Below are 72,089 nucleotides of genomic sequence, written 5' to 3'. Positions count from 1 at the left end.
TCTCAACTTCAAGAACAAAGATTCATCATCCAAAACCGAGCTAGTGGTCTTCTTGCCAAACAAAATACATATTTGAACTCCTCGTGATCTCCTCTTCGATTTCATACCGGTTTCATCAATTTTGGGTAACTTTCTAAATCACTAATCTTTGTGTTCTTGAGATTTTTAAGTTATAAGTTTGTTAATTAGTATCTATGGCTCAAGTCTAGTTTGTTTATGTGATTTGTATGCTCGTTTTTGATATTTTGATGTAACTAGTTCATATTGAAAGATGACATGCTTAATCTTGAAATTTGAGTGTTCATATGTTGTTTGATGCTAAGAGATCATGTTTTAATTGTGTTTCTAGTGTTACTAGCTTCATTATGATGTATAGTTTGATTAATGAAACCTCCTAAACTTGATTATGAAATTTGGTGAATTTAGATTAAGGTTTCATGAACTTAAAATGGACTTTTAATGATTTGAATGACATGGAATGTTAGTTGTAAGTGTTAGGTTGTGTTGTATGCTTAATTACCTTCAAAACGGCATATCATATGTATAAATTGGATTCCCGAAACTTAAATTAAAATTGATAAACTTGAAACTTGAAAATAAACCTCTATTGATCGCTTGACGGGATTTCGGTTATAGTATATGATGTTTTTGCTTGATGAAAAGTGCTTAGTTGCGTTCCTTGTCGAAAGAGCTTTCCGATGATATAAAATACATGTTCTAATTGTTTGCGGTTTGTAAAATGTGTTGGTTTGTGTTTTGGTTCGTGCAATTGAGAAATTCAGCAAACAGGGCCTGGAAGGCATTTGGGACGCCGTCCAGAAACTCAAGACGCCGTCCCACTCTTCAATTTGGGACGCCGTCTAGCCAATTAGGACGCCGTCCCACTCTTCAATTTGGGACGCCGTCTAGCTATTTGGGACGCCGTCCCATTGTGCTAAAACTGGCTGTTCACTTGGTCATTTGACATGAAAATGTTTGCTGTGCTACGGACCTCCGATTAACATGAAACTTGGCCAACATGCTCATATATGATTATATAACTTAGAAAAATTGTCGGATATCCAACCCGACCCAGTTGACTTTTCCGTTGACTTTGACCCGACCAAGTTGACTTTTAATCAAACTTAACCAAATAATTGTGCAATCTTTCTAACTTGTTTCTATACGTGTACCTTGCATGAAACTTGACTATTTGCTTCACATGCTTCGTAATCGAGTCGTATCGAGCCATAGGACTAATTGAACAACTTTGACCCCTCGTGACTTTCGTTATTGATACAACCTATTTGTTTAGGTCAAGACTAGCATTGTTACTGCACGTTTACTTGTCGAAGTACTTTTTGGTTCGTGCATACAAGGTGAGATCATAGTCCCACTCTTACTCTTTTTGAACTTACATTTGGGATGAGAAAACATAAACATTTCTTTTACTAAGTGAACACAAGTACAGGAAAACAAACATTCTACATACGAGTTTAGAACAAAATCCTCAATTCGATTATCATTAGTTACACTTGCCGGGTGTAAGCGAGAACTTATGTTGTATGGATCCATATGGGTTTGACAAACCCTCATTCAAACGGTTCGCTACCGTTTACGAATGAAATATATTTTCGAGAAACAGTGTATGTTCTAGCACTAAGTGATGGGGTTCAATGGAAGGAAATGTTAAGCATTGATAATTGGGTGCTCGTGAAACAAACTTTTGGAATGTATTACTATTATTTCATTGATGCAAATCTTGTGGTTCACTTGTACTTACTTACTTAAACCTATGATTTCACCAACGTTTTCGTTGACAGATTTCTATGTTTTTCTCAGGTCCTTGAACGATACATGATACATGCTTCCGCTCATTATTTGATACTTGCATTGGATGTCGAGTATATGTGCATTTCATGGAGCGTCTTTTGACTTTACTTTAAACCGTGTCGCCTAGATTTCATTCGTATTATAACGTTGTAACTTAACTATTGGTTGAACAATTCTTGTAAACTTTGGGAACAATCTTTATTTTGAAATGAAGGCGACATATTTTGGTCAAACTTTGTCTTAAAGACTTATGACCACGTAACGGGACCTAAGTAGACGGCGCCGTCAAACATGATTTGGTCGGGTCGCTACATGTAACTAGATCAAGACATTTAGCAAATATTACTGCCGTTGATTTTTCTTTAGAATCGTCATCCAGTCGACCAAGTACTCCAGTTCAAATTTCCGATAATCTATTTTTTGAACCCGACCTCACAATTGAGAATCCGGAGAATATTCAGGAACGATTCGTAGATCCTGAACCACTAAACTTTCCTCCAGAACCACCAATCATTCAAACAGAGATTGTTGAGGAACGAACCATTAAATCAGAATCCTCTAGTGATTCCGATTCAACAAGTTCAATTATGGAGAATCTGGAACCTTTAAGTATGGAAGACCGAATGAGAGCTAAACGCACTGGCCAAGGTCACGCAATTACTCATCCAGACATTAATGCGCCAGATTATGAAATCAAAGGACAAATTCTACACATGGTGACTAATCAATGCCAATTTAGTGGTGCGCCGAAGGAAGATCCAAATGAACATTTACGTACCTTTAATAGGATCTGCACACTATTTAAAATCCGAGAAGTGGAGGATGAACAGATATATCTCATGTTATTTCCCTGGACTTTAAAGGGAGAAGCCAAAGATTGGTTGGAATCGTTACCTGAAGGGGCGATTGATACATGGGACGTTTTAGTTGAAAAATTTATTAAACAATTCTTTCCGGCATCTAAAGCCGTAAGACTTCAAGCAGAAATTGTTACGTTCACACAGAAACCAAATGAAACTCTATATGAGGCATGGACAAGATATGGAAAGTTGTTAAGAGGATGTCCGTAACATGGTTTAGACACCTGTCAAATAGTACAAATATTCTACCAAGGATGCGACATCACTACAAGAAAAGACATAGATATAGCAGCTGGTGGTTCTATTATGAAAAAAACCGAAACTGATGCTTACAAAATTATTGATAACACTGCTTCCCACTCACATGAGTGGCACCAAGAAAAAGATATCATTAGATCATCTAAAGCAGCTAGAGCCGATTCTAGCCATGACTTAGATTCCATTTCTGCAAAGATAGATGCTGTCGAGAGACGAATGGAAAATATGACTAAAGATATTCACTCAATACGAATTAGTTGTGAGCAGTGTGGATGACCACATTTGACAAAAGATTGTCTCAGTATTGAATTAACAATGGAACAAAGAGAGAATATTTTATACATAAACCAAAGGCCTAGAAATAATTATCAGAATAATTATCAACCGCCAAGACCAATTTACAATCAAAACCAGAATTATAACCGAAATATTCCATACAACAACCAACAAGGTCCTAGCAATCAACAAGTATCCAATAATACTTACAATCAGCAAAGACCTAATTTTCAAAACAAGCCACCACAACAAACCGATGATAAAAAGCCGAATTTAGAAGATATGATGACGAAGCTAGTTGAAACTCAAACGCAGTTTTTCACATCTCAAAAACAAACCAATGAACAAAATGCTCAAGCATTTAGAAATCAACAAGCTTCTATTCAAAATCTGGAACAAGAAGTAAGTAACCTAGCAAGGTTAATAGGTGAAAGAAAACCGGGAAGTTTACCTAGTGATATAAATGCTAACCCCCGAAATGAAACAGCTAAAGCCATTACCACAAGAAGTGGTACAACACTTAAACCACCTGAAATACCTGTAACTTCTGATGAAGCTATTCCTACTCCACAAGAACCACAACCTGATCAAGATAAGGAAAAAGAACCGGTAGTTGAAAAGATTAATGAAGATAACACAGTTAAGGCTAAACCTTATGTTAAACCATACCAACCACCACTTCCTTACACGAGTAAAATGAAGAAAGAGAAACTTGAAGCCGAGCAATCCAAATTCTTGGATATGTTTAAACAGATAAATGTAAATCTTCCTTTCATTGATGTGATTTCAGGAATGCCTAGATATGCTAAATTCTCGAAAGATCTGATCACGAATAGAAAGAAAATGGAAGAACTCTCGGCTGTTACTATGAACGCTAATTGTTCAGCAGTGCTGTTGAATAAGATACCAGAAAAATTATCTGATCCAGGAAGTTTCACAATTCCATGTTTTCTGGGAAGTCTTAGTTCAATAGAAGCATTGGCAGATTTAGGTGCTAGTATAAATTTAATGCCGTATTCACTATACGCTAAACTAGACCTTGGAGAATTGAAACCAACCAGAATAAGCATACAACTAGCCGATAGATCAATAAAATATCCTAGAGGGATAATGGAGAACATGCTAGTTAAAGTTGGTACTTTAGTATTTCCAGTAGATTTTGTTGTTTTGGACATGGAAGAAGATTCTCAAGTTCCTCTCATATTAGGAAGACCATTCTTAAACACGGCTAAAGCAATGATAGACGTGTTCGGTAAGAAATTGACCCTAAGTATAGAGGATGAGAGTGTTACCTTTTCAGTTGATAGAGCAATGCAACGACCACAATCTGCAGATGATACATGTTATTATATTCAAACTATAGATGCACATGCAGAATTATTAGAAGAATTTCCAGAATTACAAGGAACAGGAGAATGTTCTTTAGGAGAAGGTAATGAACCAATTGATGAAGCTGAAATATTAGCTACACTTATAGCTAATGGATATGAACCAACAACAGAAGAAATTCAAATGCTAAAAGAAGAAGACAGATATCGATATAAATCATCGATAGAAGAACCTCCGAAATTAGAGTTAAAGCCACTTCCAAACCATTTGGAATACGCTTATTTACATGGTGAATCTGAATTACCTGTAATAATATCGTCTTCTCTTACTGAAAATGAGAAATCACAACTCATTTCTGTGTTGAAAGCTCATAAACCAGCCATTGCATGGAAGATTCATGATATTAAAGGAATAAGTCCTTCGTATTGCACACATAAAATCCTTATGGAAGAAGGTCATAAAACGTATGTGCAACGCCAACGAAGACTAAATCCTAATATGCAAGATGTAGTTAAGAAAGTGATTATTAAACTGCTAGATACAGGTCTAATTTATCCAATCTCTGATAGTCCATGGGTAAGCCCAGTTCAATGCGTGCCTAAGAAGGGTGGCATGACTGTCATTACAAATGAGAAAAATGAGCTTATTCCTACTGGGACTGTAACAGGATGGCGTGTGTGTATTGATTATAGAAAATTAAATGACGCCACCAGAAAAGATCACTTTCCCTTACCTTTCATAGATCAAATGTTGGAAAGATTAGCCGGAAATAGTTACTATTGTTTTCTAGATGGATTTTCCGGATATTTTCAAATTCCAATAGCACCCGAAGACCAAGAGAAAACCACATTCACGTGCCCTTATGGTACTTTTGCTTACAAACGCATACCATTTGGACTTTGTAACGCCCCTGCAACCTTTCAAAGGTGTATGATGGCGATTTTTCACGACATGATAGAAGAATGCATGGAAGTTTTCATGGATGACTTTTCAGTCTTCGGTGATACATTTGAATCATGTCTAGTTAATCTGGAACAAATGCTTATTAGATGCGAAAAATCAAATCTAGTACTTAATTGGGAGAAATGCCATTTCATGGTTAAAGAAGGCATCGTTCTTGGTCATAAAATTTCAAAAGAAGGAATTGAAGTGGATAGAGCTAAAGTAGATGTAATTGCTAAACTTCCACATCCCACCAATGTTAGAGGAGTTAGGAGTTTTCTAGGGCATGCCGGTTTTTACCGACGTTTCATAAAAGATTTTTCTAAAATTGCCACTCCTATGAATAAACTCCTAGAAAAGGATGCTCCATTCATCTTTTCAGATGAGTGTATCAAATCTTTTAATATTCTTAAAGAGAAACTCACTAATGCGCCGATCATGATAACACCAAATTGGAATCTACCATTTGAACTAATGTGCGATGCAAGTGATTTTGCAATGGGAGCCGTTTTAGGACAAAGGATTGAAAAACGATTTCAACCTATATATTATGCTAGTAAGACGTTACAAGGAGCACAAACGAACTATACAACTACTGAAAAAGAACTCCTTGCTATTGTATTTGCTTTTGACAAATTTCGATCATATCTCGTTCTAGCAAAAACGGTGGTCTATACCGACCATTCTGCTCTTAGATACCTATTTTCGAAACAAGATGCTAAACCAAGATTAATCCGTTGGATATTACTCTTACAAGAGTTTGATATTGAAATCCGAGATAAAAGAGGAGCAGAAAATCTCGCCGCTGATCATCTTTCTCGTCTTGAAAATCCCGAATTAGAAGTTCTAAATGAATCGGCCATACAAGACAACTTTCCTGATGAATATCTATTGAAGATAGATTATAAAGAAATTCCATGATTTGCAGACTATGCAAACTACTTAGTTTGTGGATTCCTTGAAAAAGGATTATCGTACCAAACACGAAAGAAATTCTTCAGTGATATAAAACACTATTTTTGGGAAGATCCACATCTGTTTAAAAGTTGTCCCGATGGAATAATACGCCGATGTGTATTTGGAGATGAAGCTAGTAAAATATTAAACCATTGTCACACAAGACCAACAGGAGCGCATTATGGGCCTCAACTAACAGCAAGAAAAGTTTATGATGCTGGATTCTATTGGCCTACAATTTACAAAGACGCACACCTTCTTTGCAAATCCTGTGATGCTTGTCAAAGGGCCGGAAAAATAAGTCAACGTGATGAAATGCCACAGAATGTCATCCAAGTATGTGAAGTATTTGACATTTGGGGTATTGACTTTATGGGTCCATTTCCAAAATCTCATAATAATCTATATATACTCGTAGCCATTGATTATGTATCTAAATGGGCGGAAGCACAAGCTCTCCCAACTAACGATGCACGAGTTGTAGTCAACTTTTTAAAACATCTTTTTGCAAGGTTTGGAACACCGAAAGCTTTAATAAGTGATCGGGGTACTCATTTCTGTAATAATCAACTTGAGAAAGTTCTTAAAAGATATGGAGTAACTCATAAAATCTCCACCGCATATCATCCACAAACAAGTGGACAAGTTGAAAATACCAACCGAGCTTTAAAACGTATTCTAGAGAAAATCGTAGGATCAAATCCGAAGGAATGGTCCATTAAATTGGAGGATGCACTCTGGGCTTTTAGAACAGCCTACAAAACTCCAATTGGAACCACACCTTTTAGACTTGTTTATGGAAAAGCATGTCATCTTCCAGTAGAAATTGAACATAAAGCATTTTGGGCTTTGAAGACATGTAATCTTGATTTACATGAAGCCGGACGTCTACGATTAAGTCAACTAAACGAATTAGAAGAATTAAGACATGAAGCATACGAAAATTCGTTAATCTATAAAGAAAGAACGAAGAAATGGCATGATAAAAGAATCAGAAGTTCAAAAGAATTTAAAGAAGGAGACAGAGTTCTTCTTTTCAATTCACGATTCAAGCTATTTCCTGGAAAATTGAAATCAAGATGGTCTGGACCATTCATAGTCAAAAGAGTTTTCCCATACGGAACGATAGAATTGATAAATTCAAATGGGATTGAATTTAAAGTTAATGGTCACAGAGTTAAACATTACATACATGGTCCGATGGAAGTCGACAACGAAGTTAATCACAATTTTGACACCACAGCTAACTAAGTGTGGGGAGAATCAAGTCTTTAAAGGATAATATGTATTTCTGTTAGAGTTAGATTGTCTGTTTTCGTGTATTTCTCGAAAATGAAACCCGAATGGTCTTTCCCTAGCAGACCCTAAAGAACTAGTCTTCTCCCCCCATTCTGAATTTTTATTTTTTTAGGTTTTTACAAAATGAAGACTGCCTGTGAACTAAACCATGGTCTAATGCTACACGCTTTGATCACTAAACGTAATAATGACACACTACCGAGTAAAATAGTATCAGTAATCAGAGAAAGAATGGACGGAGTTAGAAAAGAATCCAGATGCGAAGATAATAAGTTATAATTTGGTAAAGGAAAATCAAAATCCGCAGCGAAAAGAAGAGCACGACACCTAGAAAGATGTCACAAATGCGGAAAATGGTCACATGGAGGTAAATGTTCAAATAATCAAACCTATTCAAATACCGAATTTGTTACTTTATGCAGAGACGGACCGTTCATATGTTTAGAAGAAAAGACACTGAATGCTCGAGGTTACGCCTATGTAGCCATGGAAAACCAATTAAACCGACTATCTTATAAATGGGATAGATCATATAACTAAGAAATCTATTTCACAGGTATGTCTGTACAGTTTTTATTTTATTTATTTTTATTTTTAACCTTTTGATAATAAACGCTAATTTGTTCGCTAAAAAGTATTAAATTGGTATTAAATAAAATTAGGTTTGGCGACCGAAATTATTGATATCATTCAAAAATTTATTACATCACTGCGAAATTTAACGTTTATTCTTAAGGTATAAATATCTTTAATCAATCAACCCAAAATATTTCAAAAATTCGTCATGAGTTAAATTAGGTCTTGGAACCGAAATTACTTTACCGAAAAGAGGGGCGCATATTTTTGATAATATTTGATTGATAAAAGTGGGATAAAAAGCCAAAAATATTTTTAATTTTATTTTTACCATGTTTTTAAAATTAATATATAAATCTTAAATTAATATTGTAAACTTTGTAAAAACAATATATTTAAAATTGTAAATAATTGAAAAAATTAATATAAGTTTGGTGTGAATTTTTAATGTTATGCATTTTAAATTGTAAGTTTGGTGTGATTTTATAATATAAATTTTTAAATTAAGTTTGGTGTGAATTTTTAATTTTTAAAATATGAATTTTTAATTTTATGTATTTCAAATTTTAAGTTTGGTGTGAATTTTTAATATTAATTTTGAATTTTATATTTAAATTGTGTGAATTTAAAAACAAAAATTTACTTTATCTCATTAAGTTAAAAATATGATTTTTAAAATTCGTCGTAAGTTGAAGACTAGGTCTTTGAACCGAAATTGCTTTACCCGAGGGAGGGACGAGAACTTTTATTATCATTATTTTTAATCTTATTGAATTAAAGTATCCCAAAAATATTAAAAAACCCAAAAATCTTAGCTTTTAAAACAATCACTACAAAAAGACAAATTTTAAAATTTTGTCGAGGGACGGACTAGGACATCGATCCGAAACGACCTCGTCCTAAATAATAAGGGAAACAAAATTTTAAAATTAATTACTTAATTGTTTTAATTAATATAAGATGTTAAAAAAAAAAAAAAAAAAAGCAAACTCCGCGACTCGCGGAGTTTGAAGGGTAATTCACCGCGAGTCGCGGGAGGACCGAAAACCAGAAAAAAAAATATACTGATCGAACAGCTCAGTCCCAACCCACAAAAACAGAAAACACTGCGAAAACACTCCGAAAAAACTCGAAAAATACACCCCAAAATCACAATTTTTAACCGTTAATCATCAAATCTTTTACTAAAATCATGTTGAGAAGGATGCTATCAAGGAATTACTCAAGAAAAAAGGGAAATTTCTACACCTAAACACCATTTAATCCGAAAATTAGTGTTCTTGAGCAATTTTTTTTTCCCAATTTGATTTTGATGCTTTTTAGTGTAATTAGGCTTAAATTGTTTATGTATTATGCTTGTATAACCTAGATTGATACTATTTAACATGATTAGAAGCCTTAAACTTCAAATTTTGAGTAATCTAGGGTTTGTGTTCTTGAGCAAAATTGGGGCTTTTTGATATAAACAGGTTATGGCCGATTTTTGTCATGAATTGTTGATAAATTAAGTAGTGTAACATGTTTAGGTAGTTAAATGATCCAAACTTTGAGCCTAAACATGATTTTGAGAATCAAAGTGGACTTTTTCAAGTCTAAAATTCATGAACTTGATTTTTGAGAGATAATGCCATTTGAAACTTGTTTAATTGCTAGTAATGATTATTTTGACATGTTATTTGAGTTGAATGCTTATGAACTTGGCAAACATTTTCGTATATGCTTATTTGAAAAAGTGTAGATTTGATAAAAATATGAAAATGAGCTTAAGTTTGATATAAATTGATCATGTCATTGTAATTATTTTGATTGATGATTTTGCTGACACTAATGCATATTTGGATGCACAAAAATTGTGTTTGATGTGTTTTGCAGACTGAAAGGGGTGAATCTTCATCCCAAGCTCGTAATGCTCCTGCTGAGAATGCGGAACAACAGGAGGTGGATAACTACTACAAGCAAGATATACCTCATCCAGTCATGACATTTTCTGATATGCACTTGGAAGATTTGCATCCGAACCTGAGATTTGACAGACTTTGGATAGATTATCCAAAATATCAAAGGGGTTTGCATACTCTTCATTCTAAGGTTGTTGAGGTACCTAGGGTCATAGAATGGGGACCCTTAGAAGCTGTAGAATTGGCCGGGCCAATTAGAGAATTACTTGTACAGAGGTATGGTAATTCTACTTTTAATGACTGGGTACGTTTATTCACCATGCGTAGACCTGTATATAAAGTATGGTGTGAAGAATTGTTGTGTAGTATAGAGTTGAATGATCGGGTAGCTAGTTTAACCGATCGATCTTTTATTAGATTTTTGTTAGGAGGTTCGATGCGCCACATGTCTTTACTAGACATGGCTCAGGCTTTACGTATATATACGCCTGAGGAGTTAGCATCTGCCGATTGTAGAGGGTTGATACTAAATGGTAGAAAGATAGATGAAAATTTTGATACACACGGTGTATGGAGTCAAATGACAAGCCATCACCGATTCAAAGGGGGAAATTACTCTTATTTGGATATAGATAGAGCTGAATTAAGAGTGATTCATAGGTTTTTAGCTAATTCGATTACACAAAGAGGTAAGAACAAGGAAAAGGTAAATGAACAGGATTTGTTTTACCATATGTGTATTCGAGACCCACAAAGCGCTGTAAGTATACCTTATTGTGTGGGTTATTATTTATCAGCTATGGTTAGGGGGATGAGACCGCATAGCATAATAGGAGGTGGTATTTTTATTACTTTGATTGCTGAATATCTCGGTGTGGATATAAGTCGGGGGGGATTATTAGTCGAAGAACCAGAACCCCGCGATACTATAGGTTTAAATGTATACCATGGTGCGAAAGTTTTGAAGAGGCGAAATAACGCCGCAGTACAATACCATGGTAGACATCCATAGGTTGAGAGAAACCAACAGCAAGGTAATGTAGGAGGGGGAAATGAAATGCAAGAAATGCAAAGGTTTATAGCTTCACAGGAGTACGAAAATGCTAGACAAAGAGCATTTGAAGATTGGCAAGTTCATCAAAACCAAATCATAGCTCATTGCCAACATATAGGTAGAAACTATATTCCTACACCAAAACCCATCTTCCCTCCCTGGTCTATAGAGATGCAACCACCGTATCCTACGTATAACCCTGCCGAAGCATTCTATAGCACCTATGGTTATGCTTGGAACCCCTATTGGTACCAGTATCATCCCTAGTCTACTTAGTTTTATTTATTTTGTAATTTGTAATGTTAATACGTTTAATACTTGTGTTAATATTGTAATAGTTTTTATAATTTTTTAACTTTTATTCTTAGATTTTAATAATTTTTGAATGTGGGGTAATATACCAAACTTCAAAAATATGTATATATGTTTGCAGTTTATCTTATGTACACAACAGCGTAAAACAACGCATTTTCAAAGACTGGCATTAAGTTCAGCAAAAGCAACTAATTTTGACGGCAAGATGCAAAATATATGTGAAATAACAACAAGACGGAATGAACAAATTGTAACATCCCGCGTTTTTCCGTTAAATTTAATTTTAACACCGTCTTTTTTTTTAAAACATAATCTTTCGTATTTAAATTAATAGTTTCCGTGAGTAACGTTCAGTATATTCCCGCTATTTAATTTTGACATCACCCGTTTACTCGAGCGTTTTAAAAAAATATTCGTTTGGTTAATTCCCGCACCCGCTTTGAAACATGAGGGACTTAAGTTGACAAGTGGGCAAAGTGGTGACTAGGTCAACTAGTCAACCACTTCACCTCCTCCATTCATTTCCACCAACACCTTCCACATTTCTTCCTCTTTTTCTCTCTACTTCTCTTTTATGAACATAAACACCAAAAATCACAAATTCATCATCTAAATTCGGATCGGGAAGCAAACTTCAAAACAAATTACATATTCGTGATCCTCTCTTCATCCTCTACATTTTGATACCAATTTCATCAAGTTTGGATAACATTTCTAAAACACTAAATTTCTCTAAATTCGTTTTATATACTTGAAATTGTGTTAGTTAGTGTCTATGGCTCGTGTGTAACATGAATATATGTTTTGTTTGCTCGATTTGTGGTTTGGAGTAACTAGTTTGAGTTTTTGAAATGGGTTTTGGTTAATCCTTGATTTTGGATGAGTTAATGTTGTTAGATTGTTAAAGTGCATGTTTTAATTGTGTTACTAGTATCATTAGTCACATTTTGATGTGTAGGTTGATTAAGAAAACTTCAAAAACCCGATTAATGATTTTGTGATGTTTGACTAGGGTTTGATAGTTCTTGACATGAACTTTTGATGCTTGAATGCCATGAAATGTTAATTGTTAGTGTTTAGTAGTAATGTATGCTTCATTACCCTCAAAACGGCATATCATATGTGTGAATTGGATTCCCGAAACTTAAAATGCGATTGATGAACTTGAAACTTTGAAAATGGACTTTTATTGATCACTTGATGAGATTTCGGCTATTGTAAATGATGTTTGTGATTGATGAATTGTATTTAGTTGTATTCCTTGTAAAAATACCTTTCCAATGATATAAGATACATGTTCTAATTGTTTGCGGATCATAAAATGTGATTGTTTGTGTTTTGGTTCGAGACTTAGCCTATTTTCTGCAAACAGCATTTTTTCCCAGGTATGTGCGCCGCGCATACCACCGCGCGCCGCGCGAATCCAAAAACCCAGATGAATGGCCCTTTAAGTCAAGTTCTGACCTGGTTTTACACTTGGGTGCGCGCCGCGCAACCCATTGCGCACCGCGCAAAACCCCCAGGCCAGGCTCTTGTGTTTTTAAATGTTCTCAAAATGTTTCTCGCTTAACCGTAACTCCGATTAACATGAAAATCGGCTATTGTGTTCATATATGATTTCTCATCAGGGGAAAATTGTCGGATACCCGACCCGACCCCGTTGACTTTGACTTTGACCAAGTTTGACTTTTAGTCAAACTTAACCAAACTTTTATGCAAATGTTCTAACATGTTTTTATACGTGATTCTTGCATGAAACTTGACAACATGATTCACATGCTATACTAATCGAGTCGTAACAAGCCATAGGACTAATTGAACACATTTCACCCGACCTTGTGTCGTAACCGGTTAATTGATATAACTTACTTGTTTAGGTCAAGGCTAAGCAACTTTCATGCACACGTTTACTTTGTGAAGTACTTTTATACTCGTGCACTCGAGGTGAGATCATAGTCCCACTTTTACTCTTTTTGAACTTATATTTGGGATGAGAAAACATAAACGATTCTTTTGAACTAAGTGAACACAAGAACGGGAAAACAAACATTCTACATACGAGTTTAGAACAAAAATCCTCAATTCGATTATCATTAGTTACACTTGACGGGTGTAAGCGAGAACTTATGTTATATGGCCATATGGGTTGACAACCCTCATCTTTGACGGTTCGCTACCGTCTACGGATGAAATATATTTTCGAGAATCAGTGTTTGTTCTAGCACTATGGATGGGGTATACAATGGATGGAATGTTAAGCTTTGATAATTGGGTGCTCGTGAATATTAACTTTTAGAATGTATTACTATTATTTCAACTTTTCAAACCTTGTGGTTCGACTTACTTACTTTTACTCACTTACTTACTTAAACCTAGGATTTCACCAACGTTTTTGCGTTGACAGATTCTTCTATGTTTTCTCAGGTTTATACATGGCTACTTGATACATGCTTCCGCACTCTTTGATTACTTGATTGGAGTCTACCATGCATGCATACGCTAGGGATAGCATTTTTGGATTCAAACTTTTGTCTACTTACTTACGCTATTTATAGCAACTGTGGTTTCAAACTAATTATGTCGCAAGTTATTTCATTCATACTTTATAACTTTGTAAACTTAAACTTATTGTCGATCCGTTTGTTAAACTAAACTTTGTACCTTTCAAATGAACGCGACATAATTTTGGTCAAACGAGTCTCATATAGGGACTACGACCACGCAATGGGACCTAAGTTAACGACGCCGTCAATAACGGTTTTGGTCGGGTCGTTACAAGTGGTATCAGAGCGTTGGTTGTAGGGAACTAGGACATGCATTAGTGTGTCTAACAGAGTCGTTAGGACGCATTAGTGAGTCTAGACTACAACCGGATAGTTAGCATTTGCATTCTGACATACATTTGCTATAGATAGCACTTACTTGACTACTTGTGCATTATACTTGAATCATTATTAGGCAAACTTTTTAATGGTACCCAACCTTCATCATACGAACTCGTATTCCGCCACTTTTTGGTAACACACGTAAATTCATGATTCATACACGTATGGGTGACGACGACTTCATTAGTCACACTTGTTCGGGAACTCTGTCTCCCGGATTGTTACTTGCCACCGTTTCAACTTACTATCGGTTTCCCACTGGTGTTTCTTACTATCTACTTTTTGGTGTTACTACCATCACTACTCTAGGTGAGTATCGTCATCAACATTTATCACTACGGTTGCGTGCTACTCGTTATCATGACTCGTTACTCTTTTCATACCTGAATACCTTATTGTCTGACTCGAACCACATTGACGTGAACAATCATTTATACACTCCCCTCGGGGAACGCTTCTTTATAGTTGCACTAATTCTTTCGATTCAATATGAGTCACGTTAGAGACGTCGTTACACTTTGTTTATTTTAAACTTCACGATTACACGAACTTGAATCTATAGAGTGATGTGGGAATGGAGGTATGAGTTAGCGTAATATAACGACACTCGATCAACGTGGTTATATTACGATAAGACATACCAAAGTTCTAGTGACGCGTGATGGTGGTTAGACTCGATCAACCTAAACACCACCATGTGCCATGTACATGACTTCATCTTTTCAGGTTTGGACATCCGAAAACTCCGAGAATATTTATAACAACCATACCGGGGACACACCTTCAATTATTATCAAATTATATTTATGCTTCCGAATGAATTACCGATTCCATTCGACTTCAACCGTATGTCACACGGGTATACTAGCTCGTCCTCGCGCAGTCTTATTGACTAACTACAATTTACTCGTTATGCTCACATCGGGGCGGAAACTTCTCTTGCATCACCCTCGTACTTCCGGTTCAGGAGGTCCTTATTCTAAATTCTCTATGGAGAGCGACTCTTCACGTCATACAAGTATTCGCCGCGAGGGTGGATAGTCCTAACAATCGTTTTCAAAACCCAATAAGAACTTGCCCCGACGAACGTTTTTGGAAACCGATAAATCTTCCGCGACGCGAATTTCTTGAGAAACTTGTCCTAGCTAACGTTTCCAATTCCTAGCAAACTTGTTCAATATACCTTACATAAATGTACCTCGTTTCGGATCGAGATTCTCGTTTCACTTCTAGATTTCGGAGTGCCTTACAAAAAGCCTCGGGACCACGTTTAGACATGAGTACCGCGTACCATCCACAACCCGACGGACCGAACAACCATACGATTTAAATCATGAAAACCATAATACGAAATTGTATTACCAACTTCAATTCACCTGAGAAAAGTCTTGCCTTTAACCAAATTCTCTTACCACGATAGTTATCATTTGATTCTTAACGTCACACCTTTTGAAGCCACATGTGACCGGAAACGTCATTCTCCTTTGTCGAACCAAGTAAACGATGATCAATTCACCGGGGCCGAGTTTATTCATGAGCAACCGAGAAAATTTATTCATATTCAGGCAAAACCCTACGCGACTCGTAATCACCAAGAGCTACGCCGATGTTAGACGTAAACATTTCAAATTCCACGTGGGAAACCGCGTCACGTTAAGAGTCACACCTTGGAAAGGTGCAATCCGTTTCGGGAAAACGTAGGAAGCTAAATCCGCGATATTTTGATCCTTTAAATTCTTGGGGTGTTTTGGACCCGTCGCTAGCCGTTTAGACTTTTCCGACTCATTTTGGGTCTCCGTTTATCCTACATTCGATGTATCAACTCAAAGACGTGTTTTGCGAAACGAGAACTTGTTATCTCCTTTGATGAACTCACTATCGACGATAAACCTCACTTCCTAGGAGGACCGGTTGAAACCATAAATCGTGAAGCCAAATCTTAAAACAACATATGATCCGGACCGTCAAATTCGTTGAAATACCCTAGGACGTACTTCTCCCTCACTCGTAGAATTGACAACGCAAGATCTCGAGGAAGATTCAACAACTACTACTTCCAACTAAATTTCGGGACGAAATTTCTTTTGAGGCGTGGATAATGTAACATCCCGCGTTTTTCCGTTAAATTTAATTTTAACACCGTCTTTTTTTTTTAAAACATAATCTTTCGTATTTAAATTAATAGTTTCCGTGAGTAACGTTCATTATATTCCAGCTATTTAATTTTGACATCACCCGTTTACTCGAGCGTTTTAAAAAAATATTCGTTTGGTTAATTCCCGCACCCGCTTTGAAACATGAGGGACTTAAGTTGACAAGTGGGCAAAGTGGTGACTAGGTCAACTAGTCAACCACTTCACCTCCTCCATTCATTTCCACCAACACCTTCCACATTTCTTCCTCTTTTTCTCTCTACTTCTCTTTTATGAACATAAACACCAAAAATCACAAGTTCATCATCTAAATTCGGATCGGGAAGCAAACTTCAAAACAAATTACATATTCGTGATCCTCTCTTCATCCTCTACATTTTGATACCAATTTCATCAAGTTTGGGTAACATTTCTAAAACACTAAATTTCTCTAAATTCGTTTTATATACTTGAAATTGTGTTAGTTAGTGTCTATGACTCGTGTGTAACATGAATATATGTTTTGTTTGCTCGATTTGTGGTTTGGAGTAACTAGTTTGAGTTTTTGAAATGGGTTTGCTTAATCCTTGATTTTGGATGAGTTAATGTTGTTAGATTGTTAAAGTGCATGTTTTAATTGTGTTACTAGTATCATTAGTCACATTTTGATGTGTAGGTTGATTAAGAAAACTTCAAAAACCCGATTAATGATTTTGTGATGTTTGACTAGGGTTTGATAGTTCTTGACATGAACTTTTGATGCTTGAATGCCATGAAATGTTAATTGTTAGTGTTTAGTAGTAATGTATGCTTCATTACCCTCAAAACGGCATATCATATGTGTGAATTGGATTCCCGAAACTTAAAATGCGATTGATGAACTTGAAACTTTGAAAATGGACTTTTATTGATCACTTGATGAGATTTCGGCTATTGTAAATGATGTTTGTGATTGATGAATTGTATTTAGTTGTATTCCTTGTAAAAATACCTTTCCGATGATATAAGATACATGTTCTAATTGTTTGCGGATCATAAAATGTGATTGTTTGTGTTTTGGTTCGAGACTTAGCCTATTTTCTGCAAACAGCATTTTTTCCCAGGTATGCGCGCCGCGCATACCACCGCGCGCCACGCGAATCCAAAAACCCAGATGAATGGCCCTTTAAGTCAAGTTCTGACCTGGTTTTACACTTGGGTGCGCGCCGCGCAACCCATTGCGCACCGCGCAAAACCCCCAGGCCAGGCTCTTGTGTTTTTAAATGTTCTCAAAATGTTTCTCGCTTAACCGTAACTCCGATTAACATGAAAATCGGCTATTGTGTTCATATATGATTTCTCATCAGGGGAAAATTGTCGGATACCCGACCCGACCCCGTTGACTTTGACTTTGACCAAGTTTGACTTTTAGTCAAACTTAACCAAACTTTTATGCAAATGTTCTAACATGTTTTTATACGTGATTCTTGCATGAAACTTGACAACATGATTCACATGCTATACTAATCGAGTCGTAACGAGCCATAGGACTAATTGAACACATTTCACCCGACCTTGTGTCGTAACCGGTTAATTGATATAACTTACTTGTTTAGGTCAAGGCTAAGCAACTTTCATGCACACGTTTACTTTGTGAAGTACTTTTATACTCGTGCACTCGAGGTGAGATCATAGTCCCACTTTTACTCTTTTTGAACTTATATTTGGGATGAGAAAACATAAACGATTCTTTTGAACTAAGTGAACACAAGAACGGGAAAACAAACATTCTACATACGAGTTTAGAACAAAAATCCTCAATTCGATTATCATTAGTTACACTTGACGGGTGTAAGCGAGAACTTATGTTATATGGCCATATGGGTTGACAACCCTCATCTTTGACGGTTCGCTACCGTCTACGGATGAAATATATTTTCGAGAATCAGTGTTTGTTCTAGCACTATGGATGGGGTATACAATGGATGGAATGTTAAGCTTTGATAATTGGGTGCTCGTGAATATTAACTTTTAGAATGTATTACTATTATTTCAACTTTTCAAACCTTGTGGTTCGACTTACTTACTTTTACTCACTTACTTACTTAAACCTAGGATTTCACCAACGTTTTTGCGTTGACAGATTCTTCTATGTTTTCTCAGGTTTATACATGGCTACTTGATACATGCTTCCGCACTCTTTGATTACTTGATTGGAGTCTACCATGCATGCATACGCTAGGGATAGCATTTTTGAATTCAAACTTTTGTCTACTTACTTACGCTATTTATAGCAACTGTGGTTTCAAACTAATTATGTCGCAAGTTATTTCATTCATACTTTATAACTTTGTAAACTTAAACTTATTGTCGATCCGTTTGTTAAACTAAACTTTGTACCTTTCAAATGAACGCGACATAATTTTGGTCAAACGAGTCTCATATAGGGACTACGACCACGCAATGGGACCTAAGTTAACGACGCCGTCAATAACGGTTTTGGTCGGGTCGTTACACAAATGATGTGCACCATTTATCATTCAGCAAACAAACGCCAATATGTTTGGAAACTTTGGTAAAATTTAATCATTTTCACACAAATCACCCTCAATAATTTAAATTGTTACTGATTTCTTGCAAATGAGGGCATTGCAAGATCTTAAGTGTGGGAAGGGGTTAAATTCTTTCGGATTTTAAAATTTTTATCTTAAACACTTGGTTACCATTAAAAATACTAGTAAAGCAGTAGTTGTATTAGAATCTAGTGCGATAGCCCTAGTCTTATATACTGACTACCCAATTCTAGTAAAATTTTACAAAATTTTCAATTAAATGAACTCAAAATCATGTTTATACATATTTATGAACGATAAAACTAGGTTTTAACACCGAAATTATTGTAACCTCGGAAAGGACATAAATTGAGAAACAAACCAAAATGTTAAAATTCATTTAAAATGGAATAGAGGACGATAAAAAGGAAAATAAAAGCCAAGTGTGGAAAATTTACCAAGTTATCTTAAACATATGTCACATATATCAGTAACAAATAACTGAAAATACTTTTGCTTTGGACTAAACTAAACTGTTTTACCCGATGAAAGAAAAGAAGAGATGGATCTACTGATAATGCTAAAAACGAACATATATTTCATAGCATTATTCCTCAAGAAAGACAAGCTTTTAGTTGCAATTGTTCTATTTACAAGTGATATTCGTTTAAATAATAAAAGGTGAAGACAAAAGACAGATTCGACGAATTAAAGACGCAAACGACCAAAAAGCTCAAAAGTACAAAAGACAATCAAAAAGGTTCCAATTATTGATAAGAAACGTCTCGAAATTACAAGAGTACAAGATTCAAAACGCAAAGTACAAAATATAAAATTGTACGCAAGGACGTTCGAAAATCCGGAACCGGGACCAGAGTCAACTCTTAACGCTCGACGCAACGGACTAAAAATTACAAGTTAACTATGTATATAAATATAATATAATATATAATTAATTATATTAATTATATATATAATATATTTATATATATAAAACCGTCGGCAGAGAAAACTCCAAGGACTGAGCTGTAATTTCTATCTCCGCGACTCGCGGAGTTTGAAGGGGATTTTGCCGCGAGTCGCGGAGCCCCAAAAATCAACTCTGGCTATAAAGCCAACCGAATTCTGATCAAAATTATCATCTTTTCTTCCTCATTCATACGTAAAACTTATATATATATATATAATTTATATTTTAATTTTAATTTTAATTCTAATAATAAGGGTATGTTAGCGAATGTTGTAAGGGTGTAAGTCGAAATTCTGTCCGTGTAACGCTACGCTATTTTTAATCATTGTAAGTTATGTTCAACCTTTTTATATTAATGTCTCGTAGCTAAGTTATTATTATGCTTATTTAAAACGAAGTAATCATGATGTTGGGCTAATTACTAAAATTGGGTAATTGGGCTTTGTACCATAATTGGGGTTTGGACAAAAGAACGACACTTGTGGAAATTAGACTATGGGCTATTAATGGGCTTTATATTTGTTTAACTAAATGAAAATTTGTTAATGTTAATATAAAGATTTACAATTGGGCGTCCCTATGAATTACCATATACACTCGATCGGACACGATGGGCGGGGTATTTATATGTACGAATAATCGTTCATTTAACCGGACACGGGAATGGATTAATAGCCACTAGAATAATTAAAACAGGGGTGAAATTACATTCAAGGGTAATTGGTGTAATTGTTAACAAAGTAGTAAAACCTTGGTTTACACGCAGTCGATAACCTGGTGTATTCATTAAACAAAGTATTAAAACCTTGTTACAATTCGAATCCCCAATTAGTTGGAATATTTATCTTCGGGTATAATAATAATTTGATGAGGACACTCGCACTTTATATTTATGACTGATGGACTGTTATGGACAAAAACCAGACGGACATATTAAATAATCCAGGACAAAGGACAATTAACCCATGGGCATAAAACTAAAATCAACACGTCAAACATCATGATTACGGAAGTTTAAATAAGCATAATTCTTTTATTTCATATTTAATTTCCTTTATTTTATATTTAATTGCACTTCTAATTATCGCACTTTTATTTATTTTATTTTATCGCATTTTTAATTATCGTACTTTTTAATTATCGCAAGTTTATTTTATCGCACTTTTATTATTCGCAATTTCATTATCATTATTTACTTTACGCTTTAATTTAAGTCTTGTATTTATTTTATATTTTACATTAGGTTTTAACTGCGACTAAAGTTTTAAAATCGACAAACCGGTCATTAAACGGTAAAAACCCCCCTTTATAATAATAATATTACTTATATATATGTTTGTATTTTTATAAAAGTAAACTAATATAGCGTTGAGCTTTGTTTAAAGATTTCCCTGTGGAACGAACCGGACTTACTAAAAACTACACTACTGTACGATTAGGTACACTGCCTATAAGTGTTGTAGCAAGGTTTAAGTATATCCATTCTATAAATAAATAAATATCTTGTGTAAAATTGTATCGTATTTAATAGTTTTTCCTGCTAAAATTAATAACTATTTTATATACTACCCCGCTGCACATCAAGTATTTTTGGCGCCGCTGCCGGGGAAATATCTTAAAAGCCGGAAGCGCAACGCTAATATATAAAAAAAAAAAAAAAATTTAGTTAACTTTTATTAAAATTCGTTTTTGTAAAAATACGTTTTAAAAAATATAAAAAGAAAAACAAAAATATAAGTATTTTTAAGATTTTGTTAAATACTTAAGTTTTATAAGTTTCTTTATTTCTATTTTAGTTTATAAAAATATAAGTTTTATTTTAAAATCTTTTATTTATTTAAAAAACAGAAAACATAAAAAAAAAATAAAAAAAATAAAGAAAAACGCGTAAAAATTGAAAGCTGTCAACTGAATTTCTGAACCCCGCGACTCGCGGGGTTTTCTTCTTTAATTGCCGCGACTCGCGGAGACCATCTGACACACAGACAAAAACCCTAAATCTGCATTAATTACGGGTTATTTTTAATTATTATTATTATTTAAACCTAATTATTATTATTATTATTAGTTTTATTTTTATTTTTACTTTTTATTTAATTTATGTATTTTGTTTAATTAGTTTTATTAAAATTGTAAAATTAATAGTTTTATTAAAAAATTAATATAAAAATAATATTTTTATAAAAATTGTACTTTTTACAACTTTTTGTATATTTTTATATTTTGTCCCTTTTTAATCGTTGTAGCGTAACATTTGTATTTTTTAGCTCATATTTAATTTTAAACTTAGTTTTTGCTATAGTTATTTTTACTCCTAGATTTTTAGGCTTTGCCGTAGAATTCCTTAAGTGCTTTTTTTTTTAGACTAAGATTTAGGTGCTTTAGAATTTTGCGACGCCTTTTTAAGTTTTAGTTTCTTTTTAAGTTATTTCCATTTGGGATTTAGTTTCTCCTGTAAGCTTTAATATTTTTAGACGACTTTTACTATGTACCAATTGTCATTCCAATTAGTAATTTCAATTTACGATTATAATTTTAAGTTAGTTGTAGTAATAAGGTTAGGTTAGTTAAGTATTTTTAAGTTTTTATAAGTTTCTTTTATTTTTTTTCCGTCACCTTTTATTTTTCAACCATTTTTTTTTTCTTTTTTTTTCCTTTCGACCTTTTTCGACGAACTCTTTTTCTTTCTTATTTCTCGCTATTCTAGTTTTAGGACATAGATTTTTATTCTACTTCTTATCTAAATTTCTTAAAATTACGAAAATTTATTTTGAGTGGTTAAATTAATAGACATCAAAATTTTCTGGTTCGTAGTAATAGTTGGATTTGTACGTGGACCGGGTTATTGGAGCCAAACAGTCCTCAATTATATTGAGACCAAACGAATCCTGCCCCTCTGCTGCATCTTTTGGCTATTCGAAACGTGGGCAAAATCAGAAAAGTCTATTGATTGGATAACTTATTATAATTTTTCTTTCCTTTTTAAAAACTAATAGGATATTCAGTGAATGCACCGAGCAAGACGTTCATCACCTTTTGTACGTTCACCACCTGTAACTCGATCAAGACATCGTTTAACAAATATAACCGCCGTTGATTTTTCTTTAGAATCGTCATCCAGTCGACCAAGTACTTCAGTTCAAATTTCCGATAATCCATTTTTTGAACCCAACTTCACAATTGAGAATCCAGAGAATATTCAGGAACGGTTCGTAGATCCTGAACCATTAAACTTTCCTCCGGAACCACCAATCATTCAAACAGAGATTGTTGAGGAACGAACCATTAAATCAGAATCATCTATTGATACCGATTCAACGAATTCAATTATGGAGAATCTGGAACCTTTAAGTATGGAAGACCGAATGAGAGCTAAACGCACTGGCCAAGGTCACGCAATTACTCATCCAGACATTAATGCGCCAGATTATGAAATCAAAGGACAAATTCTACACATGGTGACTAATCAATGCCAATTTAGTGGTGCGCCGAAGGAAGATCCAAATGAACATCTACGTACCTTTAATAGGATCTGCACACTATTTAAAATCCGAGAAGTGGAGGATGAACAGATATATCTCATGTTATTTCCCTGGACTTTAAAGGGAGAAGCCAAAGATTGGTTGGAATCGTTACCTGAAGGGGCGATTGATACATGGGATGTTTTAGTTGACAAATTTCTTAAACAATTCTTTCCTGCATCTAAAGCCGTAAGACTTCAAGCAGAAATTGTTACGTTCACACAGAAGCCAAATGAAACTCTATATGAGGCGTGGACAAGATATGGAAAGTTGTTAAGAGGATGTCCGCAACATAGTTTAGACACCTGTCAAATAGTACAAATATTCTACCGAGGATGCGACATCACTACAAGGAAAGACATAGATATAGCAGCTGGTGGTTCTATTATGAAGAAAACCGAAACTGATGCTTACAAAATTATTGATAATACTGCTTCCCACTCACATGAGTGGCACCAAGAAAAAGATATCATTAGATCATCTAAAGCAGCTAGAGCCGATTCTAGCCATGACTTAGATTCCATTTCGGCAAAGATAGATGCTTTCGAGAGACGAATGGAAAAGATGACTAAAGATATTCATGCTATACGAATTAGTTGTGAGCAGTGTGGAGGACCACATTTGACAAAAGATTGTCTCAGTATTGAATTAACAATGGAACAAAGAGAGAATATTTCATACATAAACCAAAGGCCTGGAAATAATTATCAGAATAATTATCAACCGCCAAGACCGATTTACAATCAAAACCAGAATTATAACCAAAATATTCCATACAACAACCAACAAGGTCCTAGCAATCAACAAGTATCCAATAATACTTATAATCAGCAAAGACCAAATTTTCAAAACAAACCACCACAACAAACCGATGATAAAAAGCCGAATTTAGAAGATATGATGACGAAGCTAGTTGAAACTCAAACGCAGTTTTTCACATCTCAGAAACAAACCAATGAACAAAATGCTCAAGCATTTAGAAATCAACAAGCTTCTATTCAAAATCTGGAACAAGAAGTAAGTAACCTAGCAAGGTTAATAGGTGAAAGAAAACCGGGAAGTCTACCTAGTGATACAAATGCTAACCCACGAAATGAAACAGCTAAAGCTATTACCACAAGAAGTGGTACAACACTTAAACCACCGGAAATACCTGTAACTTCTGATGAAACTATTCCTACTCCACAAGAACCACAACCTGATCAAGATAAGGAAAAAGAACCGGTAGTTGAAAAGATTAATGAAAATAACACAGTTAAGGATAAACCTTATGTTAAACCATACCAACCACCACTTCCTTATCCGAGTAAAATGAAGAAAGAGAAACTTGAAGCCGAACAATCCAAATTTTTGGATATGTTTAAACAGATAAATGTAAATCTTCCTTTCATTGATGTGATTTCAGGAATGCCTAGATATGCTAAATTCTTGAAAGATCTAATCACAAATAGAAAGAAAATGGAAGAACTCTCGGCTGTCACTATGAATGCAAATTGTTCAGCAGTGCTGTTGAATAAGATACCAGAAAAATTATCTGATCCAGGAAGTTTCACAATTCCATGTTTTCTGGGTAGTCTTAGTTCAATAGAAGCATTGGCAGACTTAGGTGCTAGTATAAATCTAATGCCGTATTCACTATACGCTAAACTAGACCTTGGAGAATTGAAACCAACAAGAATAAGTATACAACTAGCCGACCGATCAGTAAAATATCCTAGAGGGATAATGGAGAACATGCTAGTTAAAGTTGGTACTTTAGTATTTCCAGTAGATTTTGTTGTTTTGGACATGGAAGAAGATTCTCAAGTTCCTCTCATATTAGGAAGACCATTCTTAAACACGGCTAAAGCAATGATAGACGTGTTCGGTAAGAAACTGACCCTTAGTATAGAGGATGAGAGTGTTACCTTTTCAGTTGATAGAGCAATGCAACAACCACAATCTGCAGATGATACATGTTATTATATTCAAACTATAGATGCACATGCAGAATTATTAGAAGAATTTCCAGAATTACAAGGAACAGGAGAATGTTCTTTAGGAGAAGGTAATGAACCAATTGATGAAGCTGAAATGTTAGCTACACTTATAGCTAATGGATATGAACCAACAACAGAAGAAATTCAAATGCTAAAAGAAGAAGACAGATATCGATATAAATCATCGATAGAAGAACCTCCGAAATTAGAGTTAAAGCCACTTCCAAACCATTTGGAATACGCTTATTTACATGGTGAATCTGAATTACCCGTAATAATATCGTCTTCTCTTACTGAAAATGAGAAATCACAACTCATTTCTGTGTTGAAAGCTCATAAACCAGCCATTGCATGGAAGATTCATGATATTAAAGGAATAAGTCCTTCGTATTGCACACATAAAATCCTTATGGAAGAAGGTCATAAAACGTATGTGCAACGCCAACGAAGACTAAATCCTAATATGCAAGATGTAGTTAAGAAAGAGATTATTAAACTGCTAGATGCAGGTTTGATATATCCAATCTCTGATAGTCCATGGGTAAGCCCAGTTCAATGCGTACCTAAGAAGGGTGGCATGACTGTCATTACAAATGAGAAAAATGAGCTTATTCCTACTAGGACTGTAACAGGATGGCGTGTATGTATTGATTATAGAAAATTAAATGACGCCACCAGAAAAGATCACTTTCCCTTACCTTTTATAGATCAAATGTTGGAAAGATTAGCCGGAAATAGTTACTATTGTTTTCTAGATGGATTTTCCGGATATTTTCAAATTCCAATAGCACCCGAGGACCAAGAGAAAACCACATTCACGTGCCCTTATGGTACTTTTGCTTACAAAAGAATGCCATTTGGACTTTGTAACGCCCCTGCAACCTTTCAAAGGTGTATGATGGCGATTTTTCACGACATGATAGAAGAATGCATGGAAGTTTTCATGGATGACTTTTCAGTCTTCGGTGATACATTTAAATCATGTCTAGTTAATCTGGAACGAATGCTAATTAGATGCGAACAATCAAATCTAGTACTTAATTGGGAGAAATGCCATTTCATGGTTAAAGAAGGCATCGTTCTTGGACATAAAATTTCAAAAGAAGGAATTGAAGTGGATAGAGCTAAAGTAGATGTAATTGCTAAACTTCCACATCCCACCAATGTTAGAGGAGTTAGGAGTTTTCTAGGGCATGCCGGTTTTTACCGACGTTTCATAAAAGATTTTTCTAAAATTGCCACTCCTATGAATAAACTCCTAGAAAAGGATGCTCCATTCATCTTTTCAGATGAGTGTATTAAATCTTTTAATATTCTTAAAGAGAAACTCACTAATGCACCGATCATGATAACACCAAATTGGAATCTATCATTTGAACTAATGTGCGATGCAAGTGATTTTGCAATGGGAGCCGTTTTAGGACAAAGGATTGAAAAACGATTTCAACCTATATATTATGCTAGTAAGACATTACAAGGAGCACAAACGAACTATACAACTACTGAAAAAGAACTCCTTGCTATTGTCTTTGCTTTTGACAAATTTCGATCATATCTCGTTCTAGCAAAAACGGTGGTCTATACCGACCATTCTGCTCTTAGATACCTATTTTCAAAACAAGATGCTAAACCAAGATTAATCCGTTGGATCTTACTCTTACAAGAGTTTGATATTGAAATCCGAGATAAAAGAGGAGCAGAAAATCTCGCCGCTGATCATCTTTCTCGTCTTGAAAATCCCGAATTAGAAGTTCTAAATGAATCGGCCATACAAGACAACTTTCCTGATGAATATCTATTGAAGATAGATTATAAAGAAATCCCATGGTTTGCAGACTATGCAAACTACTTAGTTTGTGGATTCCTTGAAAAAGGATTATCGTACCAAAGACGAAAGAAATTCTTCAGTGATATAAAACACTATTTCTGGGAAGATCCACATCTGTTTAAAAGTTGTCCCGATGGAATAATACGCCGATGTGTATTTGGAGATGAAGCTAGTAAAATTTTAAACCATTGTCACACAGGACCAACAGGAGGGCATTATGGGCCTCAACTAACAGCAATAAAAGTTTATGAAGCTGGATTCTATTGGCCTACAATTTACAAAGACGCACACCTTCTTTGCAAATCCTGTGATGCATGTCAAAGGGCCGGAAAAATAAGTCAACGTGATGAAATGCCACAAAATGTCATCCAAGTATGTGAAGTATTTGACATTTGGGGTATTGACTTTATGGGTCCATTTCCAAAATCTCATAATAATCTATATATACTCGTAGCCATTGATTATGTATCTAAATGGGCGGAAGCACAAGCTCTCCCAACTAACGATGCACGAGTTGTAGTCAACTTTTTAAAACGTCTTTTTGCAAGGTTTGGAACACCGAAAGCTTTAATAAGTGATCGGGGTACTCATTTCTGTAATAATCAACTTGAGAAAGTTCTTAAAAGATATGGAGTAACTCATAAAATCTCCACCGCATATCATCCACAAACAAGTGGACAAGTTGAAAATACCAACCGAGCTTTAAAACGTATTCTAGAGAAAACCGTAGGATCAAATCCGAAGGAATGGTCCATTAAATTGGAGGATGCACTCTGGGCTTTTAGAACAGCCTACAAAACTCCAATTGGAACCACACCTTTTAGACTTGTTTATGGAAAAGCATGTCATCTTCCAGTAGAAATTGAACACAAAGCATTTTGGGCTTTGAAGACATGTAATCTTGATTTACATGAAGCCGGACGTCTATGATTAAGTCAACTAAACGAATTAGAAGAATTAAGACATGAAGCATACGAAAATTCGTTAATCTATAAAGAAAGAATGAAGAAATGGCATGATAAAAGAATCAGAAGTTCAAAAGAATTTAAAGAAGGAGACAGAGTTCTTCTTTTCAATTCACGATTCAAGCTATTTCCTGGAAAATTGAAATCAAGATGGTCTGGACCATTCATAGTCAAAAGAGTTTTCCCATACGGAACGATAGAATTAATAAATTCAAATGGGATTGAATTTAAAGTTAATGGTCACAGAGTTAAACATTACATACATGGTCCGATGGAAGTCGACAACAAAGTTAATCACAATTTCGACACCACAGCTAACTAAGTGTGGGGAGAATCAAGTCTTTAAAGGATAATATGTATTTCTGTTAGAGTTAGATTGTCTGTTTTCGTGTAGTTCTCGAAAATGGAACCCGTATGGTCTTTCCCTAGCAGACCCTAAAGAACTAGTCTTCTCCCCCCATTCTGAATTTTTATTTTTTTTAGGTTTCTACGAAATGAAGACTGCCTGTGAACTAAACCATGGTCTAATGCTACACGCTTTGATCACTAAACGTAATAATGACATACTACCAAGCGAATTAGTATCAGTAATCAGAGAAAGAATGGACGGAGTTAGAAAAGAATCCAGATGCGAAGATAATAAGTTACAATTTGGTAAAGGAAAATCAAAATCCACAGCGAAAAGAAGAGCACGACACCTAGAACGATGTCACAAATGCGGGAAATGGTCACATGGAGGTAAATGTTCAAATAATCAAACCTATTCAAATACCGAATTTGTTACTTTATGCAGAGACGGACCGTTCATATGTTTAGAAGAAAAGACACTGAATGCTCGGGGTTACGCCTATGCAGCCATGGAAAACCAATTAAACCGACTATCTTATGAATGGAATAGATCATATAACTAAGAAATCTATTTCACAGGTATGTCTGTACAGTTTTTATTTTTATTTTTATTTTTAACCTTTTGATAATAAACGCTAATTTGTTCGCTAAAAAGTATTAAATTGGTATTGAATAAAATTAGGTTTGGCGACCGAAATTATTGATATCATTCAAAAATTTATTACATCACTGCGAAATTTAACGTTTATTCTTAAGGTATAAATATCTTTAATCAATCAACCCAAAATATTTCAAAAATTCGTCATGAGTTAAATTAGGTCTTGGAACCGAAATTACTTTACCGAAAAGAGGGGCGCATATTTTTGATAATATTTGATTGATTAAAGTGGGATAAAAAGACAAAAAGATTTTTAAATTTATCTTTACCATGTTATTAAAATTAATATTTAAATCTTAAATTAATATTGTAAACTTTGTAAAAACAATATATTTAAAATTGTAAAAATTTGAAAAATTAATATAAGTTTGATATGAATTTATAAATTTTTAAATTAAGTTTGGTGTGAATTTTTAATTTTTAAAATATAAAATTTTAATTTTATGCATTTTTAATTTTAAGTTTGGTGTGAATTTTTAATATTAATTTTGAATTTTATATTTAAGTTGTGTGAATTTAAAAACAAAAATTTACTTTATCTCATTAAGTTAAGAATATGATTTTTGAAATTCGTCGTAAGTTGAAGACTAGGTCTTTGAACCGAAATTGCTTTACCCGAGGGAGGGACGAGAACTTTTATTATCATTATTTTTAATCTTATTGAATTAGAGTATGCCAAAAACATTGAAAAAACCCAAAAATCTTAGCTTTTAAAACAATCGCTACAAAAAGACAAATTTTAAAATTTTGTCGAGGGACGGACTAGGACATCGATCCGAAACGACCTCGTCCTAAATAACAAAGGAAACAAAATTTTAAAATTAAATACTTAATTGTTTTATAAGTTAAAGATTATATAAAAAAAAAAAAAAAAAAAAAAGAGCAAACTCCGCGACTCGCGGTGTTTGAAGTACAAAACCTCCGCGACTCGCGGAGGGACCAAAACCCAGAAAAAAAATAAAAAGAGCTGAACGATCAGTACACTCCACAACTCAAAAACACAGCAAAAATACTGCGAAAACAGACCCGAAAAACCCGAAAAACACCCCCAAAAATCCCAATTTTTAACCGTTAATCACCAAATTTTTTGCTAAAATCATGTTGAGAAGGATGCTATCTAAGAATTACTCAAGAAAAACGGTAAATTTCTACACCTAAACACCATTTAATTCGAAATTAGGTGTTCTTGAGCTATTTTTCCCCAATTTGATTTTGATGCTTTTTCGTGTAATTAGAATTAAATTGTTTATGTATTATGCTTGTATAACCTAGATTGATGCTGTTTAACATGATTAGAAGCCTTAAACTTCAAATTTTGAATAATCTAGGGTTTGTGTTCTTGAGCAAATTTGGGGCTTTTTGATATAAACAGGTTATGGCCGATTTTTGTCATGAATTGTTGCTAAATTGAGTAGTGTAACATGTCTAGGTAGTTAAATGATCCAAACTTTGAGCCTAAACATGATTTTGAGAATTAAAGTGGACCTTTTCAAGTCTAAAATTCATGAAATTGATTTTTGAAAGATAATGCCATTTGAGACTTGTTTAATTGCTAGTAATGATTATTTTGACATGTTATTTGAGTTGAATGCTTATGAACTTGGCGAAAATTTTCGTATATGCTTATTTGAAAAAGTGTAGATTTGATAAAAATGTAAAAATAAGCTTAAGTTTGATATAAATTGATAATGTCATTGTAATTATTTTGATTGATGATTTTGCTGACACTAATGCATATTTGGATGCACAAAATTTGTGTTTGATGTGTTTTGCAGAATGAAAGGGGTGAATCTTCATCCCAAGCCCGCAATGCTCCTGCTGAGAATTTGGAACAACAGGAGGTGGATAACTACTACAAGCAGGATGTACCTCATCCAGTCATGACCTTTTCCGATATGCACTTGGAAGAGTTGCACCCGAACCTGAGATTTGACAGACTTTGGATAGATTATCCAAAATATCAACGGGGTTTGCATACTCTTCATTCCAAGGTTGTTGAGGTACCGAGGGTCATAGAATGGGGACCCTTAGAAGCTGTAGAATTGGCCGGGCCAATTAGGGAATTACTTGTACAGAGGTATGGTAATTCTTCTTTTAATGACTGGATATGTTTATTCACCATACGCAGACCTGTATATAAAGTATGGTGTGAAGAGTTGTTATGTAGTATAGAGTTGAATGATCGGGTAGCTAGTTTAACCGATCGTTCTTTTATTAGATTTTTGTTAGGCGGTTCGATGCGCCACATGTCTTTACTGGACATGGCTCAGGCTTTACGTATATATACGCCTGAGGAGTTAGCGTCTGCCGATTGTAGAGGATTGATACTAAACGGTAGAAAGATAGATGAGAATTTTGATACACACGGTGTGTGGAGTCAAATGACAAGCCATCACCGTTTCAAAGGGGGAAATTACTCTTATTTGGATATAGATAGAGCCGAATTAAGAGTGATACATAGGTTTTTAGCTAATTCGATTACACAAAGGGGTAAAAACAGGGAAAAAGTAAATGAACAAGATTTGTTTTACCATATGTGTATTCGAGACCCACAAAGCGCTGTAAGTATACCATATTGTGTGGGTTATTATTTATCAGCTATGGTTCGGGGGATGCGACCACATAGCATAATAGGAGGTGGTATTTTTATTACTTTGATTGGTGAATATCTCGGTGTGGACATAAGTCGGGGGGGGATTATTAGTAGAAGAACCAGAACCCCGCGATACTATAGGTTTAAATGTATACCATGGTGCGAAAGTTTTGAAGAGGCGAAATAACGCCGCAGTACGATACCATGGTAGACATCCACAGGTGGAGAGAAACCAGCAGCAAGGTAATGTAGGAGGGGGGAATGAGATGCAAGAAATGCATAGGTTTATAGCTTCTCAGGAATACGAAAATGCTAGACAGAGAGCATTTGAAGATTGGCAAGTTCATCAGAACCAGATCATAGCTCATTGCCAACACATAGGTAGAAACTATATTCCTACACCGAAACCCGTCTTCCCTCCTTGGTCTATAGAGATGCAGCCACCATATCCTACGTATGACCCTGCCGAAGCATTCTATAGCACTTATGGTTATGCCTGGAACCCCTATTGGTACCAATATCATCCTTAGTTTACTTATTATTATTTTTTTTATTTTGTAATTTGTAATTATTGATACATTTAATATTTTTGTTAATATTGTAATCATTTTTATAATTGTCTAACTTTTATTCTTAGATTTTAATAATTTTTGAATGTGGGGTAATATACCAAACTTCAAAAATATGTATATATGTTTGCAGTTTATCTTATGTACACAACAGGGTAAAACAACGCATTTTCAAAGACTGGCATTAAGTTCAGCAAAAGCAACTAATTTTGACGACAAGATGCAAAATATATGTGAAATAACAACAAGATGGAATGAACAAATGATGTGCACCATTTATCATTCAGCAAACAAACGCCAATATATTTGGAAACTTTGGTAAAAATTAAATCATTTTCACACAAATCACCCTCAATAATTTAAATTGTTACTGATTTCTTGCAAATGAGGGCATTGCAAGATCTTAAGTGTGGGAAGGGGTTAAATTCTTTCGGATTTTAAATTTTTTACTTTATACACTTGGTTACCATTAAAAATACTAGTAAAGCAGTAGTTGTATTAGAATCTAGTGCTCTCTGATAAAAAAGAACAGCCCTAGTCTTATATACTGACTACCCAATTCTAGTAAAATTTTTCAAAATTTTCAATTAAATGAATTAAAATCATGTTTATACATATTTATGAACGATAAAACTAGGTTTTAACACCGAAATTATTGTTATCTCAGAAAGAACATAAATTAAGAAACAAACTAAAATGTCAAAATTCATTTAAAATGGAATAGAAGACGATAAAAAGAAAAATAAAAAGCCAAGTGTGGGAAAATTTACCAAGTTATTTTAAACATATGTCACATATATCTGTAACAAATAACTGAAAATACTTTTGCTTTGGACTAAACTAAACTGTTTTACCCGATGAAAGAAAAGAAGAGATGGATCTACACGATGAATCAATTCCATCATTAAAAGGAAGTAAAGTCTTCCGAAAAAGACACGCGCTTCTTGATTTAGGTCATGAAGTTGTCGTCCAGACCAGCTGTAGGTTGACGAAAAATCTAGAAAAGTCATCTCTAAAATCAGCAGGAAATCCACGGACCTCAGCATTAAACAGGGTCGCCAAGTGGTCAGATTTATCCTAACCATGAGAAGGATTTATCTCGTACAATGGGGGGCACCATGCAAATTAGCTGGATAAGACTAATGAATCAGATCCCCAGAAAGGATAATCTCCTTAAAGATTAAAAATCAGCTTTTAAGACTGATATTACTCAATCCTAGAGATTGACCTTAAAGATTGAGAATTCAAACTCATGGAATTCAATGATATCTAAACTCGAGCTTGAACGAGAAAATATTTTGATCAAAATTATAAACCGATTTGTTTTCTGAAAACCCTATTTTCAATGCGTTCATTACCATTGAACGTAAAATCCTAGGAATTCACCTGGAATTCATTAGGTCACCTGAACTAAATCGGGTGTCAACCGTAAGAACGGTGGTTGCATAACATGGTCAAAGACAGGACCTTGTGCCAGACCGAAAAATTATAAGGGTGAGCTTTACTGTTGCTCCTACCAAGGATAGTAATTGCGTCCGACACGTTATAGACCATAATCAAAAGCATGTCACGGGACATTGCCTTAACAGTTGCTTGTTCAACGCTTTCCTTTACAACCGGACGGTAGTTTACCGAAAGGTAATATACGGGACAAGTAAACTGGACGTGTTGCTTTCCAAATACAAGGTTAGCAAGTGGGTGACACAAACCCGCAAGTTTGAGCTAAAATTTTCAAATCTGAAACCCACCAAACCCACAAAAATATTTTGCAAACACCGGTAAAGGGTTATTCCGGAAAACTTATCTAGGGTAAAAACTAGATTTCAAAAGATCAAATGTTTTCATAAAGATCCAATTTCCTTAATGGATCTAAATTTTTATAGTCATGTGGGACTGTAAACCATATCGTTTCTACCATTGTTTATACCGCCGTATAGAAATCACTGATGTACAAAGTGTGAAGAATAAAGAAGTGATTCTAGTATTTCAAGACAATATTGCTTGAGGACAAGCAACGCTCAAGTGTGGGAATATTTGATAATGCTAAAAACGAACATATATTTCATAGCATTATTCCTCAAGAAAGACAAGCTTTTAGTTGCAATTGTTCTATTTACAAGTGATATTCGTTTAAATAATAAAAGGTGAAGACAAAAGACAGATTCGACGAATTAAAGACGCAAACGACCAAAAAGCTCAAAAGTACAAAAGACAATCAAAAAGGTTCCAATTATTGATAAGAAACGTCTCGAAATTACAAGAGTACAAGATTCAAAACGCAAAGTACAAAATATAAAATTGTACGCAAGGACGTTCGAAAATCCGGAACCGGGACCAGAGTCAACTCTTAACGCTCGACGCAACGGACTAAAAATTACAAGTTAACTATGTATATAAATATAATATAATATATAATTAATTATATTAATTATATATATAATATATTTATATATATAAAACCGTCGGCAGAGAAAACTCCAAGGACTGAGCTGTAATTTCTATCTCCGCGACTCGCGGAGTTTGAAGGGGATTTTGCCGCGAGTCGCGGAGCCCCAAAAATCAACTCTGGCTATAAAGCCAACCGAATTCTGATCAAAATTATCATCTTTTCTTCCTCATTCATACGTAAAACTTATATATATATATATATATAATTTATATTTTAATTTTAATTTTAATTCTAATAATAAGGGTATGTTAGCGAATGTTGTAAGGGTGTAAGTCGAAATTCTGTCCGTGTAACGCTACGCTATTTTTAATCATTGTAAGTTATGTTCAACCTTTTTATATTAATTTCTCGTAGCTAAGTTATTATTATGCTTATTTAAAACGAAGTAATCATGATGTTGGGCTAATTACTAAAATTGGGTAATTGGGCTTTGTACCATAATTGGGGTTTGGACAAAAGAACGACACTTGTGGAAATTAGACTATGGGCTATTAATGGGCTTTATATTTGTTTAACTAAATGAAAATTTGTTAATGTTAATATAAAGATTTACAATTGGGCGTCCCTATGAATTACCATATACACTCGATCGGACACGATGGGCGGGGTATTTATATGTACGAATAATCGTTCATTTAACCGGACACGGGAATGGATTAATAGCCACTAGAATAATTAAAACAGGGGTGAAATTACATTCAAGGGTAATTGGTGTAATTGTTAACAAAGTAGTAAAACCTTGGTTTACACGCAGTCGATAACCTGGTGTATTCATTAAACAAAGTATTAAAACCTTGTTACAATTCGAATCCCCAATTAGTTGGAATATTTATCTTCGGGTATAATAATAATTTGATGAGGACACTCGCACTTTATATTTATGACTGATGGACTGTTATGGACAAAAACCAGACGGACATATTAAATAATCCAGGACAAAGGACAATTAACCCATGGGCATAAAACTAAAATCAACACGTCAAACATCATGATTACGGAAGTTTAAATAAGCATAATTCTTTTATTTCATATTTAATTTCCTTTATTTTATATTTAATTGCACTTCTAATTATCGCACTTTTATTTATTTTATTTTATCGCATTTTTAATTATCGTACTTTTTAATTATCGCAAGTTTATTTTATCGCACTTTTATTATTCGCAATTTCATTATCATTATTTACTTTACGCTTTAATTTAAGTCTTGTATTTATTTTATATTTTACATTAGGTTTTAACTGCGACTAAAGTTTTAAAATCGACAAACCGGTCATTAAACGGTAAAAACCCCCCTTTATAATAATAATATTACTTATATATATGTTTGTATTTTTATAAAAGTAAACTAATATAGCGTTGAGCTTTGTTTAAAGATTTCCCTGTGGAACGAACCGGACTTACTAAAAACTACACTACTGTACGATTAGGTACACTGCCTATAAGTGTTGTAGCAAGGTTTAAGTATATCCATTCTATAAATAAATAAATATCTTGTGTAAAATTGTATCGTATTTAATAGTTTTTCCTGCTAAAATTAATAACTATTTTATATACTACCCCGCTGCACATCAAGTATTTTTGGCGCCGCTGCCGGGGAAATATCTTAAAAGCCGGAAGCGCAACGCTAATATAAAAAAAAAAAAAAAAAATTTTAGTTAACTTTTATTAAAATTCGTTTTTGTAAAAATACGTTTTAAAAAATATAAAAAGAAAAACAAAAATATAAGTATTTTTAAGATTTTGTTAAATACTTAAGTTTTATAAGTTTCTTTATTTCTATTTTAGTTTATAAAAATATAAGTTTTATTTTAAAATCTTTTATTTATTTAAAAAACAGAAAACATAAAATAAAAAAAATAAAAAAATAAAGAAAAACGCGTAAAAATTGAAAGCTGTCAACTGAATTTCTGAACCCCGCGACTCGCGGGGTTTTCTTCTTTAATTGCCGCGACTCGCGGAGACCATCTGACACACAGACAAAAACCCTAAATCTGCATTAATTACGGGTTATTTTTAATTATTATTATTATTTAAACCTAATTATTATTATTATTATTATTATTAGTTTTATTTTTATTTTTACTTTTTATTTAATTTATGTATTTTGTTTAATTAGTTTTATTAAAATTGTAAAATTAATAGTTTTATTAAAAAATTAATATAAAAATAATATTTTTATAAAAATTGTACTTTTTACAACTTTTTGTATATTTTTATATTTTGTCCCTTTTTAATCGTTGTAGCGTAACATTTGTATTTTTTAGCTCATATTTAATTTTAAACTTAGTTTTTGCTATAGTTATTTTTACTCCTAGATTTTTAGGCTTTGCCGTAGAATTCCTTAAGTGCTTTTTCTTTAGACTAAGATTTAGGTGCTTTAGAATTTTGCGACGCCTTTTTAAGTTTTAGTTTCTTTTTAAGTTATTTCCATTTGGGATTTAGTTTCTCCTGTAAGCTTTAATATTTTTAGACGACTTTTACTATGTACCAATTGTCATTCCAATTAGTAATTTCAATTTGCGATTATAATTTTAAGTTAGTTGTAGTAATAAGGTTAGGTTAGTTAAGTATTTTTAAGTTTTTATAAGTTTCTTTTATTTTTTTTCCGTCACCTTTTATTTTTCAACCATTTTTTTTTTCTTTTTTTTTCCTTTCGACCTTTTTCGACGAACTCTTTTTCTTTCTTATTTCTCGCTATTCTAGTTTTAGGACATAGATTTTTATTCTACTTCTTATCTAAATTTCTTAAAATTACGAAAATTTATTTTGAGTGGTTAAATTAATAGACATCAAAATTTTCTGGTTCGTAGTAATAGTTGGATTTGTACGTGGACCGGGTTATTGGAGCCAAACAGTCCTCAATTATATTGAGACCAAACGAATCCTGCCCCTCTGCTGCATCTTTTGGCTATTCGAAACGTGGGCAAAATCAGAAAAGTCTATTGATTGGATAACTTATTATAATTTGCAAACACCGGTAAAGGGTTATTCCGGAAAACTAATCTAGGGTAAAAACTAGATTTAATTTTTAAAAGATCAAATGTTTTCATAAAGATCCAATTTCCTTAATGGATCTAAATTTTTATAGTCATGTGGGACTGTAAACCATATCGTTACTACCATTGTTTATACCGCCGTATAGAAATCACTGATGTACAAAGTGTGAAGAATAAAGAAGTGATTCTAGTATTTCAAGACGATATTGCTTGAGGACAAGCAACGCTCAAGTGTGGGAATATTTGATAATGCTAAAAACGAACATATATTTCATAGCATTATTCCTCAAGAAAGACAAGATTTTAGTTGCAATTGTTCTATTTACAAGTGATATTCGTTTAAATAATAAAAGGTGAAGACAAAAGACAGATTCGACGAATTGAAGACGCAAACAACCAAAAAGCTCAAAAGTACAAAAGACAATCAAAGAGGTTCCAATTATTGATAAGAAACGTCTCGAAATTACAAGAGTACAAGATTCAAAACACAAAGTACAAAATATAAAATTGTATGCAAGGACGTTCGAAAATCCGGAACCGGAACCAGAGTCAACTCTCAACGCTCGACGCAACGGACTAAAAATTACAAGTCAACTATGCACATAAATATAATATAATATTTAAATAATTCTTATAATTATTTAATATATTATATTTATTTATAAAACTGTCGGTAAACAAAGAGCCAAACTCATGTGAGCTGTAAAAGCAAACTCCGCGACTCGCGGAGTTTGAAGGCAAAAAATGCCGCGAGTCGCGGAGGCCCAAACTCTGAAAATCCCTATAAAAGCAAACGAATTCTGATCGCAAAAATCCATCATATATCCATCTCTCTATCTATATCGTATATATTTATATTTATATTTTAATTTTAATTTTAATTTTAATTTTAATCCTAATAATAAGGGTATGTTAGCGAATGTTGTAAGGGTGTAAGTCGAAATTCTGTCCGTGTAACGCTACGCTATTTTTAATCATTGTAAGTTATGTTCAACCTTTTTACATTAATGTCTCGTAGCTAAGTTATTATTATGCTAATTTAATCCGAAGTAATCATGATGTTGGGCTAATTACTAAAATTGGGTAATTGGGCTTTGTACCATAATTGGGGTTTGGACAAAAGAACGACACTTGTGGAAATTAGACTATGGGCTATTAATGGGTTTTATATTAACTAAACAATACCTTGTTAATTTAATATACAAACTTATAATTCGACGTATTTATATATAACCACATACGCTTGACTGGGTACGGTGGGCGGGATATCTATAAATACCAATAATTATTCATTTTACCGGATACGGAACTGGATTAAAAGTTAATAGACTTGTTGAAACAGGGGTGAATTACATTCAAGGGTAATTGGTGTAATTGTTAACAAAGTAGTAAAACCTTGGTTTACACGCAGTCGATAACCTGGTGTATTCATTAAACAAAGTATTAAAACCTTGTTACAATTCGAATCCCCAATTAGTTGGAATATTTGACTTCGGGAATAAGGATAATTTGATGAGGATACTCGCACTTTATATTTATGACTGATGGACTGTTATGGACAAAAACCAGACGGACATATTAAATAATCCAGGACAAAAGACAATTAACCCATGGGCAATAAAACTAAAATCAACACGTCAAACATCATGATTACGGAAGTTTAAATAAGCATAATTCTTTTTTTTTCATATTTAATTTCCTTTATTTTATATTTAATTGCACTTCTAATTATCGTATTTTTATTGTTATTGTATTTAATTACACTTTTAATTATCGTACTTTTTAATTATCGCAAGTTTATTTTATCGCACTTTTATTATTCGCAATTTCATTATCGTTATTTACTTTACGCTTTAAATTAAGTCTTGTATTTATTATTTTACATTTGGTTTTAACTGCGACTAAAGTTTTAAAATCGACAAACCGGTCATTAAACGGTAAAAACCCCCCTTTATAATAATAATATTACTTATATATATATTTGTATTTTTATAAAAGTAAACTAATATAGCGTTAAGCTTTGTTTAAAAAGATTCCCTGTGGAACGAACCGGACTTACTAAAAACTACACTACTGTACGATTAGGTACACTGCCTATAAGTGTTGTAGCAAGGTTTAAGTATATCCATTCTCTAAATAAATAAATATCTTGTGTAAAATTGTATCGTATTTAATAGTTTTTCCTGTAAAAATATAAGCTATTTTATATACACCTCGCGAAACATCACCTATTAACCTTTCAACTCATCACTAAGGAGATGCTTGGAAACACCAAGGCTTATACTCTTCTAACTTCGTCATAAACATCATCACGGTTACCTTCTCACATAAATTCTATGAACACTCACTACACGCACCGCATCAAACCGCAATCGTGGTTAACGAAAATGCCTCTCGAATGGCATACCACGCACACACCCGAAAATCATAGAAGAAAAGAGTGGCCGTCAAGAGCGTACCACACTCGCCACATCGTATCCAAGCCAATGAAATCGAACCACCAATTAACATGTATATACCTCCTAGCATGTTAATATCGTCAAACGTACAACTACACTCTGGTTACGCCCTAATTGGTTTCACTATAACGCTCAACACAATCGACAAATCCTACGGGTCTCACTCGAACGAGTTTAACGACCTAAAAGCCACAACGTAAAAAGCCTAGACAACCAAAGACTCAACAACATAGTAAAGGCACAACACATCGATCATAGCCCACAAATTCTCGTGAACTCCTTTTACCATAACACCGACGCTCACAATCGCCCGTTGGCATCAATTAAGCAACGACCTACCGCCAACATAACTCGTACCTCGTATATCAAGGATGCCGCTACCCGCAGGGTAGACTTTCCAACCGGTGGGTTCACTCGACCTGTTTCACCCAAAATTGTCAGACCGACAATATATCCATGCTTCCCCCTGGGAAAAAGAGTGAACAATGTTAACTTAACAATTGCATTACCCGCATCCTCGTCATCAAACACCGTCCTTAACTTGTTCGACCGTCAAGTCCGTGTCCGTATCCCTGACAATCTTGCACATCCATCTCGTAAAAGGGAGATGAAATTTACCAGTATAGTATCTCACGACTCGTACGTCAATCGCATTGTTCCATTCGTCCTACGCTACCAGTCTCAAGACTAAAATGACTTCAATCATGTCCAACCTATGAACCTTACGGTTCTTCAACTTCCGACACTATAACGAACACGCATTATCAACCCAACATTTAAGCCCATTTGTGTAGGTTGGTAAAACCAAACCCCTCACTCCACCCTAGGAATGCTCAGAAACTTAAGTTCTTCGCCCTTCATCCGTCAATCCGACCGTCAATTCGACCGTCAATCGTAGGGTAATTCCATTAGGAATGCTACCTATAATAACACTATGTATTAACACCATGCACCCGACCCAGGTCACACTATCATGAGTCAACGACTCAAACATTACCCCGGTGCACCGTCATCGAATTCACTAACAAATCAAATCGTCACCGAGTTCACTAACTCCGGACCCTTATGGGTACTAATTACATACACGTTCACTCGAGACTAGTTAAATCTCGAAGCAAGAGTTAAGTCTTCTAAAAGATACCAGAATCCATCGACACTCAAGAAATAATCATAAGGCATTTTTGTATCGAAAAGGAAAGTACATGAAGCAGCATCGTTGGACTTCCGTGCTTCACTATCCATCGAATACTCGCACTCTAACCTCTTAACCCGATCGGAAAACGATTCAGAACACTCCGACTTTCGGTGTCCCTCCTTCTGGAAAATAAAGCAATTGATCGTGCTTAAAGGTATTCCCGCATAATCCCGTGCCAAATGACCTCGTTGTAGACAATTATAACACATGGGCGCGAAATCTCCCAACTTGCAAGTCTGTTTAACAACCAATTCAGGACACTCTGACTTCTGGTGCCCTTCCTTCCGACAGTAAAAACATACAGTCTTGCCCGACTGACACTCGGAGACTTATGTCCCTTTTGCCCACAATTGTAACATTTTGACACACTGGATCCCGACACTCCCTTCACCATACTACCCGTGCTCTCCACTACACTTTTACCTTGATCATTAAACAACTCGGGACACTCCGCCTTCCGGTGTCCCTCCTTTTGACACTTAAAACATGTCTTGTTGTTAGAAGGTGTATTTGGGCAATCACGCGACAAATGGCCCCTTTTTGCACAATTATAGCACGTAGGTACATAACCTCCCTTACTCTTCTTTTTCACGTTCCCTACACCTTCAGGCGTACTCCTCGCCCTCTTACCAGGAGCGCCATGTGACTCTAACCTTGCAAGTACTTCTTCATCACCACTACCTTGAGGTTCAAGAAACCTCTTTTCCAACTCTTCCCTTACGACCTTAGTCACTTGGTCTCGGACCATCTCGGTTACTAGTCCCTCGAACGACTCTCGGACAACTTGTTTAACCTTGTCGGCGAAAATCGAGATATAGCGTTCGAACTCGGCCTCAATCCTTAACGTTATTTCATCCTTCCCTTCTTGAGTAGGCCCGTCCGTTCCATATTCATCTTCCGTCTTCATTATAAGGAATGCAAAAACGATTAAACCACGAACGTATATAAACTCACTCGCACCACAACGCCCCATCTTGCTCAACAATCGTCGTACATCGCTCGTTTGGCACGATCTGAACCCGGAACAATGGAAGCTAGTCATTGTTACGTGAGCACGCCGCGTTAACTTGCTAGTACAACGTCTATCTCGCTTGATGATTACAAACACAACACAAAATAATTAGCACATGGTTAGTTCACCTAAACCTAGGCACCAACCAAGCCCGGTCCAACCCGTCTCCTACAAGTCCCGCATAAAACGCATACACAATAAAGTCTAAGTCTAGACACTTATCTCAAATCGCCTAAATCCCCTAGACCATGCTCTGATACCACTTGAAACAACCCAACCCGTATGCAACCCGACAAATTTTTTTTTTTTGATATAATAAACCATTTACGTGCCATTCGAATGATCGCAAGATGTAAACCATTTCATACAACCCATTTAAACATACAACAAGTTTAATGTTTACAATAAAAGGCACAAAGGCCTTTAATCAATTGTTTACAAGTTCGACCCATTAACGTGATAGTTTTAATCCAAACAACACCCGAGCATGGTTTGAGGCTAAACTACCCAAAACACTAGGTCGACTTCAAAAAGCTTCAGCAAACATACAGCAAGGGGAATCTAGTGCCCAACAACCCCTTTCCCTTTCTCCGCACCTGCATCTAAAAAGTAAACAACGAAGGGGGTAAGCTAAAGCTTAGTTAATGCAATAATTATACATATACATATATAATCTACTTACTTGCAATCACTTACACATTTAACACATGCATGCTAGCTATATAATTAGCATACCAATCTCAAGTATAAACCCAACTAACCTCCGACAATACAAGCTAGCATAACAATAATATATAACACGAACAATATAATATGCTACACTACAACACGCAACCATGGTTCACTTGCTGCACTTGTTCGCTCAATGAGAGGGAGTAAGAATTTCCCAAACGGAGTGTCGATTCGGGATTTGATCATTTCGTGGGGCGGGTTTATTTATGAGCAACTTGTCGGGCTAGATGATGCACCTAATAGTACCGATAAGCCCTTTGTTGAAATGCCGGTTCTTGAATCACTAAGGGACGAAAGCAAAAAACATCAAGAGTGTGTAAATGTTCCAGTTGTAGGATCAAAGAATGGAACCTTAAAGATTGGGGATGGAGAAAAAGTCAATCAGTCAAATGGGCATGCACCTGGTGCTGTTGAAGATGAAGACATGAAGTTGGCTCGGGTTTTGCAAGAAAATGAAAACTGGCAGTCAATGAAGCAGACAAAACGCCAAAGGCACGCCAATTCATCGAGCAAGTTTTATGTTCAGATAAACGAAGATGAAATAGCAAATGATTATCCACTCCCTGCGTATTACAAAAATACTCTACAAGATGAAGCAGATGAGTATGTAATCTTTGATGATTTCGAAACAGATGACCCGGATCAACTACCAAGAAGCATGCTTCACAACTGGTCACTTTATAACTGTGACTCAAGATTGATTTCGCTTGAGCTTCTTCCTATGAAGCCATGTGCTGATATTGATGTCACTGTGTTTGGTTCGGGTGTAATGACTGCTGATGATGGAAGTGGGTTCTGTTTGGATGATGAAGCCGGTAGTGCATCAGGTTCATCTAGTGCACTAAATGAAGATGGCATCCCTATTTACTTGAGTGCTATAAAGGAGTGGATGATTGAATTTGGATCATCAATGGTTTTTATTTCAATCCGAACTGATATGGCCTGGTGAGTTCTAATTGTTATTTCTGTTCATTTTTTTAAATCTATTTTGGTGTATAGTATCTAAAGATGGTCATTTTAAAGCAGGCCAAGTTGGGTTCTGGTTTATCTCAAATGGGTATGGGTATTTTTTAGCTAAAAAGTGAACAGGTGCATGTAATTTTAATCTATGCAAATGTCTTAATGTTTTATTTGTTCATAGATTTGGCTAAGTACTGCAACATATTTTTTTTAAATTATAATATACCTTTAATTACCTTATGTAATCGACCAAAAGAATCTGTTTTGCTGCATTACCCAGTTTGCCCTACCCACTCATCTTGCCACTTTCAATGTAGATCATCTAATAGTTTCTGGAACTTTTTTTTTTTTAATATACTTGTCTTTTGTTTGGTTTCAGGTACAGACTAGGAAAGCCTTCAAAGCAGTATGCCCCTTGGTATAATACAGTACTTAAGACTGCAAGGCTTGCTATAGCAATTATCACGTTGCTGAAAGAGCAAACACGTGCATCAAAGTTGTCATTTGCTGAAGTCATAAAGAGATTATCTGAATTTGAAAAGAACCACCCTGCTCATGTATCTTCAAACCCTGCAATCGTGGAGAGGTTTGTAGTGGTGCATGGTCAAATTATCTTGCAACAATTTGCAGAGTTTCCAGATGAAACAATAAGAAAGTGTGCTTTTGTGTCGGGTCTTGAAGATAAAATGGAGGAAAGACATCACACCAAGTGGTTAGTGAAGAAAAAGAAAATCTTGACAAAAGAATCAAATCTGAATCCACGAGCTGGACTGGGGCCCGTTGTATCGAAACGTAAGGCAATGCCTGCAACCACAACACGATTCATAAACAGGATCTGGGGTGAGTTTTATTCAAATTACTCACCTGAAGAGGTAAAAGAGGGTGATTCTGTTGATGTGAAAAAAGATGAAGAGGAAGATGAACAAGAAGAAAACGAGCAGGAAGATTGTGAAGAACCTGAAGAAGAAAACACAGTTGCTGTACAAGTATCACCCAAACTGCCACCTGCATCCAAGGAAAAGAAAACCCGTGGGTCGAAAACTGACATCAGGTGGGTCGGGTCAGCAGTTGGGAAGTTATCTGGTGAAAAGACTCTTTATAAGGAGGCAGTTGTTAGAGAAAAGGTGGTTGCTTTAGGTAGTTCAGTGATGGTTGATGATTCTATTTATTTTGTAGAATACTTATTTGAAGACTCTGATTCTAGAAAATTTGTTCATGGCCGATTGATGTTGAAAGGCTGTGAAACTGTTCTTGGCAACATAGCAAATGAAAGAGAGTTGTTTTTGACCAATGATTGTGTGGATCTTGAACTTGATGATTCTATACAAACTGTGGTGGTGAATATAAGAACATTGCCATGGGGTCATGAACATCGAAAAGCTAATGCAGAGTTTGAAAAATTGGATAGAGCAAAGGCTGAAGATAGGAAAAATAAAGGGTTACCGGTTGAGTATTATTGTAAGAGTTTATATTGGCCTCAAAGAGGTGCTTTCTTTGCTCTAAAAACTGATAAAATGGGAATCGGAAATGGGATTTGTGATTCTTGTAAAGTTGTGGAAGATGAGGAAAAAAGTGAGGTTTTTGAGGTGAATGAATCCAAGACAGGGTTTAAGTACATGGGAAATGAGTATAATGTTGATGATTTTCTGTATGTTGGTCCTTGTCATTTTGATTCAGATGATAAGAGTAATGGAACTTTTAAAGGTGGGAGGAATGTAGGCCTGAAACCGTTCGTTGTTTGCCAGTTGATGCGGATTGAATCCTCCAAAAATGTAAAACGGGTCGACCCAGAATCAGTAATGGTTGAAGTCAGAAGATTTTATAGACCTGAGGATTTGTCTGCAGACAAAGCATACCTGTCTGACATTCAAGAGGTACTGTTTATCTATGTTTTTGTGATTTCTCTTTATCAGGTTAATAAACTTTTTTTTTCCAGGTTGTTAATCTTGTGATGTGACTGATATACTGATTCTTATTTTTAATTGTAATTTTTTAAGTTATATTACTGTGAAGAAGTGCATAAGTTGCCAGTTTCAGCCTTAGAAGGAAAATGTGAAGTTAAAAGAAAGAAAGACGTCTCTTCTTTGGATGGCACGTATGTTGTTGAGCATGTCTTCTTTTGTGAACGTCTTTATGATCCAGATAAGGGTTCTCTAAAGCAGGTAATGTCTTTAGTTCTTGACATAATTATAATTATTATTGTAATATGTCTGTTTTAATTAGATGCTTAATGTTATTAAAGTAAAGCTGTAAAATGTTTCAAGTTCCCAACTTGATGCAAATAACATTATAAGAAGTAAGTTGTCTTTGTGATTTTATTTGTCATTTTTGACAGTTGTAATTCACCTTTTTTGAACAGTTACCTGTTAACATCAAGCTTAGTCCTCCGAAAGAGAGCATGGTCAATGAAGCTGCAATTAGAAAGAGAAAAGGGAAGTCTAAAGAAGGAGAACAAGATATTGAAATGACCGACAATCAAAAAAATTCGGGTCTGAAGAATCGTTTAGTCACATTAGATATTTTTGCTGGGTGCGGTGGCTTATCTGAAGGCCTACAAAAAGCTGGTAACTAAAATACTCTTGGCCCAATTGCCCATCTATTTTCTTCCATTAAAAGGCTGTGACTTTTTTTATGTTTATTTACAGGGGCATCGGTAACCAAATGGGCTATTGAATATGAACAACCTGCTGGAGATGCATTCAAACTTAATCATCCTGATGCACTCACATTTGTGCAAAATTGCAATGTCATACTAAGGTTCTACAACTTCTTGTATTTATTTACATAATAATATCCAATTCTTTGAAAAAAAATATGTAGTAATTTTATGTTTTTGATAAACCTTGGATTACAGGGCTATTATGACAGCATGTGGGGACACAGATGACTGTATTTCGACTTCCGAGGCTGAAGAAATGGCTGCGAAGCTTGATGATGACATGATCAAAAATCTTCCTCGACCCGGACAAGTCGATTTCATTAATGGTGGCCCTCCATGCCAGGTGCCAATTCAAACCAAATTCTAAAATTAAGACCAAATGGGCCAAAGATAGGGGGTTGAGTGTTCTGGTCAATGGGCCTAAGTGATTCTGTAGGCTGTATGCATTATAAATACACTACGCGAATTTTCAACTTGTTAGACAGTTTCATCTCTTTCATCTGACTAAGTTTTCAAAGATCGGGTCCTGACTATAATTAACATGCTATTTGCAGGGGTTTTCTGGCATGAACAGGTTCAATCAAAGTACCTGGAGTAAGGTTCAGTGTGAAATGATATTAGCATTTTTATCGTTTGCTGAGTACTTCCGCCCCAAATTTTTCTTATTAGAAAATGTTAGGAACTTCGTGTCCTTCAACAAGGGCCAAACGTTTCGTTTAGCACTTGCATCACTGCTCGAAATGGGTTATCAGGTAAGTTCTGATCCAAATGTAATGCACAAGTTTTTTTAAAATAATAAACATAAACATTATACTAATGATGCAATGCAATATTTTTTTAATGAATTGTAGGTGAGATTTGGAATACTGGAGGCTGGGGCTTTTGGTGTATCTCAATCACGTAAACGTGCATTCATATGGGCAGCCTCTCCTGAAGAAATATTGCCTGAGTGGCCCGAACCTATGCATGTTTTTGCTAGTCCTCAACTTCGGGTCACACTGAACGATAATACCCAATATGGTGCTGTTAGAAGTACTGCATCTGGTGCCCCGTTTCGTGCAATAACTGTTAGAGATACAATTGGTGATCTTCCCCCTGTTGGAAATGGAGCTTCTGCAACAACTATGGAGGTAATTAATGATTATTTCTTGAATAATAGTGATTACAAGTAAGAAATAATTTCACTAGTAAATTAGTAAGTCGTGTTCTGAGGTTTTACACTTTAAAAATACATACTATGGGAAGGTTGTAAAAGTTGCTACCCATTAGGGACTAGATTGCCAACTCAGACTAGTCAGGTGTTGACCAGCTTTGACTGTATCTGACTATCTTTAACCAATTTGAAACTAATAAATCCGGCCTCAAACTATTAAATTTGACTTTGGCCAACTAAAATGGACATTTGATAACATTGACCTAATACGAACATGTCGACAACTTTGACCTAATAAGAACATGTTGCAAGTCACCCAGACTAGTCTGAGTTTGACCCATTAATTAATAATTAATAGTCACTTGTGTCATTTTTGTTATTTGTCCACCACCCCATTTGATGTATCTTACTAAATTGTATTGTATTTGTTGTGCACAGTACAAGAACGAGGCCATCTCATGGTTTCAAAAGAGAATCAGGGGAGACACGTGTTCACTAACAGACCATATATCAAAAGAAATGAACGAGTTGAATGTGATTAGGTGTCAAAGAATTCCTAAATGCCCCGGTGCTGACTGGCGAGACCTCCCTGCAGAAAAGGTATGAAATTGATTGGTCATTATAAGGAAGGATATTTTGATTGTTGTCTAATGTTTAAATTGAATGAAATTATTGCAGGTTAAGTTGTCAACTGGGCAAATGGTGGACCTTATACCATGGTGTTTACCAAACACTGCCAAAAGGCATAACCAGTGGAAAGGTCTGTTTGGACGGCTTGACTGGGAGGGAAATTTTCCAACTTCTATTACTGATCCTCAACCTATGGGTAAGGTTGGCATGTGTTTCCACCCTGACCAGGACCGCATTCTCACCGTTCGTGAATGTGCTCGATCTCAGGTATATATACGTATTATTATTAGTATTATATTATTTACTTATTGACTTTATGCATCATGTGTAACTTTGTGCTACACAGGTTCAAACATGTCATCTTTTATTATGGGTAAAAATGGGTTTGGTACTTTGGCCTGCTCGTGCTTTTAAAATTTTGTGTGTTATTTTGATTACAAAAACCATAACGTTGCACTAGCTAGTTTGCAAAATGCAAGGATCTCAATTATTACAAAACTTAGCCAATGAACCTAGATGGGTGCACTAGGTTTAGCCTTTTCTTTTTTTTAAATTATTTTTTAATTATGTGTGTGCAGGGTTTCCCAGATGGCTACAAGTTTTCTGGCAACATTCAGCATAAGCACAAGCAGATTGGAAATGCAGTGCCTCCTCCATTAGCATATGCATTGGGTAGGAAACTCAAGGAAGCAATCGAAGCAAAACAGAAACAGTTAGCCAACTGAGCCTTATTTGTGTTTCGCTGCTGGTCAGTTTAACTTGACTGACTGTTGCTTTGGAAGCTAGCCCATGTACTTATGGGTTTCATGGCTACCCGAAGCATGAGTCAAATGTGTAAATAGAACTAAGTAGATTTAAGCCCTATGCTGATCATGTAATCATGGATTCTAAGCACTTGTGAAACTCAAATTTCCTAAATTTATGAACTTTATTATTATTATTATTATTATTATTATTATTATTATTATTATTATTATTATAGCTAGCCATCTTTGTATCTTTAGTGTTTTTTGTAACTATCGAAACTTTATAAAAAAACACGACCCTAGGAGCGTATCGGTGGCATAGTAAAAAAATTTAAAATTTTTACCTCCATGAGTTCAGATGACTATCAAATTATCTTATTTACTAAATAGTTACAAAATTGATTATTAGATTATTAAGTTATCAAATACCATAATCAAATTAAAACACTGTTAATGGATAACACGTTTTGCTATAGCTAATTACTATGTATTTGATTATAATTATCTAAAATACATAATTAATTTTCAAAATGTAAATCTAAATATCCATAAAAATGATCAACTTTTTTTTTCTTCTAATAATACTACCTCCGTCCCACTACAAGTGTCAACTTACTTTTTGCACACAGTTTTAGGAAATTCCACTAACTTTATTCTTCACCAATCAGAAATCTTCTCTCTCCATAATAACTTCTTCTCATTGGTTGAAACACAAAGTGGACACTTGAAATGGGACATCCTAAAATGGAAATGTGGACATTTGTGATGGGACGGAGGAGTAAATCTCTTTCTTAAAAAAAAAATTAAAAAATAAAAAAGACAAAATTGCCCAAATCGTCCATGTGTTAACAAAATAGCATAAATCATCCTTAAATGCTAAATAACGTCCCAAATTAGTCCTAGCCTTAACTTTTGACAACTCTCAGTTAGTCAAAATACATGATTAGTCCCTGAAGTTTCTTAAAAGATTGCAACAAAGATCCTCTTCATTATCTTCAAGATGAAGCTTTAGTGAAAACATAAAAAAACACATCCGTAGATTAATAATAACAAGTAAATTAATTACATTAATTAATTATTTCACTTCATTAAAGATCTCTAGAACATGAGTCAAAGCTTATTGAAGATGACCGCCGCATGATCGATAAGTACCATGTTGGTCTTTAATCTCTTGTGATTTCAATATTACAGCTAAAATATATACTATTTGTGTAGGTGTTACAGTACGCAAAGCCCATTGTAATATGAGTTTCTATTGTTTTCTATCATGGTGGCAATTTTGAGTCATGTTTTTAAGAACGGGTCAGTAAAGGTTATTGCTTTATCTCCCGACTTGAAAACGGGCCCAATAGGTCAAACGTGCATGTGGTTTATTGTTAATGCATGTGACCTTTTAATGCTATTACTCAAAAACCTAGATTAGTTTTTGACCCGTACTAAAAATTACCCAATTTGAACTGCTCCTCATTTGCTACATATGTTGCCTATATCTGAGTAGATAATACTAATCTTCTTTGTTGCTGGGTTTGCCTGTGTGTCATTTCTAATTTAGAATTTTACATTTTTACCCTGTTTTACTTTTCACAGTGATCAAAATTCAAAATAATTAACCCTTCAGAAATCGGTTTATACCCTTATTCAGAAGCAAGTAAAATGTTCTTTTTATCACTTCATGAAGTGAATTAATTAATTAATGGTTAAAAGTGTAGTGATTAATTTACTTGTTATTAGTAATCTACGCTTGTGTTTGTTTAAGTTTTTACTAAAGCTTCATCTTGAAGATGATGAAGAGGATTTTTGTTGCAATCTTTTAAGAAACTTCAGGGACAAATAATGTATTTTTGACTAACTGAGAGTTATGAAAAGTTAAGGCAGAGACTAATTTGGGACGTTATTTAATATTTAAGGATGATTTATGCAGTCTTATCAACACATGGACGATTTGAGCAAAAAACCATAAACACACGGATTGATTTGGGCAATTTACCCATAAAAAAATAAATAATAAATCTCTAAATTTCATATCATTCCCAATTGGGACTTTCTTCAATAAATTAGGACGCTGGGATGGAACTAAATTGATTGTTTGCCTTTTAAAAGTTCATTTTCTAATCAAAAAAATGTTTTTATAGAAATATTAAAAATTTAGTAAGTGTAGGTGGCTGTTTTGTAACTCTTTAGTTTTCATGAGGAGGTAAACTAGAACTTGTTGCGGTATATCATTCCCAATTACTCGTCGTCTAGGGTTTATATTCTGGACCGTGCGTTCAGTTCATTCCCAAAATTCGAAACAATGACGCCTCCGGTATTGTTTTCTCTTATATTTTATTTTATTTTAATATTAATACTATCTATCTATCTGTAGATTTATAACTTGGTTTGGTTGGTTGATATTATTATAGGAGACTATAATGATCTGCATCGACAGTTCGGTGTATATGAAGTATTTCAATCGTTACATATATGAGCTTCAACTTGATTGTATTCGATTGTATTGCGAACCTAAGCTTAAGGTATTTTTTGTATTTATTATTATTATTATTATTTTATCTCATAATTATTTTTTAGGTTAACAATTTATTGTATAGATACGAGGAGTATATATAATACTAGTTAGAAATCTTTAAATCAAGTATATAAAAATTACATTAGTATATTTATATTTAAATTTTATTAATAGCATATACAAATTTGGTTAATTTGAATTTGACATAGACGACAATGTTTATGTATAGCTGACAACTGACAAATTTGAAGATAAATAAATTAAATCCATCCTCGTTGATAAAATAAAACAAAATTGGAACTTTTATTGCCCACAAACATGTTGTAACACGCACTCATTCAAACTCGAACCCTATACTAAGAAATTTAACAAACACAAACTCAAAACTAAACTCTAATCGAGTCGTTAAAATACTGAGTTTTGTTAAAGTATATAGTAATATATATAAAAACGAACTAATCAAAAGAATGGTTATTCTTAAAAATGGTCATTTGCAACCACTCTTAGGGAAAAAATCAAACGGTTGCGAAGCACTTACCCTTCCCCCATCTCAAACCCTGGACAAAGAAATAGTAGTAGTAGTAGTAACTTGTGTTAAAACCAAATAAAAGATAATTTCATTGGGATTTAAGGGTTTATCAGGTTAGTCAGCCATTATTATATAAGTTACAGGCTGCTGTTTTCTTCATACATAAAACTACTCCTTATCTTTGTATGTTTCTATTATTTTTTTAATTTTTTATTATTATATTTCTTCTTCTTTCACCAATTGTTGGAATTGTTTTTTTACCAGTCTAATCGGAAGAGGAAGAATACTATAGGCATAGTGAGAATGGGTACATATGATGATAATCATCTTAGCCCTACTTGGGATCTTGATCAAATCCTACATAACCTTCAGAGTTAGCTTCCTACTCTTGTTCTTATGTTACTATATCTTTGCAGGGTAGGATCAAATTTAATCAATTTCACCTTGTTGCTCAGATGATCATGTGTTAGGTGGTGTCTTGGACTTTGAACAAGGGATCAAATCTGCTTTGTATTATTTGGATAAAGAAAGTAAGCAGCGGAAAAAAAGGATACTTTTGTTTGTTGGAGGGTATGTATATATATTTTTTTGATTATGCTTAGATGTTTCACCCTACTACTTTTATCTATATATATATATATATATATATATATATATATATATATATATATATATATATATATATATATCTGTGTGTGTGTGTGTTTTCTCTTGCCTGCCAGTCGTATATTTTTGGATGATCAAGAAATCGATGCTCTTGCCAAGTTGGTAAAACAAAGCGGTGTAGCTGTCGATGTTGTCCACTTCTGGTTAAAGGATGAGTACTATTATTCGCAGAAGCTGCTTCATTCATTTGTTTATGTTGCTTCCGATAAAAACAACAGTAACTTGATGCACTTTGTAGTTGAGCCTTCTACGAGTCCTTATGACATCATATCCAGGTCTTAATTAATATATGTTTTGCTTGCTTGTGTTTTTTTTTTTGAAGGCAAAAAACATTTTTATTATTAGATTAAAGAATTACAACAGAAGAGATGATTTACAAGCCATGCAAAGATGTTAATCACTGTGTTCTTCTGATTACTAGTTTTTTTGAACATCTGTTGTCAGAGATCCAGATATCTTTCCAGAAGCCGTCTCATTCTCATTGGGAAAAAGGATGACAGCAAGGAGTGAAATCTTCTCGTTATTCAAAACAACGGTGGCTAAGGTATCGTGTTTTCCTATATTTCTTTCCTTTTTTATTGTATCTATCTATCTATAGATTTATGTAAACAAACTTGGTTTGGTTGGTTGATACTATAGGAGACTTTGATGATCTGCATCGACGATTCGATGTCTTTGCTGAATTCGCATGATTACTTAAATAAGCTTCAACTTGATTGTATTCGATTGTATTGTCAACTCAAATTGAAGGTATCTTATATATATGTGTGTGTGTGTGTGTGTGTGTGTGTGTGTATATATATATTATAGGTTAAAACAATTTATTATTGTGTTGTTACAAGGAGTACACACACACACACACGGATTTATAGGCTGTTTTTTTTTCTTTCTTTTTTTACTCTGTATGTTTCCATTAATTAATTATCTCACCGATTGTTGGAATTGTTTTCTTACAGTCCAATCCGAATAATGTCATAGGCATACTGACATTGGGTTCTTTGTCTTACCTTATGCCTACTAGTGATTCTTTGAAAATCATGCATAAGCTTCAGTGTTAGCTTCCTACTCTTATATATATTTTTATGAAATAATCTTTGCAGTGTAGGATCATTTTTTAATCAATTTCACCTTTTTTCTCAGATGAATTTGGGTTAGGTGGTCTCATGAAGTTTTCAAAAGGGGTCAAATTCGCTGTTGAGCTGTTTTCCTATTGTGAACTAACTGAGCGGAAAAGGGTACTTTTGTTTACTGGAGGCGGGTATGTATTATATATATATATATATATATATATATATATATATATGATGATGATGATGATTATGGTTAAATCTTTCACCACCCTACCGTACTACTTTTATCTAGTACACTAGTATATATGTTATATATATGTTTGTTTTTTGGCTGCTGCCAGTTATTCAGATTTGAATTATCTTGATATCGAACAAGTGGAGGATCTTGGAAAGTATGCAAAAGAAAGCGGTGTGGCTATTGATGTTTTCAACTTGTTGGATGAATACGGATTCTACCAACGTACAAAGACGGCGCTTGATGCATTTTTTCGTGCTTTTAAATATGATAACAGTAACAACCACCACATGATAGATTTTACAGCTGAGCCTACTACAAGTCCTGTTGACATCATATCCAGGTCTCAATCATACATACATACATATATATATATACATACATCTATATATATATATATATATATATATATATATATATATATATATATGTGATGATATTTGATATACATATACACGTGGCGTGTGTTTTGATTACTACTTTTGTGTGAACATCTACTGTCAGGCATCCACATATATTCTCACTGGAAGAAAGGGAAATAGTAAGGAATAAAAAGGCCAATGATAATGAAAAGGCCAAAAATCAAGTTGCTGCACATGATGAACGTGTTAAAGCACGGGGCGAACATAAAACAGATATATTAAGGAATAAAAAAGTCAAAGTTAATGAAAAGGCTAAAAATCAAGCTGCTGCACCTGATGAACGTGTTAAAGCACGGGGAAAGAAGCGTGATAAGCATAACCACATGCAACTTCAGAACTCATTCGCAGCATTATCACTAGCTAGCTAGATAATGAAAACGGCAAGATGGCTGCTGTTTGATCCATGTCTGCTTTGATGTACCTCTACTCTATGTTAACTTGTTTGCAAAATGAAATGATCATAATATATAAATATGTTTTTTTTTATTAACTATTTATTATTATTATTATTATTATTATTATTATTATTATTATTATTATTATTATTATTATTATTATTATTATTATTATTATTATTATTATTATTATTATTATTATTATTATTATTATTATTATTATTATCAATCATTATTACTACCGAATGTCGAACTCTTCAAGCTGTACTAACTCAAACACTCCCCATGAAACAACCTTGACAGGATCAATCGCACCAGTTTCCATGGTACTCGCTGCATTTTCAAACGTATTTAAGTAATACAAATGCAGGGCTGGCCAAGGCTGTGGGCGACGACCCTGAGCATCACTCAATTAGGGGTATCACCTTTCTAGGGTTCCCAAATTAGAAGAATCGAGTTTTCAGTTGATTTCATACAATTAACTCATTTCTTGTTATAAATAAAGCAAACTATGTTTCATTTAAAACTTATCTTAAAATTATAACCAAACAGTAAATCCGGTGCTGACTGGCGAGACCTCCCTGCAGAAAAGGTATTTAGAAATTGAAACACACAAATCATGAAATTGATCGATCATTATAAGGAAGGATGTTTTCATTGTTCTTCAAAGTTGAATGGAATGAATTGTTTTTTTCTTGCAGGTTAAGTTGTCAACAGGGCAAATGGTGGATCTTATACCATGGTGTTTACCAAACACTGCCAAAAGGCATAACCAGTAGAAGGGTCTGTTTGGAAGGCTTGACTGGGAGGGAAATTTTCCAACTTCTATTACTGATCCACAACCTATGGGCAAGGTGGGCATGTGTTTCCACCCTGACCAGGACCGCATTCTCACCGTTCGTGAATGTGCGCGATCTCAGGTATGTAATTTATGCATCATGTGTTATTTTGTGCGTCAATGGTTCAAACATGTCACTTTAGTATGGATCAAAATGGGCAGGATGGGTTGCAAAATGCAAGGATATCAACTGTTACAAAACCTAACCAATGAACCTAGATGGGTTGAACTGGTTCTGAGTTATTTTTAATTATGCGTGTGCAGGGTTTCCCGGATGGCTACAAGTTTTCAGGCAACATTCAGCATAAGCACAAGCAGATTGGAAATGCAGTGCCTCCTCCATTGGCATATGCACTGGGTAGGAAACTCAAGGAAGCAATCGAAGCAAAACAGAAACAGTTAGCCAACTGAGCCTTATCTGTGTTTTGCATGTGTCAAATTTGTGTAAAGAACTGAAGTAGATTTAAGCCATATGCTGAGTATGTAATCATGGATTATAAAGCAGTTGTGAAACTCAAATTCCCTAAATTTATGAAGTTTATCAATTGCATTATAGCTAGACATCTTTGTATCTTTAGTTTTTTTTAACAACGGAAACTTTATAACACAACACAATTACACAAACCTAGGAGCAAGGTTGAAAAACTCGCTACATTTAAACATTTAAATGATAAGTTATGAAAATATATGTAAATATGGTAGAAAGCCATATACATAACTATAATTGAACATGATTGTCCAAAAATAAAACATAATCGTTCATTTGCTCAACAATGATTAGTTGAAATTCCTGCAAAAATGTTAATTAATTTTGACTTTGACCAACAATCCAATATGATCAATTAACTGACGTTGACTGATAAATTAAAATTTTTTTGAAAAACTTGATCGCACTGTTCTTAAGAAAAGAGTAATCGGAGAGATTAATGGAGAGTTATCGGGTGTTTTTCAATAGTGTTTAAGAGACATACACTAGGAGAAAGTTATATTGGTGGCGTTGTTAAAATACTTTACTTTTTTTTACCTCATGACAAAGTCATATAAAGTATCTTATAGTACTATATATAATATAATATAATATAATAATATAATATAATATATATATAATACTTTAAAAATTGAGTTCTTGATCATTAAATATGAGTAACTTTTTTCATAATAATAAAGGATCATGATAAAGTTGATATTATGGCTGTCAACTATAATAAAATTGATATGGTGTGTAAATCGGTTATCAAGAATCAGATAGGAAATATGTGGTTGGATAATTCAGTGGTTTGTTTAAGTTTTGTCCGTTTTAGTCTCAATGGTTATTTCGTGTGTTTAATTGTTTTGTGTGTTTGATTGTTTCAGTTGAAAGACGAGACTCAGGTTTGATTAGCGTCATCTCGTTTTGTTTTTTCATTGGGGTTTGTTTACTACCAGTCTGCCATCGAGTCTCGTCGTTCGTGTTGCTGTTTTGTATCCTCGTTTTGAACTTCTTTTTCAAAGAAAGATTTGTTATATAGTTTTTATTTTTTCGCCTAAAGATAAAATAAAAAAACATGATAATTTCACCACATTTTGATAAATTAACCGCACACATTAATTGGGGCAGGATCAATGGGGAAGTAACCAATCGGGGGGAAGCGTTTTTTTTTTTTTTTTTTTTTTTTTTTTGTTCAGGCATCAAGATCACACGAAAATATGAACATTTAGAAAAGACACTACCATAATTAGTTCATTAATTTTGTTATTCAATTATTATACATGTAAATTGTTTAACTGTAAGTTTTTTTGTTTCTTAGGATCCTCAGCTGACGCCTTATGCAATGAATTGTGGTTGCCTGTATTGGGCATTTGTTTCACAAGGGCACATGGAGCAGGAAAACACGTGCATCTTTATTAACACCTGCAACAATGGTGACTATGCTGCAGTTAAAATCACCATGACCGTGTAGTTAGTGCAGAGATCCGTTTTACGTTTGAAACGAATCTCTAAAGAATAAAGCCTTCCTTTCGTTAGCAAGTAAGCCATTATGTATCTGCGAACCACTTCGGGCCAAGTCAACTTATTGAAGATGTTGTGCCCACTAAGCCAGTTTAGTAGCTCAGGAAGCAGTACACTGTGAACCAACTTTAAGGATTTGCCAACACTACAAAGCTCTGTTTCAAGCTCTTCAAATGATACTTGCACTTCTAGTCCAAGAATGTTTTTGAAACTACAGATGAGATCATGAATCTGGTACAAAAGAATAAAATAAAAATGAACACATTAAAGAGGTCAACGATATCCAGTTGGCAGTGTAACTTGTTGAAAATCCAATAGGATGTTAGTTTATGTAATAGTTTTGCTTTGTAAGGAGGTGGTGTACTTGATATAAATACCACCTCCACACCCTATGAATGATCACTAAGCCTTGAGATTAGAACACACAGTCAAAACACCATAATCACACACACCTAGATCAAAACAGACGAGCTGAAGAAAGCCGTGGAAAATTTATACATATGCGTTTTTATACTCATCATCATCATCATCTCAGATTCGTAAAACTTCCATACTTATACATATACGTACGTTTTTATACTTTACGTAACTCTTGTTCTATATTAGATTAGATATATAGTCTAGTGGCTGTAGGTTTTAGTTGTAGCTAGTATTTTAGCATGTTAGTTGAATTGCTCGATATTTACGTAAGCTTGTTTCAGTTTTTGTGGTAAATGTTCTTATTGAAACTTTTATGTTGCAACTGCTATAAAGTGAGGAAGTAGTTGATCTTGCAACATGCTACTTTCACCGGATAATGTTTTTCCATACATCTTTCGATTGGAGATGGAGAAAAAATGGAACTTTAAAGATTGGAGATGGAGAAAAAGTCAATCAGGCAGATGCTGCTGATGAAGATGAAACATGAAGTTGGCTCGAGTTCTGCAAGAAAACGAAAATTGACAGTCAACTAGTCATGTAATTCAAGGTTCCATGGCTACCCAAAGCATGAGTCAAATGTGTAAATAGAACTGAGGTTGGTTTTAGCTTAATGCCGAGTATGTAATCATGGATTAAGAGCATTTTCAACTTGCAAAACTTAAATCCCTTATATTATTGAAATTTAAAATTGCATTTTAGCCATCTTTGTATCTCCAATCTTTTTCGCTAGTTTTATTTAAAAGAAAACAGATGGATTAAAAAAGAATATAGTGAAGGCAAGTTTCAGGTGTGAACTTCCTTGTGCATGATGAATGGCTAATATATTAAGGCGAGTGATATAATTTTTATATATAGAATTATATTTGTTTGGTTGTGGTTAAATTCTATATAGAATAGATAATATATTTTTAATTTTATATATCGTCATTGTAACCTTAATGTATTAGTTGTAAACAGTTTTGTCTTCCACTCTTACACTTCAAGTCATTCACTAAAACCAAATTTTATTTAATTGAGTTCAGTAATAATTATATTTGTATTGTTTATTTATTTTATTTTTTATGAAATTAAAATATTGAGACTACGATGATAATTATCATACGTGATACGCGTGACACAGGAACTAAGCTTTTTAAATTGCCAACGTCAACAAAGAGGACTTTGCCCAGAAGTATTCAAGACCAGTTGGTAGATAACTAAATACTCGTAGGAATTGAATGAGCTTTGTATAGTAGACTGTTCAAATTGAAGTAACAAAAAGCTAACCGATTATTAAGACTTTTGCTAATACGTGCTTTTCTAACATACTCTAAATCATATCTGATATAATCAATCAGGTTTTTCTTTTAATAATACTATGTACTAATATTTTGCATTTAATATTCATTTATTTAATCTGAGCTGCTCGCATAGTGCGTAGTGGTTCTAGGATTAATTAGTTCGCAAAGCAGGTATTCTAAAAAATATTAAGGGTTAACTAAATGTACTTATTGTGTGTCACGTAGGTAAAAACAATTAGCAGAACATAGAATCGCCACTAATTCTTGTAAAACTCTAGAAACACCAAAACTTTTTTTTATTTCTTTTCAATACTTTTTCTTTCTTCCAAAACTAAAACTCCTGAACAAATACACTATAAGGCAATCTCTTATAACTCTTATATATCTATCTAAGAATATAAACCAATTGAAATCAAAAGCAATAAGAAAACTCAATACGTTATTGATATGGTAAACATATAAGGCAATCTTTGATCAATGTTTGTTTTTTTTTTTATTTATTTATTTATTTTTTTTTGATACGGAATAAGTAATTTTTTTTAAAGACAAGTTGTCATCATCATTCACAGAGGACTTAACCACATTCGCGATCATTTTCCACGCACACGAGGAGGAACTCGAACTTGAGACCTTTCTACACCCTTCCAATACACAAGTGTAAATGGATGAACCACTAAATTACTAGGGTGGGTTCATAATTGATAGTAAACATACCATCTTGCATTTAAGACTAGATAAACATATCCTACGTCACAATATAATCACACTTATTGAGAAGGAAGTGAACACCAAAGTTTGAAACCAAACTCTAACAAATCCACTAATTTACATCCAATTAGATACGTATAGTACGTCGTACGTGTCACCTTTTTATTTGGTTGGATACTGATTTTTATATCACAAATTTACATTTTACATATAATAAAGATGAAAAATGAAAATATAACGTTAGATACGTGCGTGGGTGTGTGGTACTTTGGGTGATTTATTTATATCTTGCCTAGGATTATAAAACAACTAATGCATTCATTCATTTTCATTTTAAGGGTGAAATAATTTACCAATAAAATTTTGAAAGCGCAAAGTGATTAATTTATATATACAAGGTCATTATCAAGAAGGAAACACTATTTTGAGAAAGTGGAAAGTAAATTTATTATTTTTATATTTTCATTTGTTTTGAATATTTTTTAAACATTCTGGATGCGTTTATTTATCTCTTAATGGAATGGTTCATCGTTGAATGCTGAATTATTCAACATTTAGTGCGTTTGTTTCTGACCTGTGAATGACAGATGATGTTGAATGGTTCAACATTCAGTGCAGAACCATTCAAATGTGGAACTATCTCTTAACCATTAAGCACTTAAATTTTATGTAATATGTTCTTTAAATTATGTCAAGAACATTTATTAAGCAACGATATTGTAGTTTTTATTCATTTCAAAGGTTAATAAGATAATTTTATATCATTTACGTTATTCTTTCAAAATGATAATCAAACAGATTATTTTCATTCAACATCATTTTCATTCAGAACCTTTGAATCATTCAAATTCTGAACAATAGTGCTAAATCATTCACTTTTATCAAACGCATCCTAAGATCACATGAAAATGTGAACATTTAAAAAAGACACTTTGTGATAAATGTTATTTTTTTAACGGAAAAACGCTCGAAGAAATAAATAATAACATGTAATATGTGTAATTGTAACACCGGCCATTTCTTTTTGGTTAAAACACAGCAGAAAACTTAATATTAAAATCCCATCATTAAATACATCATTATATAAATCCACGTAATGCAATTTAAATTTACACAACGGTGTTACTTATTACAAAATAGAAGTTACAAAATTCCACATCAGAGTTCGCACGTCAAACATGTCTTCAACACCCGCACTCATCCTAAATAGTAGTACCTAAACCTGCAAATGTGAAAATGTGAAACAACCCAACCCTTATGCAACCCGACTAATTTTTTTTTTTTTTTTTTTTGATATAATAAACCATTTACGTGCCATTCGAATGATCGCAAGATGTAAACCATTTCATACAACCCACTTAAACATACAACAAGTTTAATGTTTACAATAAGAGGCACAATGGCCTTTAATCAATTGTTTACAAGTTCGACCCATTAACGTGATGGTTTTAATCCAAACAACACCCGAGCATAGTTTGAGGCTAAACTACCCAAAACACTAGGTCGACTTCAAAAAGCTTCAACAAACATCCAACAAGGGGAATCTAGTGCCCAACAACCCCTTTCCCTTTCTCCGCACATGCATCTAAAAAGTAAACAACGAGAGGGGTAAGCTAACGCTTAGTGAATGCAATAATTATACATATACATATATAATCTACTTATTTGCAATCACTTACACATTTAACACATGCATGCTAGCTATATAATTAGCATACCAATCTCAAGTATAACGCAACTAACTTCCGACAACACAAGCTAGCATAACAATAACATATAACACGAACAATATAATATGCTACACTACAACACGCAACCATGGTTAACCAATCGTACAAAGGAATGGTACTCGAATTTCACATCGGTGTTCATAACAACCGTTAGTGTACAACGACATATATCACTAACCCTTGGGCGGAACTACAACACATATCCGTTCATAACAACCGTTAGTGTACAACGACATATATCACTAACTTGTGGGTGATAATGACAACACATATCCGTTCATAAAAACTGTTAGTATACAACGACATATATCACTAACTCATGGGTGGTATGGACAACACATATCAATCCTACACAAATAAATACATTATATACACACACGTATAATTATTCCACTCACCTTATCACGCCGGTGGTGATTAAACACTTCCGTAAGCTTCAAGCGAAGTACCTAATACATTAAGTACCCAAATCAACATACAAACCAGTGGAACTAACCACCAACACTTAACTCTTGAGCATTTAATGACCCGATTGCATTAAATGGCCTATTTACACCAAAATCGCCCATTTAAGGCCAAGACTATCATTAATCACCAAAATCTAGTGATTAAAGTCTACTAACATCAACTAACACAAACTTAGGGTATTTCATACCCATCTCACCCAATTAGATCAACCATTACCCATTTGACCCATTTTAACACTTAGACATACAAATTGGTCAAACTTGAACCCATTAACAATCTTTCATCATTACACAAGTGTATTAGTGATCTAACAACACCACTGACACTTACAAACACCAAACCTATGACCAAACCCTAGATTAAAAGTCTTAGGGTTTCCATACACCAATTTAATCCAAGTTCACCCATTTAACCCCCAAATGGGTCTTACAAGTCTTAAATGAACAAACCCTAGCCATAACTCAATTAAAACTCAAAACACGGAGTTACGACTTACCAATACTATCACAATGTAGCTAGAGACGTAAGGAACAACTTTAAAACTTGGACTCGGGTGAGATTTGGTCTCCTTCTTCGCCAAGTGAGCTCTCTCTCACTAGAACTCAATCTCTCTCTCTAGGATTCAATTTGGTGAAGGTGAAGGAGTGTTAAATGAATTAGGATAAGATTGTATCAGTTTTTAGACTCCCAAAACTGTTCACCATGTAAAAAGACCAAAACACCTCAAATAGATACCATAAAAATGGGTTAAAGATGTCAATTCAGTGACATTGTCGCGATCCGCGACTCCCCATCGCGATACGCGACGCTCTGGACGCGACAAACATTTTTACAACATGATAAACGGACAGAATGGGGTGTTTACAACCTGTCGCGTTTCAACCTTACACATCGCGTTTAGCGATGCCCTCAGACGCGAGCAGATCACTTTAGACGCGACATTATGCCAGTAAGCCTCAACATCTAAATTTTAAATCACTTAGCCACATACACAAACAAGTATATACATTCTAGAGATTAAATGCGTACCTTAGGATCATGTACAAAGAAAAACGGGGTGTTACAACTCTCCCCCACTTAATTTGGATCACGTCCTCGTGATCCGCACCAACACTAGAAGTTAAGCACTTCTCCCTCGAACATTTCCGCTTCCAACACGTAGTCACACATGTAGTAAATCACGCATCCGAATTCTCACTTCGTACACTAACGCATCATATTGCAACAACTGTGCTTTATACTTCCATTTAACCAAAATTTCCACCACTCACTCGGAAGTACACCGTGGAAACTTCATAATATTCTTCCAATGGCCTTATCATTCCATTATTTTCAACGATATCGGGTAATCAACCCACGAAACAAAACAACTGTAACTGTTCACAACATTTATCGTCGTCGTGCCTTTCAATCGTGGTGTATTCGGGAATCGTCCCGACCCTTTCCAAAAATCTCTCGTATCCGCCATTCGGGAACTTCGCCATTCCAACTCATGTCGCAAAATATCCTTCACAAATTATTCCAAAGTCCAACTTGGGACTTCTCCGAAGACCATCAAAGTCTTCCTTTCCTAATTAAGCGTCACCCGTTCACCCATCACGTCTACTAGATAGGGATTATTCCGAAATCTCCGGTACTTACTCCCCCACTTAGGATTCTAATCCCGTATACCCACCGCCAAAGAGATAACATTTCGCAAAATCCTGACATTACACAACCCACATGACCGGTCTCGACGCTGGTCATACTCAACGATTCTTCACGGACCTATAACAAGGTATTCGAACCTCGATCCTTCAAATCGGTCAACGCTAACGCCCGCTAAACACCACAGTAAATCACAGTTGTATCTTCGGGTTCCTCACCGGTACTCAAATGCAAAGTAATCGCACCATCGGAGTGAAGCATTTCACTAGCAGGTATAAGGAGGCACCCGACGTAGTGTTATGCAACTTCCATTACTACCACCGAGTTTCAAGAGCTCGACCCTTACGGGGTCTACTCTCGGTGTCACGCGTCTTCTGTTTACTCAAAGTCACGCCATTTCTAAGAACTTTACGGCTCGGTGCCTATAACCTTCTAGCGACACCCGCTAGTCTCAATTCATCTAGGTCGCACCACTAGCCTATTAACCTTTCAACTCATCACTAAGGAGATGCTTGGAAACACCAAGGCTTATACTCTTCCAACTTCATCATAAACATCATCACGGTTACCTTCTCACATAAATTCTATGAACACTCGCTACATGCACCGCATCAAACCGCAATTGTGGTTAACGAAAATGCCTCTCGAATGGCATACCACGCATACACCCGAAAATCATAGAAGAAAAGAGTGGCCGTCAAGAGCGTACCACACTCGCCACATCGTATCCAAGCCAATGAAATCGAACCACCAATTAACATGTATATACCTCCTAGCACGTTAATATCGTCAAACGTACAACTACACTCTGGTTACGCCCTAATTGGTTTCACTATAACGCTCAACACAATCGACAAATCCTACGGGTCTCACTCGAACGAGTTTAACGACCTAAAAGCCACAACGTAAAAAGCCTAGACAACCAAAGACTCAACAACATAGTAAAGGCACAACACATCGATCATAGCCCACGAATTCTCGTGAACTCCTTTTACCATAACACCGACGCTCACAGTCGCCCATTAGCGTCAATTAAGCAACGACCTACCGCCAACATAACTCGTACCTCGTATATCAAGGATGCCGCTACCCGCAGGGTAGACTTTCCAACCAGTGGGTTCACTCGACCTGTTTCACCCGAAATTGTCCGACCGACAATACATCCATGCTTCCCCCTGGGAAAAAGAATGAACAATGTTAACTTAACAATTGCGTTACCCGCATCCTTGTCATCAAACACCGTCCTTAACTTGTTCGACCGTCAAGTCCGTGTCTGCATCCCTGACAATCTTGCACATCCATCTCGTAAAAGGGAGATGAAATTTACCAGTATAGTATCTCATGACTCGTACGTCAATCACATTGTTCCATTCGTCCTATGCTACCAGTCTTAAGACTAAAATGACTTCAATCATGTCCAACCTATGAACCTTACGGTTCTTCAACTTCCGACACTATAACGAATACGCGTTATCAACCCAACATTTAAGCCCATTTGTGTAGGTTGGTAAAACCAAACCCCTCACTCCAGCCTAGGAATGCTCAGAAACTTAAGTTCTTCGTCCTTCATCCGTCAATCCGACCGTCAATCGTAGGGTAATTCCATTAGGAATGCAACCCATAATAACACTATGTATTAACACCATGCACCCGACCCAGGTCACACTATCACGAGTCAACGACTCAAACATTACCCCGGTGTACCGTCATCCAACTCACTAACAAATCAAATCGTCACCGAGTTCACTAACTCCGAACCCTTATGGGTACTAATTACATACACGTTCACTCGAGACTAGTTAAATCTCGAAACGAGAGTTAAGTCTTCTAACAGATACCAGAATCCATCGACACTCAACAAATAATCATAAGGCATTTTTGTATCGAAAAGGAAAGTACATGAAGCAGCATCGTTGGACTTCCGTGCTTCACTATCCATCGAATACTCGCGCTCTAACCTCTTAACTCGATCGGCAAACGATTCAGAACACTTCGACTTTCGGTGTCCCTCCTTTTGGCAAATAAAGCACTTGATCGTGCTTAAAGGTATACCCGCACAATCCAGTGCCAAATGACCTCGTTGTAGACAATTATAACACGTGGGCGTGAAATCTCCCAACTTGCAAGTCTGTTTAACAACCAATTCGGGACACTCTGACTTCTGGTGCCCTTCCCTCCGACAGTAAAAACATACAGTCTTGCCCAACGGACACTCGGAGACTTATGTCCCTTTTGCCCACAATTGTAACATTTTGAGACACTGGATCCCGACACTCCCTTCACCATACTACCCGTGCTCTCCACTACACTTTTACCTTGATCATTAAACAACTAGGGACACTCCGCCTTCCGGTTTCCCTCCTTTTGACACTTAAAACATGTCTTGTTGTTAGAAGGTGTATTTGGGAAATCACGCGACAAATGGCCCCTTTTTGCACAATTATAGCACGTAGGTATATAACCTCCCTTACTCCTCTTTTTCACGTTCCCTACACCTTCAGGTGTACTCCTCGCCCTCTTACCAGGAGCGCCATGTGACTCTAACCTTGCAAGTACTTCTTCATCACCACTACCTTGAGGTTTAAGAAACCTCTTTTCCAACTCTTCCCTTATGACCTTAGTCACTTAGTCTCGGACCATCTCGGTTACTAGTCCCTCGAACGACTCTCGGACAACTTGTTTAACCTTGTCGGCGAAAATCGATATAGCGTTCGAACTCGGCCTCAATCCTTAACGTTATTTCATCCTTCCCTTCTTGAGTAGGCCCGTCCGTTCCATATTCATCTTCCATCTTCATTCTAAGGAATGCAAAAACGATTAAACCACGAACGTATATAAACTCACTCGCACCACAACGCCCCATCTTGCTCAACAATCGTCGTACACCACTCGTTTGGCACGATCTGAACCCGTAACAATGGTAGCTAGTCATTGTTACGCGAGCACGCCGCGTTAACTTACTAGTACAACGTCTATCTCGCTTGATGATTACAAACACAACACAAAATAATTAGCACATGGTTAGTTCACCTAAACCTAGGCACCAACCAAGCCCGGTCCTACCCGTCTCCTACAAGTCCCGCATAAAACGCATACACAATAAAGTCTAAGTCTAGACACTTATCTCAAATCGCCTAAATCCCTTAGACCATGCTCTGATACCACTTGAAACAACCCAACCCGTATGCAACCCGACTAATTTTTTTTTGATATAATAAACCATTTACGTGCCTTTCGAATGATCGCAAGATGTAAACCATTTCATACAACCCATTTAAACATATAACAAGTTTAATGTTTACAATAAGAGGCACAATGGCCTTTAATCAATTGTTTACAAGTTCGACCCATTAACGTGATGGTTTTAATCCAAACAACACCCGAGCATGGTTTGGGGCTAAACTACCCAAAACACTAGGTCGACTTCAAAAAGCTTCAACAAACATCCAACAAGGGGAATCTAGTGCCCAACAACCCCTTTCCCTTTCTCCGCACATGCATCTAAAAAGTAAACAACGAGAGGGGTAAGCTAACGCTTAGTGAATGCAATATGTGATGCCCCGTATAAAACCATCGTGTACGAATCATCCACAACAGGATCATTACAAGGTTAAGTACTATATACTGTAATTAAAGAAGTTGCATTCACGATAAAAAGGTGATGTCATAACCGACATCAAATGTTTTACATTTCAAAAGCATGCTTCACTAAGTAGAAGCAAATAATAAGTGTACGTGACCACAATGGTCGTTACAAGTCATAGTTCAAAAGTACGAATGTTTGAATGCAAAGTAAAGTAGTTCATGCGTAGACAACTCTAAGCAGCGGGTTCTACAGCACGACTAGTACACAGCGGAAGCAACCTCAAGCACCTGAGAAATACATGTTTAAAAATGTCAACACAACAGTTGGTGAGCTATAGTTTAAGTATAACAGTATGTAAGGTAGGCCACAAGATTTCAGTGCTACAAAGAGCGTTTCAAAACAGTATGATAAAGTATATGTTAACCGTGGGCACTTGGTAACTAACTTAACGTTTAAAATACCCCCTGAAAGTACACTTGGCGAGTGCGTATGTTTATGAAGTATTAAACACTCGTTGACTGCTAGCGCGACTAGCCCGAGTGGGAATGTCAAACCCTATGGATCCATATCTAAGATTCGCGTTCACCGGTTCATAAACCAATGATTAAACGTTACCGAGCTAAAGGGAATGTTTCTGCCGTTATATAACCCACACATATATAAGTTTAAGTACTCGTGCCTAGTATGTAAAACATAAAATCCGCATGTATTCTCAGTTCCCAAAATAAGTTAAAGTAAAAAGGGAATGCTATAACTCACAATGATATGTAGCGGTAAAGTAGTAGTCGGGAAAGGTGTGCAAGTAAATGGTCCGAAGTCCTCAACCTAAGTCAAATAGTAATAAGTCAGTAAATCGTCTTAATAGGTTTAAAAGTATGTATTTAAGGTCTTAAGGGTCATCATCAATCATCATCAAACAAAAGGCGTAAAGTAAGTTTCGTTTATGAAAGTAGTTTTCAACAAAGTCTGACTTCAGTCAGTCACCACGGCCTCTACCCTTACTGAATTAAGGTGAGACCAGTGGCCACGGCTCCGTATGTGAGTCCCTTAAGTGTGGTAAAATTTACAGAAGAAAACTCGTCTTGGTTTGACCGTGGCGACGGTCTAAGTGCGAGTAGGTCAGAAATTTCTGCACAACGTTAAAGGACATAGTAACGATCGGAGGGCCATAAATCCTAAACCGTAACTCGGATTGAGACGAGTCCTATATGAAAAGTTATCTAATTGAAAAGTTCTATCTAAAAATCAAGGTTAGAACAGCCCAGGTCTACTGGTATGTTCCAGAAGCATCAGGTCAGTAGGTTTTGGACAGAAGCAGTGAGTTTAAAAGGGTTCCGGTGGTCTTGGTGCTTGATGTTCATCATGGTTCTCATCCTTGATGCGTATAGCTTCAAGTGTACAACTCATTGATGTATCTACATCATCTTAACCAAGTCTTGACCATCATAACCCTAGTGCAAGTCTAAGACATGAAGCACAACTCACTTAAGAGTTGTATGAAGTTTGATGAACCAAAGTTACATCAAAGTCTTAGATCTAACACATACATGAACTTTAAAAGAAATATTGAACTATAAACTTGAAAGTTAACTAAATAATCAAGATCATAAGTAGTAGAACATAGTTCTTAGTTTGATCTTGAAGATCCAAGACTCAAAAGTCTAGATCCAAAGTTATATTTAAAGAAAACTTATTTGTGTGTTCTTGAACTTTCAAGGTTAACTTAATTTGTTCAAGAGATATGAGATCAAGACTAACTTGTAGTACTTGACCATATAAACTAACTACATGAAATTAAAGTGCATAAATTGAAGAAGTAAACTTAAATAAACAAGAAAAGGTTCATGGTTGTTCATACTTTAAAGATTCAAACCAAGGTTTGATCTTTAGAAAGTAAACTTTAAAGTTTACTTCATGAACTTCAAGTATGTCTTTCAACCATGAACTTTATAAACTTTGAACAAGTATTTAGTGGAGATCATAAACTAGAGAGTTTATGTCTTGTATGTTCTTGAAGATTCAAGATAAAAGAAGAATTAAACTAAGAAGTTTGATTCTTGAAAACATGCAAGTAAATAAAGATAATAACTAGTAATCAACACAAGTAACAAAAGATTATAACAATCAAAGAATGATGATGATTTAAGGGTGCTAGAAATCGGTTTTGTTTGAAGAAAAGAAGAGAAGTTTAAAGCTTGCTACTTACAACTTGAGAGAGAAATGAGAGAAGGAGTTTGAGAGCAAATCAATGTGTGTGAAAATGAGAGGATTTATGAGTGAAGTAGTAAACAAGAAAATGAAACAAAACACTCCTAAAGGGAGCTTAGGGGCTGCAGTTTTTTAGCAGAAAATGGGGGGAAGGGAGAAGTTTTGTGGTCACTAGAATGTAAAGCTTCATAAAGGTGGTTAATGAATGGTCATGCATGGGGATAACAAGCTAACTAGATTCTTTCAAGTATTAAACTAAGTAGTCTCCATCTAATTGATACTTACAAGTGTAGGAGATGGGCTAACTAAGTCCATTAATAATGTAGGGTGGGCTTGGAAGTCCAATAACATGAGTCCATTACACTAACAAAGCCCAAGTTCAAATAAATCACAAGTTAAACCAATTAAAGCCCAAGTAACTAACTAATAGCCTTAGTTAATTAAAATGATTAATAAATTTAATCATGAATGTAAATAATATCTAAAAATATTATTCGTGAAAGTTTCGGGTGTCACAAAGACGTTTCGGGCCATTAAAGTCAAGTTCGGGCAATCATGGCAACATGTAAATGTAATAACGTACATTCGTTTAATCACACGTATTAATAATAATAATTATTAATAAATAAATGTTGGAAATTCCAGGGTCGTTACATTACCCACCTGTTAAAGAAAATTTCGTCCCGAAATTTAAGCTGAGGTAGATGGAGGAGTCGGGAAAAGGTGAGGATACTTTCGCATCATTTGATCCTCTCGTTCCCAAGTAAACTCAGGTCCTTGTTTGGCATTCCATCGTACCCGTACAATTGGAATCTTGTTGCGTTTCAAAGTTTTGATCTCACGATCCATAATTTCAACAGGTTCCTCCACAAAGTGGAGTTTGTCGTCAATAGTAAGTTCTTCCAATGGTATGATAAGTTCGGGTGCAGCAAGACACTTCTTCAAGTTCGATACATGGAAGGTAGGATGAACTGAGCTCAATTGTGCTGGTAGATCCAAACAGTATGCAACTGGTCCAACACGTTCCAAGATCTCGAAAGGACCAATGTATCGTGGGTTCAACTTTCCACGTTTTCCAAAACGGATCACACCTTTCCAAGGTGCAACCTTCAACATTACACGATCACCAACATTAAATTCAAAGTCCTTACGTTTAAGATCGGCATAACTCTTTTGGCGGTCACGGGCAGTCTTAAGTCTAGCTTGAATCTGAGCAATTTTATCCGTCGTTTCGTGGACTACCTCGGGTCCGGTGATTTGCTTTTCGCCTACTTCGGCCCAACAAATAGGAGATCGGCACTTACGGCCATACAATGCTTCAAAAGGTGCAGCATTAATGCTAGAGTGATAACTGTTGTTCTACGAGAATTCGGCGAGTGGCAAATGCCTTTCCCAGGCCTTTCCAAAATCAATGACACATGCACGCAGCATGTCCTCCAAGGTCTGAATCATTCGTTCACTTTGCCCGTCAGTCTGAGGATGATAAGCAGTACTCATGTCCAGACGAGTTCCATGGCTTCTTGCAAAGAACGCCAAAATCTAGAAGCAAAACGGGGATCGCGATCGGAGATGATCGATAAAGGTACACCATGACGAGATACAACCTCTTTGATGTATAACTGAGCAAGTCTCTCCATTGTATCAGTTTCCTTCATCGCTAGAAAGTGTGCGGATTTGGTAAGGCGGTCAACAATAACTCAAATAGTATCGTATCCGCCCACCGTCTTTGGTAGCTTAGTAATGAAATCCATTGTTATCCTTTCCCACTTCCATTGTGGGATCTCCGGTTGCTAAAGTAAACCAGAAGGTCTCTGATGCTCGGCTTTAACCTTCGAGCAAGTCAAA

At 35.1% G+C, this 72,089-nt stretch overlaps 2 protein-coding genes and 1 pseudogene across 2 annotated transcripts; all 3 read left to right on the top strand.

The window, feature by feature from the left end:
• Positions 1-42,569: 42,569 nt before the first annotated feature.
• On the top strand, positions 42,570-49,721 carry LOC139853553 (DNA (cytosine-5)-methyltransferase 1B-like). The gene is made up of 12 exons (XM_071842940.1): positions 42,570-42,594; positions 43,443-44,343; positions 44,738-46,232; positions 46,356-46,520; positions 46,718-46,922; positions 47,004-47,115; positions 47,213-47,360; positions 47,572-47,769; positions 47,869-48,147; positions 48,609-48,770; positions 48,849-49,067; positions 49,379-49,721. The coding sequence occupies exons 1-12, from the start codon at positions 42,570-42,572 to the stop codon at positions 49,523-49,525; spliced, it is 4,056 nt and encodes a 1,351-aa protein (XP_071699041.1). The 3' UTR covers positions 49,526-49,721.
• Positions 49,722-51,796: 2,075 nt separating this feature from the next.
• Positions 51,797-55,481, top strand: LOC139853232 (uncharacterized). The gene is made up of 11 exons (XM_071842609.1): positions 51,797-51,851; positions 51,949-52,059; positions 52,846-52,954; positions 53,037-53,151; positions 53,304-53,522; positions 53,692-53,791; positions 53,887-53,997; positions 54,204-54,300; positions 54,388-54,505; positions 54,659-54,895; positions 55,057-55,481. Exons 1-11 carry the CDS (start codon positions 51,840-51,842, stop codon positions 55,340-55,342), a joined length of 1,515 nt encoding a protein of 504 aa, XP_071698710.1. The 5' UTR covers positions 51,797-51,839; the 3' UTR covers positions 55,343-55,481.
• A 95-nt stretch (positions 55,482-55,576) lies between these two features.
• LOC139855655 (DNA (cytosine-5)-methyltransferase 1A-like) lies at positions 55,577-56,761 on the top strand (annotated as a pseudogene).
• The last annotated feature ends 15,328 nt before the right edge of the window (positions 56,762-72,089 follow it).

This window comes from Rutidosis leptorrhynchoides, chromosome 6 (assembly GCF_046630445.1).
Source record: "Rutidosis leptorrhynchoides isolate AG116_Rl617_1_P2 chromosome 6, CSIRO_AGI_Rlap_v1, whole genome shotgun sequence".
NCBI lineage: Eukaryota > Viridiplantae > Streptophyta > Magnoliopsida > Asterales > Asteraceae > Rutidosis > Rutidosis leptorrhynchoides.
The sequence above is the reverse complement of the archived record's forward strand: the minus strand, read 5'-3'. Positions and strand labels throughout refer to the sequence as shown.

Excerpts from the sequence above, each read along its gene's own strand:
- LOC139853232 (XM_071842609.1), top strand. Across the intron at positions 53,792-53,886 it reads TCAAAACAACGGTGGCTAAG|GAGACTTTGATGATCTGCAT; the intron begins GTATCGTGTTTT and ends TTGATACTATAG. Across the intron at positions 54,301-54,387 it reads AATCATGCATAAGCTTCAGT|ATGAATTTGGGTTAGGTGGT; the intron begins GTTAGCTTCCTA and ends CTTTTTTCTCAG.
- LOC139853553 (XM_071842940.1), top strand. The coding sequence starts at position 42,570 with ATGCAAAAACGATTAAACCACGAAC. Across the intron at positions 46,923-47,003 it reads TGAAGGCCTACAAAAAGCTG|GGGCATCGGTAACCAAATGG; the intron begins GTAACTAAAATA and ends GTTTATTTACAG. Across the intron at positions 47,116-47,212 it reads AATTGCAATGTCATACTAAG|GGCTATTATGACAGCATGTG; the intron begins GTTCTACAACTT and ends CTTGGATTACAG.